Genomic DNA, 72089 nt, shown 5'->3' on the forward strand with positions numbered 1-72089 from the left:
GTTGTAGATATTCATATTTGAGTGTCTCGGAAGGGAACCACGTCGACTTGAGCATCAGTAGCGATTTTATGCTAAAGCGTCTTCTATGAGCGAATGAAAGCATGTCACGATCTCCCCCGTTTCCATCTCATCAACTATTTCCCCGTTATGTTCATTTTGCTACAACATTTTTTTGCCCCAGCATCTGTTAATACCGTATTTCTCTCTTGGAATTTCTTTTTGTGGTTTATAGTATTTCACTTAGTTATAGTTATACAACCATTGATTATATTTTATCTGCATTCTTTTTGGTATTGTTCAGTGCACGCTTATGGTAATATCCTTAGTCCCTATGGATTTCGACCTTGTTTGTACTACAAACGGTAAGAATATAGTGTACACTTGCACATGCATTCACCTAGGTTGTGGGATTTTGACCTGTCAGGCTACGATTCACGCATACCTTAAAGAGTCGTTGATGCCCTGTCAGGGATATTGTCGGAGAACTCGCTTATAAATAAAAATCATTTGCCTCTATCCTAGGTACGCAAACACTGTATTTTCTCTCAATACAACTTTGATTCTTCCTGACTTAGGAGTCAGAGTATTGTCTGCCTTGCAGGTCTCCTATCGAGCAAGTTCCAGCTCGTCCGCCGAGTCAGCCTTCAATCCGAGCCGAGGTTCGCAGCTTGATCATTTTTGTGATCAAACAATGTATTTATGAAAAAAAAATCCTAAATTTGTAGGTAGTAATAAATGATTTTTTTCCATAAAATTTTGAAACTGCTTTTTTTTAAGGAGTATTGATATGAACCAAAGTGTCTTAGCCTTCAAAGTGTTAAAGGAAGTTGTTGGAGAATCCTATGTCCAAGTTGACAACAAATTGGAGTTGCATTAAATGCACTCTAGTGTCATTTATGGCAACCTCAAGTGGCATTGAATGAAGTCAAGAACAAGTCCAACTTCATTTACTACAAACTCAAGTTGCATTAATAGAAGTCTAAGTTGAACTCAAGATGCATTAAATGAACAAGACTTCAAAGTATTTGAAAGTAGTTCAAACTCCAGTTCATTCACTCTTGAAGGGTTACAAACTCTTGGTTTTATGGTGGAGGAGTTTCATTCTCGGATTTAAAGCATGTTTAATTGTATTTTCAGTTTTAAACATTTCATTTATGTGTTTTAAGTTTTATTTGTGTTAGTGGTGGTTATGGTATTGATGTAGTATGGAGTTACAACCTTTACAATTCTTTTAGGTTACTTGAAGGGTTATTTTGGAGGCTATAAATAGCCTAGCTTGTTCCCTTGGAAAAACAGATTTGGGATTTGAGATTTAGATTTTGATGATTGAATGAAGTTGCTATTTTGCTTCAAAAAGCCTAGAGCTTGTTTTTCTTTGCAATTCTTGAGTGTTAGATTTGCATGCTAGAATCATTCAAGTAGTCTTGATCAAGCTATTTGTGGAGTGGTTCGAATCTTGAGTTTAGAAACAAGTTTTCTCTACTCTTGATATTGATCATCAAGGTAAATCCGCTCTAACTTCTTCCTTGGGTTGACATCATCTCGATTTGGGGGTTTTAGCATTTGTGATCTAGGGGTTTGCATAACCATAAGGGTTCTTAGATCCAATTGGCTATTGTTTTCTTATCATTGATGATATGAACCAAAGTGTCTTAGTCTTCAAAGAGTTAAAGGAAGTTGTTGGAGAATCCTATGTCGAAGTTGACAACAAATTGGAGTTGCATTAAATGCACTCTAGTGTCATTTATGGCAACCTCAAGTGGCATTGAATGAAGTTGGACTTGTTCTTGACTTCATTCAATGCCACTTGAGGTTGCCATAAATGACACTAGAGTGCATTTAATGCAACTCCAATTTGTTGTCAACTTCGACATAGGATTCTCCAACAACTTCCTTTAACTCTTTGAAGACTAAGACACTTTGGTTCATATCATCAATGCAACTCCAATTTGTTGTCAACTTGGACATAGGATTCTCCAACAACTTCCTTTAACTCTTTGAAGACTAAGACACTTTGGTTCATATCAAGTATCACGTGACATATTGGATGGGTGAGGTGGTATCTAATGGTAGAAACCATGTACATTGTACGCGATTTATGGGCGAAATCACATACAATGTACGCGATTTGCACTATTTTGCAGCCACAATTTGAATCCTGGGCCATTTAATATTTTCTTTTTTTCTTTATATTTTTCATACTATAAAATAAGTTGTTCTCTTATTTATTATCTAATTAAAAAAATTGTTCTTTCATATTTAATTGTCGAGGTCGGTAGATATTTTTGGAAAAATTATAAAAAATAAATGAATTAAAAGAATATTAAATTAATAAATTAGCATTATTCCATTTTTAAATAATGGAAAAATTAGTAAATATTAAAATTATGTTCTTTTTTGTTGATCTTTTTGCGGTACTTAGAAATGTCAATTCATCTCTTGATGTCCAACCAAAGTGTCTTAGTTTTCAAAGAGTTAAGGGAAGTTGTTGGAGAATCCTATGTCCAAGTTGACAACAAATTGGAGTTGCATTAAATGCACTCTAGTGTCATTTATGACAACCTCAAGTTGCATTGAATGAAGTCAAGAACAAGTCCAACTTCATTTACTACAAACTCAAGTTGCATTAATGGAAGTCTAAGTTGAACTCAAGATGCATTAAATGAACAAGACTTCAAAGTACTTGAAAGTACTTGAAAGTAGTTCAAACTCCAGTTCATTCACTCTTGAAGGGTTACAAACTCTTGGTTTTATGGTGGAGGAGTTTCATTCTCGGATTTAAAGCATGTTTAATTGTATTTTCAGTTTTAAACATTTCATTTATGTGTTTTAAGTTTTATTTGTGTTAGTGGTGGTTATAGTATTGATGTAGTAGGGAGTTACAACCTTTACAATTCTTTTAGGTTACTTGAAGGGTTATTTTGGAGGCTATAAATAGCCTAACTTGTTCCCTTGGAAAAACAGATTTGAGATTTGAGTTTTAAGATAATGAAATTTAAGTTTATTGAGTCATGAGCAACCTTTGCATTTCTTGTGTTTTAGAATTGCATGTTAGAATCATTCAAGTAGCCTTGATCAAGCTATCTTGTGGAGTGGTTCGAATCTTGAGTTTAGAAACAAGTTTTCTCAACTCTTGATCTTGATCATCAAGGTAAATTCGTTCTAACTTCTTCCTTGGGTTGAAATCATCTTGATTTGGGGGTTTTAGCATTTGTGATCTAGGGGTTTGCATAACCATAAGGGTTCTTAGATCCAATTGACTATTGTTTTCTTATCATATGGACATGTGAAAATATAGATGTGAGCATTTAATACCATGCTTTACTAGATTTTTTTTTCCTTTTTATATATTTTAACCAAAAAAAATGTTTAAAATTATAAAGAAAGGAAGTTGAAGATTAATTTTTTATATATTATGAAATTTAAATAACTTTTTTGTTTACATAATATTAAAAAAAATTGTTAAGAAGTATAAAGAGTAAATAAAGAAGAAAGAACATTTGTTTTATAGTAAAGAAATAATATAAAAATAACGATTTTCTTTGGTTAAAAAATATAAATAGTAAATAGAAATTATTAATTTAAAGTGAGAAATAAAAATGACTTTTTTTTACGGTTTAATATAAAAAGAACAGTTTTTTTTGGTTAATTGATCTTACCATTTGTATGTTTTGTTATATTATTGATTGTATGTGAATTATATTATAAGTTACCTTGTTTGTTATTGAGTTGCTTTATTTTAGGATGTTCAATAGCAAGTTAGTTTATTTTAGTAGTCTAATGTGATGTGATTTTAGGAAAGAATAATGTAGTAGTCTTATGTGATGTGGATTTAGGTAAGAATAATGTAGTAGTCTGGTTTGATGTGGTTTTATGTAACAATAATGTTATGCATGAAATACCCAAATTAAGTAGTTATATTATGCAATTAGATGTACGATATGACATGTATGGTTTTTGCTAAGGGCTGGACCATAGGAAACAAACTAGTTCATGTTAATACTATTATGGGGTAATTAGCCTATAAATATTATATGTGGAATTTAGGATTATGGTATGGGGTATTTCTACTTTGCATGACTTCAAATTAAGGATTTAGGTATGTAAGTTTATGTAAGCAAGCATAGGTATGTTATGTTAGGTAGTTCCATGCATGTAAACATGACGTGTGTGGTTGAGCATCAAGTTTCCTTATGATGGGAACTACTTAAGTATTTTTATACTTACCCTATGTGATTTTAATTTTATTTTTTACAAATTTATGTAGATGATAACAACAACGTCGAGGATGACATTGGCATTGATGAGGAGGCATGAGACATGCTTGGATTTTTTTTTAATTTATACTTTTATTTATGAGTAGACGACTTTTTTACTTTGTTTTATTTAAGGATAATATTTTACGATTTCCACTACTAGAGCTTTATATTTTAAGTGTGATTAAATTATCGTTCCCATTTTAAATGAAAGAACAAAATTTATCTTATTTTATTCTAAAGAAATTATATTTTATGAGTAATTATCTCAATTTAAGACTAGTAAATAATATAAAAAATTGAGGTCATAACAAAAAACCAAATGTAATATAAGTGAAACACACTCTTCAATAGACTCAAGCCTCAAATTCTCAAGAAAACCCTACTCCACTCGCTCGTATGCCTTACCGATATTGAGTTTTAATGTTGTTATCCCCGTTTACCTGTCTTCTTATTTTTTTATAATATGAAGACATGTCTAATAATGATATTATTAATGTTTGCATTTGGTAATTAAAATTCAACTCAAATAGAAATTAACATACATGTGTAACAACCTTAACGGTTGAACTTGCTATTTTCCCCTGTCCGCTTGCAATCTGTAATCATTTGAAAGACCCCTAAATTTTATTCATGCAGAGAGAGAATTGTGGTGAGAAAAAGCAAAGAGAAAGGTGTTCATAAATTCTGTTTGTGTTTGTAAAAAGAAGCAAGTGTTGTTTACGTTACTCGTGAATAAGATTGGGCATGTAAGTATTTTCCCTCCATGGATGTAGACCTATAGGTCGAAACCACGTAAAATCGCATGAGTAATAGTAATTTTTCTCTTCCCTTTGTTTTGTGTTGGTTAGACATTGTGAGAGAGAGAGATAGAGTGTTGGGTAAGAAAGAAAAAATTAACAAGTGGTATAAGAACCACTTTCTATCAAGAACAACAGGTTAGTGAAGCCGACTCAAGAAGATACCCCACGTTCTTCATAATCTAAGATTTTCTTTCTTGGAAGATGTCAGCTAGATTCCGAGTTGAATGTTTCAATAGGAAAGTCAGTTTTGCCTTGTTGAGAGAAAATATCAACGCTTTGTTAATCCAACAGAAAGTTGCAAAGACTCTTGATCCATAATCAAAGAAAGAGAGATGAATGAGATGAATGATATAACATACAGCACCACTATACTATATCTTGCAGACAACGTATTGAGGCAAGTAATTATCGAAAGAACGACAATCAAAATATGGAAGAAACTTGAGAAAATGGTTACGGGGAAGTCGTTACCTAACAAAATTATGATCAAAGAGAATTTCTTTGGGTTTCGAATGAATTTTAGAAAAAAGTTTGGAAGAGAACCTTGATGACTTCTCAAATATCTCAATAGATCTTGAAAATCTGAGGGAAATGATTGACTTAGACAATCATGCAGCGATACTCCTCAACTCACCTCCTACAACGTTTAAAGATGTAAAGTCAGTCATTAAATATGATAGAGATAGTCTAAAATTTGATATTATGTTTGATGCACTACGATTAGAGGATATTTAATTAAGGAAATAACAGAAAGAAAGTGAAGCTCTATTCTCACGAGTAAGGTTTGATGATAGAAAATATGACAAAAATTTTCGAAGCTTCATTGGTTGACACTTTTACATTCATTTCTTCAATGTAGTTGAAGAAGCTTGTAAGTGGAAATCAGTGCGCTTCAAAATATGGTTCACAAAATCTCATTTCTGTTGGAAACAAAGTTTCTCTTACTCAAACAAAATTGGAGAAAGAAGAACCTTTATTTTGGTAAATGACTTTGCTTTCGTTCACTTAGTTACAAATGACAAATTCTATACGTATTTATACTATTAGGAAAATAAATCAAAAGATACCAACAGTAAATACCAATACATATAATATTTTACTAATACATGAATATTCATCGATGTATTTTTGATTTATGTATCCAAGTATTCATGTACGTAATAATTTGCAATTCATGTATTTGCAATATGTGTAGATTAACATCAACATCCTACCTTAGTCTAGACTTGAGTAACTCCAAGCTTTCCTCTGAAATTAACAAATAAGTCCAACTTTAGTGTCTTCATAAAAATATCCACCACTTGATCCTGTATCTTGCAATGCTCACCATCACTTCTCTATATTTAACCAAGTATCTTATGAAATGATACTTGATTTGTTTTTTGTTAATGCAATGGCAGAACCATTATCACAAAATAAAATAGTCACACTTCTAGGAGTACACTTCAATTCTTTCAACATCCAGATAAGGCATAAAGCTTCACATCCAACTATAGATAAATAGATGTATTATGCTTCAGTGGTAGAAAGAGCAATAACGAGCTGTTTCATCGCAGTCAATGAAAAAACACTCGAGCCAATAATAGAAATATAACTGGATGTATTTTTATGATCATCAACATTACCATTATAGTCACTATCACAAAAACCAATACACGGTGATTTCAGAACTTTCTTGTAATGAATTCAAACACTTATCTTGTAAAGAATGTAACGAAGAAGTCTCGTACCTACTTTTTGATTACTTGTGTTCGAGCTTGTCATGAATCTGATTATTATACTTACAACAAATAAAATATCAAGTCTCACTGCAGTCAAGTACATCAAGCTTCCAACTAAGATTCCATAACTTCTTCTCCAATATTATGATCTTTACTTATTCAAATTTATGTCCATGGACATGTTACAAGGAAAACATTTTGCATCCTGAACCTTTTCAACAAATCACCAATATATTTTTTTATTACAATCTCTCAATCTTTTTTTTTTATTGACTTCAATCCCAATAAAGTAATGAACAAGGCACAAATCATTCATTTCAAATGGAATTCTTAAAGTTATCACACATCTATTTATTATTTCGAATAAAAAGCAAAAATCATCGACATATAATGAAACAATAAGGGATTTGCGAAACTTACTTGCCTTGACATAGAGTGCATGCTCATATGGACACCTTAAAAAACACGTCCTAGAAAAGAAACAGTTAATGTGACTCAACTTGATTCAATCCATATAATGTTTTTTTTAAGCTTATAGACCTTTCTCTTCTTCTCTTCTTTTCCCATAACCCAAACCAGAGGTTGTTTAACAAATATCTCTTTCTTCATGTATCCATTCAAAAAAAAAGACGACTTTATATCCAGTTGATCACCTTTGCAGCCATTTTGAGTAGCCAAAGACAAAATCAATCGAACCACCTCAATTCTACTCATAGGTGAAAATATCTACATAATCCATTTCATACTCTGGTTGTAGCTTTCTACAACAAGCCTTGTATTTTTCAATGTCGCCATTTGACTTCAATGTTGTTCTATACACTCATTTCACTCCAAGGGATTGTCTATTTACATGAAGCTCCAAAAAGTCCGCTAGTTCATTTATTTTTATGGCATTAATTTCTTGATCCATTGCAATCTTCCATTTTTTTATCTTTTATTGGCTCATCAAAATTTTTAGAATTAACACCAGCAAATATTAGTTAAATCATCAATTTTGATTGTAGCATTCTAATTTTATTGAATAGATCTCCTTCTCCTTGGTAAGATTTCTTCATGTTGTTCGAATTTGCAAGTGTACGAATCGTCACAAGTAATAAAGTGGTAAGTAGAGTATCGTCTCCACCAGGAATGAATCATTAATAATTATCAAATTCTCCACTTCAGTTTTATCTAAATGTTAATAGTTTAATGGTAGTGAAACGAAGAAATTATAAAATGAGTTTAATAAAAGAATAAAATAACATAACTATGAAAAAACGGGAGTAAATTCAATGGAATTAAACTCTAAAGTATGATTTCACCAATATCGCCCTTTAACTCTTCATACAACTTTATTCGAAACTTTTCGAAACCAAGGTTGTTGGTGGATTCTACCCTATTGACTCGATAATCTTTCTCATGCAATAACGAATTTGTTTGAAAAGTAAAGTATCTATATCTCTATGACTACTCCAACACTTCAAATAATTAAGTATGTAGAACCCACAAAACACGCCCCAAAATTTACAATAATATCTCTATATCTTGATTTTATTAGGAAGAACTATTTAGATCTAGTCACTAATCTTTTTTCTGAACCTTGATTTATGACAAATAATCAATGTAAGGAATGGTCAAATCTAAACACTGCGTTAAGAATAGAAAAGGTTCTCACAACCAACAAGTTTATAAGAGATATCAAATAAAGAATATGGAAGAGTAAAGTTTGATAAAGACTACATCAATGCTCTAGAAAAAATGTATTTAGCTCATGCCTGAATCCAAAAAGAAAATATCAATCAACAACGTTGGGGACCAAAACCTATCATCATAAATTAATTCATGATTCTTTCTAAAAACAACATGCGAGACTTAGATAAATTCAAAGACTACCATTTTTGGGATTTCTCCAGCAACCTCACATTTCCAAACAACCAATACTAATCCAAAACTCCAACTGTTTCAAAATACCTAACAAAATATAAACAAACAAACCTACTGTTTAGGGGTAAAAATACCTTGGACACGTGGAGGACGCTTACTGGTGTTCAAGGATTAAAATATTCCAGGTCCACCTTGAACATACCGAAGAGGTCGGGTTCACCCGTTGGAAAAAGGCCAAGTATACATGCCGAAATCCGATGTGATTGGGGTTCAATCTACTCGGATCCCGACAGGTCCGACATGAGAAAAAACATATAACCGTCGGTCGTGAATACTGTCGGATCCCCCACCTATAAATAGAGACCTCATTCCACGCTCAGGTATGGAATCTCACCTCGAACTAAATATGGAATCCGACCTATACTGACTTGAGCGTCGGAGTGTTTACCCTCTTATGCAGGTCCACTCTTGTGTTCAGGTCGAGGCGGGGACCGAGTTCGAGCTAGGTTCGTAAAGTGTCGTTGTGCAGACCTTTGCATAAACACCTACGATATAAATAATCAAACACAAATCGCTTTGTATGCATAAGATCGGCTTGTTCTTACATAAATACTTCCATATTACATTGGGTGATATATTATAACAATCGCGATGAATCGTCGTATATTATTGCCAGCGCTCTTACTCGTTGCCTTCTCCGACATATCAATGGTCGAAAGCAAGCGAAGGAAGAAATCAGCAAAGACTCATATACCAGCACTAAGCGAACCCCTTTTCACCTTTAGAAAGTTTCGCGTGGAGATTCACAATGAGTTGCATATGTACTTGTTGGATAGCAAATGCTACTCGAAAGATGACGATTTAGGGTTACACGTGCTATTTCCAGACGAGCAACTAAATTGGTCGCTCAAAGGAAATTGGGATGGGACAACAGATTTCCATTGTATATTGGAGTGGTAAAGAGGGTTTATAGAGTTTGCTGCATTTTATGATAATGCTAACTTCGTTCTCAACCTTTTTCTTTTTCTTGAAATTAATTAGGATGCTTGAAATTAATTGATCAAATTAATTAGGATGCTTGAAATGTATATCTAATGTATTGATTAATTTTGTGTTAAAATTATTTTACTAAGAAAAATAAATAGTAACAGAAAGGTAATTTAAGGTTTTACTTGGTTAATTACTGTAACGCCCCGCGCTCCCTTACTCGTTTATTTTAAGACTCAATTTGTGCCTTTGGATTTTTACCTAATCTAATATGTAATTTCTTGGATTTTTCTAATCTCAGAGTCCTAATTTTCGGAAAAAATTAGAATTAAGTTTAATTTCGTTGGAATAAGATAAATTAAGTTTTTGAACTTTTGGAAGAGATTTTAATTAAATCATAAATCCACGGTTTTTGGAAGCTTAATTTTTACGTTTTGGATTTAACTCTTGGATTTTAGAGATTAAGTTAATTATTTTGTTATGGGTTGTTGTGAGTTTTAGTTTGGTACTAATGTTTACTTTTTTGGCTTTGTTTTAGTGGGTTATTGGGCTTTATAATCTTTAAAACAAAACAAGTGAAAAATGTTTGATAAAACAAAAAGGAATGTAAAATAAAACAAAAATAAAAGAAAAGAAAAGAATCAAACAGCATCTCCAATGCAGCCAGAGGCGATGACCCTTAAGGAGATGTTTAAAGCATATATGACTAAAAATGATTCAAACCTTCAGAGCCAAGCCGAATTGCTGTAGAGTCTGGCGACATCATTGAGGAACATGGAGGTACAAATCGGCCAACTAGTGACATAATTAAAGAATAGGCCAAGAAGAGTGCTCCCTAGTTACACAAAGCAGCCTAAAAAGGATGCAAACGAGCAATGTAAACAAGAGGGAATAAGCAAAACTAGAGAGATTTTTTTTCTACTTTGTTTTTTTTTTCAAGTAAAAAAGAGAAAAAATGGAGAGGGGATTGGTGAACATTTTTTTTCTTCTTCGTTGTTTTTCAAAAAAAAAAAAGATAAAATGGAGAAGAGATAAGAGAGGGGAGAGTGAATGGAGAGAGAAGAGAGAGGTGACAAAGAGAGGAGAAAACATAAAAATTCAAGAAAAAATTAGGGCAAATAAGTAATTTCACACAAAATTGATGTTAACAAATGATTAGAAAACATAAAATTTGAGAGTGGGACATATTTCATAGTTTGCCTTTGAAAAAGGCTATTCAGACCAATTTCTCGAGTTTGTTGGGTTTTATGCCCTAAACTCATGGTTTGTAAACATAAAACAAATATTCATTCAATAAAGTTGTTATTGATGTTTCTCTTAGAGTTGCATTAACCCGAATTAAATAAACTAACATCCAAGGTTATGTCGTGTAACTGGAACAGTATATAACTGATGTACAATATATATTTAATATACAGCGTATATATTTGATATACAGTGTATATATATAGTATATATTCGATATAGAGGTGGATACTGTTCCAGTTGTAACCTAAAAGGTTTATAGTATATGGATAAGGTTGGGTACCTTATTCTGGTAACACTATGGATACGGTTCACTTTGTTAAGTTACAAATTACTTCATTCAGGTCGTTTATGTGGAGACATGCGAGTGGACGTATCCTATATAATGAATTTGTATAAGATCGGACTACAAAATAATTAATCTTTAGCTGTAACACTGTTAGCTAATAGATTAATATTTCTATCGGATGACCAGGTAACTCGATCTCAATCCTGAGTGAGTTATGGACTCCTGCCTATTAAGGCTTGTCATTTGATTTTTATGGGTGAGAGTGGCCCGAGTCGTGGACGACTCAATATTCCTACCATTTTGGGGACCAAACCCAGTGGGGAGCTAGGAACATAACTACAGAAGATGAAATTCGCTCATTCCCAGCTTTAGGCTAAGTAAATGAGTGTTCTCTTATGTGCGGACTCTGTGACTTGGACAAAGAACCCCACCCACTCAATGGCTTTAGAGGGACTTCCGCTTATTTGTTGAACCATAACCGGGTTGTTCATTAGTGGATCAACGGTACTTAAAGTCCAAGATGTAACATAGGGGTAAAATGGTAATTTGACCCATCCATGGTTACGAACACTCATGAAAGATTGATGCAAAATATTCTACAGTGAGAAGAGTGCAACTGTATGTTGATACGTTATAATATAAAGTTAATTTTGAGTGCAACTGTATGTTGATACGTTATAATATAAAGTTAATTTTGAATTGGATTCAAAATTATAACAGAGATAGATATTAGAATTTGATTCTAGCATAGTTGATTAATTTAATTAAATATGATTTAATTAAATTAAATTATATTTAATTTAATTAAATTAATAATTCTTTGTTCATAATTAATTAAATTAGATTTAATTAATTATTATTTTAATAAAAATAGTTTCAATTAAAATAAATGAAAAAAAGAGAAAAAAAAAGAAAAGGAAAACGGGAGGAAAAACCTCCCACTTTCCACCATTAATCGTGGAAAGATGGTGGGAAGTGGGGAAGTGAGTGGGAAGTGGTGTAACGTCCCGCGTTACTCAGTTCAGGTTACCCTCGAGTCTCGGGGGTTCTTTCTTCGAAATTATCTTAAATTAATTTAATTGCTCTATGTCAGTTATTTTGAACTATTGCGGTAATTGTTGTGAGTTATTGGTTTTTACGTATGTATTTAATTGTTGTTGACAAAGAGTTTGTTTTCTGTGGCACTTATCCTGAGTCGTTGGGCTGATTGCTTATTTCTATTAGTGGAACTAATTAAGTATAGGGAGGTGAGAACTAGCATTTTAATCATTTAGGTCTATGGGTTTTGTTTTCTTTCAACAAAATTATTGGTTAAGTGGACCTTCATAAAAGCCCAAATTTTATCCGAGGATAGGGTCATGTGTGCATTAAACAAATCCTTAAATCCCCTAACTCTTTGGAAACTAAAACAAAAAGAGAAAAAGGGAAAAGAAACCCTAGCCTCCCCACCTTCACATGTGCCATTCAAGGAAAACAAGGCTCCATCATCCTTGTGCTGTTTCACGACCACCGTCGGCGGCCCTCCGGCGAACCCATTCTCCGACGGTCTCACCCAGCGACGGCACATCGACCCAATCCACTGCAGTAGGTGCGGCGGATTGTTCGGGACAGCAGCGTGCAGCGGGAGGCGATTCCGTTCGTGACAGCAGTGTGCGGCGGCAGCCCCAACCCACGGCAGAAGGCGCGGCGTTCTGTTCGGGAAAGTAGCGTGCAGTGGGCAGCAATTCCGTTCGTCACAGCAGCATGCGGCGGCTCCGTTTGTGACAGCGACGTGCGGTAGTGACAACAGTTTTTCTGTGTTTGGCGACTACTACCCACGTCGGTTAACAGCCTGATCTACGTAACCCACGCCCGACCGAGTTAGATTTAAGCTACCCGCACCTGAACAGAATCGTTTTTGGCGGTAATGAAACATTCAAAACACCATAGATTTAGTTTCGATAGCTGGAAATTTATGTTTTAATTGCTGTTTTTGTCTCTTGGTGCTTAGATGTTGAATCGACACGTGTTTTGGAAGCCCAACAGTGTGTAAGTAGTACCAGGGGTGTGTGTGTGAATGATTGTGTGCTTATTACATTGAACGAGTCCTTGCGTTGTTGTCTGCATTAATCTAGATTCGAATGTCTGTTTTCCTTAGTTCTGGCCGACTTTATGTTGTTGAGTTAACTCTAGAAAAATGGATAATATTATGTTTGACAACGTTAGACTTGTTATGCTTAAATGTTGTCTGTCGTTGCTGAGTTTTATTAGTTGGGATTGGTTAGAATGTTGTGAAGCATCTGTTGGATTTTTTTGTTTCTAAGTGTGATTGCTGTGTCAATGTTTCTGAATATGTTGAACGGTTCTTAAGTTCATCCCTAGTTGAGTAATATTTACAGGTTTCTAAGGATTCGTTTGAAATGAACTATGTACATAAGGCATACATTATACTTGTTTATTGTAATACGATGGTGTTGTTGCATCTGTTGTTGGTAGAAAGTAGCGTGTCGTGCTAATCGTGTGAGTAGAATCTCTTACATGATGGGAAGACTGATTGTGGTTAATATTATCTAGTTATAAGCATGTTGGATTTTCCTTGTTGTGGAGGTTGTTGTGACTAGCAGGATGTGATATCGTGAGCTGTAACCCCTGTTGAAAACTAGGAGTGGGAACGTCAGTGTTGGTTTGTTACAGATAGGATGTTGGATGAGTGTTAGGGCCCTGTGAGTAGAAGGTCGGGGTCTGATACATCTCTGTGGGGTCTCAATGCTCTGGGTACAAAAGGTCGGGGGTCGATACACCAGTTTGGTAGAGAGAAGTGTCAAGGCTCCGTGTACAAAGGGTCGCGGTTCGGCCTGATGAGTCTAATTGATACCAAGTATTGGGTCTTTACGTGGTTGTGGCCAAGGACCAATACGTTAAGTAGTCGTCGGGGACCTTGAGGATAAATGTCAAGGACCGACACGCCTTGAAGAACTAGACTTGGAGCACTAACTCAGGGTTTAGTACGACTGGTTTATTGACGGGGGGTTAAACACTAGTGGGTCGTGCAAATCAAAGTCACGAGAGTCCTAAAGTTTGGTTGACGTGTTCAAATGTCAACTTACTGTTAATAGATATTTGATATTTGTTTCTTTAATTATTGAGTATAATGTCGCCGTGATTGTGAGCATGCTGTTTGGTCAGGGCTACTTACGGAGTATTTTATATACTCGCCGCCCTCTACGTTGATTATTTCAGGTGTAAACAGGATCCTCAGTCGTGGTGATGACGTGGAGGAGGTTTGACTGAGGAGAGACCACTAGCTGCGTTTTTGTCTAGAATAGCTGGGTTGTGGTTTCATTGCTAGTAGCGTTAGAGACTTATTGCTAGTGGTATACTAGGTTTCGGTTGATTCATGAGACGTTCTCCCATATTTCATACTTTTTGGATGAGTTGTTCTTTGTGCTGATTATTTTTAGTATTTGGACCTATGGTGTATTTTGGATTGTAGAAACGAAAAACTGTGCTTTTCTTATTTGGATTACCAGCCACTGAGGCAAATATACATTTCTAGGATTCGTTGCTTTCTTTATTAGGGTTATTAGCCACTGAGACAAATATGCGTTTCCAGGATTCGGTTGTGATAGACATACCACGGGCCTTTCGTTTATGTTTCTTTAATGGAAAAAAAGGGGTGAATAGTTATTATGGCAACGGTACCCCATTCTTCGTAGTGAAATTGAGGGGCGTTACAAGTGGTGAATTCCCATTACTTCTCCTTCCTTATAAAAGGGAGGTTCTACCAATTTCTTTTCGGTGGCTTGAACGTCGATGGAATGGGTTTTTGAAACTCCAACGAGAAAATCTCTCTCCCGATTTCTCAATTTCCCTTTCAATTATAAGACAATTACCACAAACCGAGTTCTTAACATCTATAGGATATTGTTGGGACTTTCTCTACCTTCAAAAAGATTAGAGACTTGTGCAACTGCACACGGTCACAAGTCATACTCGGAAGTAATCCAAGGTCGAATCCTCACGGACTTGTTGCTTTCAAACAGTTTTTGAGAAGTGAATTGTTGAAATATGCAATTGTGGTTTATTAAATAAAATAATGATGAAATGTTATTGTTTCGGATTTTAACGATCAAGGAATTTAATAAAACCCAACCTCTTTGTTTCTTACCTTAGTTTTGATGTAAAACATAGAAAACACACTCTGTTTGGAAAATGCACTAGTGGCAATTCTAGCTTTTCTTGTGAAACTGAGTCCTACTCTTTCACCACCGCTTTTGGTTGTTGCAGAGGCTAGGGTAACCTACAGTCATATGTCTATGTGTGATTACAATCCTAGAGAATAATTATCAACTCACATGCATTATGGGTCAAAGGACCTATGTCTAGAACCATATTTTATGCGCTTATATCTAAGTCACATCCCATATTGGTTTCCTAATATTTTACCCAACTCACCCTTCTCAAGGTTGGGCTTTGGTGTACAAATCAAGTTCCCACTGGCCAAATGGAAAAAAGACGTAAAGAGAAGTTTTTAGAAACAAACCAAAAAAAGTGCAAAGCACAATTCTAGGCAAATCCCGAACGTGATGAAAATCAAATAATTTTGACTAATGCAATCCACAAAAAGGTTGATAACTAATTTAGAACATTTTTAAACGAAAGAAAATGCACGAAAACATAAAGGAAGTATTTTTCAATGGATTAAAATGAATAAATGAGCCATACAATGAGTTCTAGCTTGACCCTTTTTTCTCTCGAGCTTGAGGCAAGTGTAAACTCGCTAAATAATGTAAGAAGAACAAAACAAATGCATAACAAAAGGTAGAACTTGAATTAAAAGCAATACGGTAAGCAAAAGTATGAAAATACAAGAAAATAAGAACTAAAACTTGAATCTAAAGCTTAAGAACGAGTTCTACAACATTGGAGAGAGTAAATGAAGCTGAAAATGAGCTTGGAAGGGATGATTTCCTGCTAGAGGGATGACTCTCTTATATAGGCCCTTGGATTTGTTGAATTTCCCACCTTTTTAGGTGGAAATGAGTTGAGATACACCTAATCACTTCAATTTGACTTAGACTCACGGTTATACTTTGATTCAAACACATGGGAAATGTCCTCCTTGCCCCTCATTAATCAAAACGCACGTTTTGGCAAAATTGTGACGCAATTCCTACAAAACAGAAAAATATTATTTTCTTCCAACTTTGATCGCGTTTTTCTCATAATTTTCCTAAAGTACCATACTTTGACTTTTATGCAAAAAATTTCTATGCATGTTCTACTTTAAGAATATGCAATACTTTTTGGTAAATAATGATGGCAAAGGGGTAAAAATCGTGGCCAAACAAGGCTACCGACACATGTCTATGTAGTAAAAAGTCAACCTTAACAGATAGTGAGGAAGACCTTTTGGTGGCGTTGTGTATACATTAAACAGTCATCTTCAAAGGTATGTATCACTAACTTTCTTTTACTCATGCTTATGTCTTTTCTTGTAATTCTAAAACCAGATTGAAGCACATGCATTCGTGAGCTTCCGCTGCGAGATTCAATCCCTTCAGATAAAACATGGAATCACGTTCCAACTCTCAACTATTGGTACACCTCAATTCAACGGTGTATCAAAAATGAGACACGGAACTCTGTTAGACATGGTTTGGTCAATGATGAGCTATGCTTAGTTGCTTAACTCAATTTGGGGTTATGTAGTAGAGACTGTTGTATACATTTTGAACGTAGTTACATTGAAAACTGTTTCTAAAACACCTTTTGAACTATGAAAGAGTCATAAAGCTAGTCTATGTCACGTATGCATTTGGGGATGTCCGACACATGTGCTCATTACCAGTTTAAAGAAATTGGAGTCTCGTTCAACAGTATGCCTATTCATAGGATACCCTAAAGAGATGAGGGGTGGACTCTTCTTCGACCCTCAGAAAAACAAAGTGTTTGTATCGACAAACGCCGCTTTCTTAGAGGAAGATCACGTTTGAGATCATAAACCACGAAGCAAAGTAGTGATAAATGAGATTTCCGAAGAGGCTACAAACTCATCAACAAAAGTCGTTGATCAAGTTAGCCCTTCAACAAAAGTTGTTGATGAGCCAGTACATCACGCCAATCACATCCACCACGAGAATTGAGGGTGTCTCGACGTAGTGGGAGGATTGTGTCACAACATGAATGTTACGTGGGTTTAACCGAAACCCAAGTTGTCATACCGGATGCGGCGTTGAGGATCCATTGACCTACAAACAGGTAATGGAGATGTGAACAAGAACAAATGGGTCAAAGTCGTGGACCTGTAAATTGAGTCTATGTACTGCAATTCCATTTTATAACGTGTAGAACAACCCAACGAGGTAAAACCCATAGGGTGCAAATGGATCTATAAGAGAAAACAAGAGGCCGAAGAAAAAATACAAACCTACAAGGCGAGACTTGTGGCAAAAGGCTACACACAAATGGAAGAGGTGGACTATGAAGAAACCTTCGACCCTTTAGCTATGCTCAAGTCCATTAGAATACTCTTGTCGTTGCCACATATTATAACTATGAAATTTGACAAATGGACGTCAAAACTTCCATTCTAAATGGCAATCTTAAAGAAAATATTTATATGTCTCAACCCGAAGGGTTCATAGCACAAGGTCAAGAGCAAAAGGTTTGCAAGCTGAAACGGTCCATATGTGGATTGAAACAAGCATCTAGATCTTGTAACATAAGGTTTGATATTGCGATCAAATCTTATGGTTTTGACCAAAACGATGATGGCCTTGTGGATATAAGAAGATCGTCAATAACAGTGTAGCCTTTTTAGTGTTGTATGTGGATGATATCGTACTCATTTGGGAATGTTGTATGATTCCTCAGTGACATAAAAAAGTGGCTAGCTATTGAGTTCCAAATGAAGGATTTGGAAGAAGCTCAACATGTTATTGGCATCCAAATTCTAAGGAATCGCAAGAATAAAATGATAGCCCTGTCTTAAGCAACTTATATCAACAAGATGCTTGTTCGATATTCGATGTATAATTCCAAGAAGGACTTATTGCCTTTCAGACATGCAATTCATCTGTATAAGGAACAATGTCGTAAGACACCTTAAGAAGTTGAGGATATGAGACGCATACCCTATACTTCAGTAGTGGGCAGCCTCATGTACGTTATATTGTGTACTGGACCTGTCATTTGCTATGGAGTAGGAATGGTTAGTAGGTATGAATCCAACCAAGGATATGATCGCTAGACTGCTGTTAAGGGAATACTCAAGTATCTTAGGAGAACAAGGGATTACAGGATCGTGTATGGCTCTAAGGATTTGATCCTTACAAGATACACTAACTCTGACATTCAAATAGACAAGAATTCAAGGAAATCCACATGGGGGTTAGTATTCACTCTTAACAGAGGAGAAGTAGTTTGGCGAAGCATTAAACAAGGATACATTGCAAACTCCATCATGAGACTGAGTACGTTGCAACTTGTGAAGCAGCAAAATAAACGGTCTGGCTTAGGAAGTTCTTAACCGCTTTGGAAGTCAAACATAAACTTGCCCATCACACTTTATTGTGTTAATAGTGATGCTGTGGCAAATTCTAAAGAACCTCGAAACCACAAGAGGGGCAAGCATATCGAAAGGAAGTACCACCTTATATGGGCGATAGTGCAACGAGGAGATATGATCGTCACAAAGATTGTTTCAGAGAACAACATTGTTGATCCTTTACGAAAGCACTCATGACTAAAGTATTTGGGTGCCATCTATAAAGTCTAGGTCTACGAGTGTTGTACGATTAGTCTAGGGCAAGTGGGAGAAATGTTAGTGGTATAGTGTATGCCTAGTTTATTGTATTTGTCCCTTTGCTTTATGATTTTGTACACCCAACTATAGTTTAGTTCAAGTGGGAGATTATTGGGAATGTTGCCCTAAACTCGTAGCTTGTAATTATGTAAAATACATATTTATATTCAATAAAGTTTTGTTTTCATATCCAGTTAAATTGTTGTTGAATTTATTGTCCAAATCCAATAAACTAAACATCCAAGGTTATTTTCATGTAACCGTGAAAGTATATATACTGGGTATATATTTGATATACTCACGATTTACGAGTGGATAATGTCCTAAGAATAACCTAAAGGGTTTATAATATATGGATAAGGTTGGGTACCTTATCTTGGGAACATTGTGGATACGGCCACTTTGTAAATGTTACAAACAACCTGATCAAGTCGTTCGTGTGGAGATATGCGAGTTGGAATATCCTATATAATGAGTTTGTATAAGACTAGATCGTCAAATAACCAATCTTTAGATGTAGCACCATTGAGTAATAGATTGCTATTTCATAGGATGATCAGGCAACTCATTCTCAATCCTGAATGAGTTATGAACTCCTATCCGTGAGGTCTCGTTCTTTGATCTGTATAGGTGAGAGTGACCCGAGTCGCCGACTCAACGTTCCTACCATTTTGTGGACGAGACCGAGTGGAGAGCTGAGAACATAACTTCACAAGATGGAATTCACTCATCTCCGACTTTAGAGGAGTAGGTGAATGTTCCCTTTAGTGTTGACTTTGAACAACGGCCACACCCTCTCACCAACCAGAGAGAGACTTCTGGTTATTGGTCGGACCATAACTGGGTTCTTCATTAAAGGATCAGCGGTACTTAATGTAATGCCCCAACGTTTAGAGTAGTGCGACCCTCGAACTTTAGAGGATGAAAGTTTTTTTTAGGTGGGTAGTCTGTAAGGCCCCCCATTGTTGGGTTAGTTTTATTATAAGATTAAATTTGTGCCATTGGATTTTCCCCTAAGCTGATAATTTAAATTGTTGGATTTTATCATTTTGGACTTCTAATTTTTCACGTGATGCTCAAGTAGAGAGGAGGGGTACATGAATGAAAGATACTACATCCGAATGGGAGGGATCTTGAGATCATGATAGAATAGTCAAGAAAGGCTTAAAAGAATTGATAGTTACTACCTATACTAACAAGGTGTACCTTCTTTTTCGGTAACTTAATCGTAAAAACTCCAAAGTTAAGCATGTTTGACTTGGAGCAAACTTCGGCTGGGTGACCTCCTTGTTGCTTTACTAGCAAGCATGTGAGTGAGGACAAAGCATGCTGGAAGGGCTCGTGTGGGTCTGTACGGATCTACGCCCTTCTAAGTAGCTCAAAACTAGACGGTGGCATGCCCAAGTCGTAAGGGATGCAGGGGAATGTCGAGACATTACACTTAAGGTACAAGATGTAACATAGGGGTAAAACGATAATTTGACCCATATGTGGTTACAACAGTTGTGAAGGATTGACTTGCCGTCAATTGCTAGCTCGTAAAAGATAGTTAAGAAATTTTTTTTTTAAATAATTTGAATTGTTCAAATTCATTAAAGGGAATTTGAATTAAATGTGTATGACACAATTAATATAATGCATGATGATGCATTATAAAAACTATATATTATGAGAAAATTATGTGAATTGGATTCATATTGAAACTATATGTTAAAATTTAATGTGAATTAGATTCATATTAAATACTATAGGTTATGAGGTAAATGTATATTTTAATAAGATTCAAATATTAATTGATTTAATTAAATGCAATTTGAATTAAATTATGCGTATTTATTTAATTAATTAAGAATTAATTAAATTAAATTAGTTTTAATTAGATTAATTATTTAATTTATTTATTTATTAAATTAAATACAATTAAATTAATTAATTAACCACTTCCCCGCAGTTTTTCTGGGAAGTGGTGAGGTTGAGAGTGAGAGGTTACTCTCACTTCTCTCTCTTCCCTCTGTAGTTAAAAAACACAAAAGTGTTTTGGGTTCGGTTGGTGATCATCAAGGGAGTTATCTCTCTCATAAGTCTCTACAAAAGGTCTTGGTTTTTAAACACGGTTCCCACAAACCAAGTTCCTAACGGCTAGAGGATAGCCTGGATGATCTATTGGTTGTGTGATTGAGTTAACAGAAGAAAGGTTCTTTAAGCGTAAGAGTTTTTCTTCACTGTATTTTTGGTATGTGTAATCTCTAATTCAAAAGAAAAATTGAACACAAGCGATACATCGCTTCCGTTTGGGATTCGATCCTATCAGGGAGCTGGCGTTTGTTTTGGATGCTTTGAAGTAAGGATGGCTTCGCTTTCTTTTTGGTAGAGGGCACTCGATGCTTCAGTAGGGCGCTTTGCATTTCGGGTGCGGGATGCAGGACCAGATGATGATATGGGTTTTGGAGGATTGGGTTTGAATTTTGATATTGATAGGAGAAGTGGGTCTTGAACAGTAAGAGGGTTTATGGGAAGGATGACATGGCATGAAGGGGGAGTGAGGATTCGGTCGATGAAGGTTGAGGAATTGGCAGTGGAGGGGTGGTAATGGTGGTGTCTGGGATGTTGTCTATGGGGTCTCCGATAAAGTGGTGGTGCACTGCTCAACTTCTAGTTCAACGGCAGGAGCAGACGAAGCGATGGGCTTAACAGGGGAGGCTTGCGGGGTATTGAAAACCTTCGCAGCCACCGATTGATCGGCGGCATCTATAAACTCCTCATAAGAGCGCTCATTATCGGAAAGGGGTATGTTGATATCCATTTTTTTGTTAGCTTTTTCCTTGTATCGAGACATAATTGGGCTAGGGAAAGGTGAGGAAAGAAAGGGGATGAAGATGATGTATGGAAAGGGAGGGTTCTAAGATTTTAAGGAGGTAAGGAGGAAGTTGAAACGAGGGAAAACCGTGGGGAGTCGGGTTATGCGATGGTGGGGATTAAATAGGAAAAATTAAGGGGCAACTTGAGATATGGCAAAAAAAATTTAGGAAAATACGCAAACTAGCAAGCATGTTTTGGTTTTTCAAATATAGCAAAATATTTTAAAAAAATGGAGGCCCAAGTGAGTCAATCTCAAAATTACCCTTAATTTATCCAAAAAACACGGAGGTCCAGTAGCCTAGACGTGTGGGATGTTGGGTTCAATTTCCCTCAGTTTTTCATAGATTTACATGTCTGATACATACTTGATATACCAATAACTTACCATTGATATACCACTAATGTACCACTGATATAAGTATGATATCTACTAATATAATTTCTTATATGTCTATATGATTTACTATTTATTGATTTACCATTGATATATATGTCTGATACATACTTGATAAACCTCATATACACAACTGATATACAACTGATATACCAGTGACATACCACTAATATAACTACATATCTACTGATATAACTTTTTATATGATTATATGATTTACCGTTTATTGATTTACCACTGATACATATTTGATAAACCTTTTATATACTACTGATGTACTACTGATATACAATTGATTTACTTCTTATATGATTATATGTTTTACCATTGATATATCGCTAATATATGTCAGATATATACTTGATATACCTTTGATTTACCACTGATATAACTTTTTATATGATCATATGATTTCTCATTTAATTGATTTACTACTGATATACCACTAATACATAACTCATGTATACTTGATATATGTTTGATGTACTATTGATATACAATTGATACAATTCTGATATAATTAGAATATCTACTGGTATAACTTGTGATATGATTTTATGATATGCCATTGATTTAACTATTGATATACGTATGATATATCCTCGGTATACCTCTGTTTTACTGTTGATATTTCTCTGATATAACTATGATATCTATAGATAAAGCATTAATGCCCAGAAAATTTCTCTTTCGATAAACTTAGAGCACAAATCTGATAAGTTCTAAATTTGATATCAGTTATAGTAACTAATCAATATCAATATAACATAAATAGTAGTGATAATCAATCAACCTAGATGATATTGGTATATCGATGCCAATTGGAGGCTGTGTGTGCATTTTGTTGGATGTTGGTCTAATGGGGACATAATTTCTTGTTTGAGTATGGTGATGATTAAGGACAAATCCTCAATTGGTTCTTCATCCTGATATTGGTCCAAGAGGGACAAAATTTGGTCGTATGATCTTTAGCGTTTCAATTCCTCGCCTTCTTCACTTATCATGTGTTCATGAATTTGAGTATCATTGTTTTGCTTTGAGACCTTTTCAAATAGATCGATTTAGATAGGCACAGGATGTATGTGCAAAGGTGAATAGAATAAAAAATGAAGAGAGAGTGTGGAGGATGAAAAGCCTAAAACAGAGGGAGCCAACAAAAAACATAGAGTTGTGGTCAAAATTTAATGGAAAATTGAAGCCCGTGGATATTTTATTGCATTTGAATGTGGTCAACACAATAAAAAATGCCCAACGACTTATATAAAGTTTATATTGAAATCAAGAAATAGAAGTGATAAACTACAATTTAAAACTCTGAAATTTTGAAAAATTGAACCATATATTGTGAATCAGAATTCCAGCCAAAAAGAAGAATCTCAACTTTCACAAATCTGCTGAAGATGGCGAACTAGAAAGAAATAAAACCCAAATGCGAATGACAAAGAAGAAGATTTGTTGAAGAAGAATCAATTAAACGAAGGAGAATTGTGCGAGATCTACTGAAGACCCGAAAGAAGATGAAATTAAATGAAGAAGAATCGATTGTGAGTAAAGAAGAACCTGAAAGCTGATGTTGCGAAAGAAAATAAAAAAGCGCGTGAAGAAGAGACTGCAAAGAATGGCCTAAATGCGAATAAAGAGATTGCAATGAGATCTGGAACAAAGGGTAAAATTGGAATTAAAATATAATAATTATGATATTTTGCTATATTGGCAAATTCAAAAAGAGGGTGACATTTGTTTAAATATGACAGAATTTTGCCACCGAATACAATTTCCCAAAATTTAAATCCAGTTCCACGATTTACCGACTTACCATTTAACCCGATTAAATTTCAGTTAACAAGTTTTTAATTTGAAATTCAAAATTAAAAAAGTTACCTCCTTTACGAATTATTTACCACCCCTTTCTCTTATCTTACCGACATGCCTTAACGAGCAATGTGTTGCTAAGCATGCCTTCTTCCAACCATTTTTGTCCAATTCGCTGCCTGGCGACGTTCTCTATTTGTACTTGGCCGTGTCGGAAAATTCGGTGAGCTCAGTACTTATCAGAGAGGCAGAGGGACGGCAGAGTCCTGTTTACTACACAAGCAAATCGTTAACCGAGGCAGAGGCCCGTTACCCCTGTGTTGAGAAGCTGGCTCTAGCCTTGATAACCTCGGCGGGTCGACTACGACCATATTTCCAGGCACACAAGATAATCGTTCCGACAAACTTCCCCTTGAGGCAGATTTTCTACAAGCCCGAAACGTCGGGTCGACTGATGAAGTGGGCCCTTGAGCTCAGTGAGCATGACATCGCCTTCAAGCCCAGAACAGCGTTGAAAGGTCAGCCCGCCGTAGACTTTGTCGCCAAGCTGCCCCACCCAGGCAAGGGAGCGATGTCCATGACCAGTACACATTCTACGTGGATGGATCGTCCAATGAGAAGGGTTGTGGGGCGGGCGTGCTGCTCCTCGGCCCCTCAGCGATTCCCAGATGATCGTCAATCAAGTTACCGAGGAGTACCAAGTGAATGATGCACGTATGGAGAGGTATCTTGCCAAAGCCCGAGGGCTCCTCACCCAGTTTGAGGACTATATGATTCGACAGGTGCCGAGGTCCGAGAACTCCAACGCCGACGCACTAGCTCGCCTAGCCTCGGCTTACGAGACCGACCTGCCGAGAACAGTTCCTGTTGAAATACTTGCCCAGTCATCCATCGACCAACCTGAAGTAATGGAGGTCCAGTCAGCTCAGTGATATGAACCAAGGAGCTACCGTTGTTATGCTTCATGGACCGATTACAAGATCGAGAGCTAGGAAACTTCAACAAGCTTTGCTACTTCATGTCCAAGCGTTCTTGAACTCGACAAGAGAAATAAAGGAAGATGTGCAAGAAGTTAGAACTATGCACTTCAATTTGGTGCAAGTTATGCATTTTTAAGTGTTTTTATGGCAAGTTAAAGTCCACTTGGTCAAGGTCAAAGTCAACTCCATCAAGACAAGTCAAAGTCAACTCATTCAATTCAAAAACAAAGTCAAACACTCACATCCCTCATTATGGACGGGATTGCAATTATTTTGGTTCGCTTTCCATGTTCTTAACTTTTTCATTTGCTTGTCTTTTCATTTCTCGTAAGTTATGTCTTTTCATTTACAAGTCTTTTCATTTCTTGTAAGTTACAAGTCTTTTCATTTGCTTAAGACTTTTCATATGGCTTGCTAGGATGGCTATATATAGCCTTGAGATGTCTTGTTGTAACACAATTTGAAGTTGAATGAAAAGTGAGTTTTCTCATTAGCTTGGTTGAGAGATTTATCTCCCATTTCTTGTGCAATTTCTTGTGTCTCTAGAATTTGCATGTTAGGATCATTCAAGCGGTGTTGATCATACCTCTTGTGGAGTGATTCGAATCACGAGTTTAGAAACAAGTTTTCTCTACTCTTGATATTGATCATCAAGGTAATCCGTTCTAAAACTTTTCCTTGGGTTGATTCCATACTTGTTTTCGGGGTTTTTGGGATTGAGTTCTATGGGTCTTGTTCGTTAGCAAGGTTCTTAGATCCAACTCTCAAGGGTTTCTTAACATTTTGGTATCAGAGCCTTAGGCTCTTTGATCGGATATATGTTTCCTTGCATTTATCTTTTTGAATTCTGTGTTCCTTGCTTATGTTTTATTATATCTAAGCATATGCATTCTGTCAAAAAATTACAAAAAAAAAGTATCAATTCCATTCATCTTTTCCAATTTTCGTCTGCTGCATTATTATAGATCTAGATCTTATCAACAAATCTGTCTTCTTTGAAGTCTTCTGATTCGACTTTCTTAGTGGTGAAATTCGTGCACTTTGCTGATTGATTTATAAAAAAAAAAAAAAAAACTGAACGTGAAAGCATTTATTGTTAGCATTATTGTGCTTTTGCTGATCCATAACTGAAAAAAAAAGAAAGAAAGAAAGAAGAAAAAAGCATAGAAGACCCCATTTGTAATTACTTCTTTGTGTAGCCTTACATTGAAATCTCATGCTACTTCCTTGTTGCTTATTTCCCAACCATCTTTATCTTTAACTCTACTTTCGTTTCTTTCTAGCTTCCATTATAATTCTGTTCATTATTTTTTTTTCTTAACTTGTTTCTTTGTTGTTATTCGGGTTACTCCCAAAATCACACTCTTGTTTGAGTTCTTATGTGCTGTCTAAACCACTTGAAATGCACATAGCTTTTAACTTTGCTAGACTCACTTACCGATTTGTTTGAAGTGCATAAGAGTGTACTAAGTTGTGAGGGAGAGATTGTAAGGGAGCGATACATTATTTTGAGTGTTGAGGGTTAAACACGAGTGAACTTCACTAACGAGTGAATTAGTGAGGGAGTGCTTGTGAGGTCCATTTCTTGTCACTTTATTTTGTTTTTACAGCATGGCTAATCTTGGAGGTGAAGGCAATATTTCTGATGCCCGGAGGAGAGAGGCGCTAGAAGGAACTGTTGAACGAATGATTCGTAGCATGGAGGCATTGACAGAACGGATAGGAAGGTTGGAGACTCAAAACCAAGCTGAAGGGAGAGTTCCACCACCTCCAGCACCACGTGTTATGGATGAGGATGAGTATGAAGGTGATGGATCCGATCATTGGGAGGACGATCAGGCTACAGTTTTAGCAACTCCAAGAGGGGGTGATAGTCACGTTGGTCGTGGCTTAGATCGAGGGAGAGGCCGGGGAAGAGGCTATCATAATTTCCAAAGAGCCCCACGAGCGAATGCTCAAGTTGATCGAAACTTGGGAAACATCAAATTAAAACTTTCGAAGTTCTATGGTAAGACTGATCCAGAAGCGTACATTCAATGGGGGAAAGAAGTGGAGTTCGTGTTTGATTGCCATAATTTCAGTGAAGAAAAGAAGGTACGACTATGTCTTGCTCAATTCAAAGATTATGCAGTAACATGGTGGGACAAATTAATGTCAATTAGGAGACGAAATCTTGAGGCGCCAATCGATTCATGGTATGAGTTCAAGGAGTTGTTGAGGAGGCGATTTGTTCCTAGACATTTCCACAGGGACACAGCGCAAAAGCTCCAAGTGTTGAGACAAGGTAGTAAGTCTGTGGAGGACTATTACAAGGAGATGGATACGTTGATGAATCGGCTGGATCTTGAAGAGGACATGGAGAATCTCATGGCACGGTTTCTTAATGGCTTAAACAAGGAGATTGCGGATAAGGTTGATCTACAACCTTACTTTAACATCGAAGAGATGTTGCACCTTGCCATCAAAATTGAGAAGCAGCTCCAAAGGCGATCTCAAGGGTATTCTACTAAGCCCTTTTCCCATTCATCTTCTACATGGAAAACGGATAGTAAGAGTGCTGATTCTAAACTTAGAAATCGAGAGGCATATGAGAAACCAAAAGAAAAGTTTGAGAAAGGAGAGAGTTCCAAGAAGAGGAAAGAGAAAGTTGTTGAATCTAATGTGAGAAATTGGAATATTAAATGCTGGAAATGTCAAGGAGTAGGACATTACAGTCGAGACTGCCCCAATAGAAGAACTATGATAATTAGAGAAGGAGAGTTTGTAACAGAAGATGAGAAGGAAGATGAGGTAGAAGAGGACGACAATGGTAAATGTGAGAGTGAGGAGTATAGTGAAGAGGACCCTACACATATGTCCTTAGTCACTAGGAGAGCTCTCAGTACTCAAATTAAGGAGGATGGCCTAGACCAACGAGAGAACTTATTTCACACTAGGTGTCTTGTCCAAAATGTGCCTTGTAGTGTGATTATTGATAGTGGTAGTTGTACCAACGTTGTAAGTTTTATTCTGGTCAAGAAGCTTAACTTAGAGACAAAACCACATCCTAGACCATCTAAACTTCAATGGTTGAGTGATTGTGGGGAGGTAAAGGTGAGTAGACAAGCTCTTGTTTCTTTTGCTATTGGAAAATATGTTGATGATGTTTTGTGTGATGTTGTACCTATGCATGCCGGAGATATATTGTTGGGTAGACCTCGGCAATTTGACCGTCGGGTAATGTATGATGGGTATGCCAATCGCTATTCTTTTACTCATCATGGAAGAAAAACTACTCTTGTACCTTTGTCACCAAAAGATGTGCATGTTGATCAATGCAAACTTGAAAAGAAGAGGCAAGAGGCTGATGCAAAAGCAAAAAGTGAAAAAGAAACAAAAGAAAATGAGTTGAGAGAAAAAAAGAGTTTGAGTGAAAAGCAAGGGAGTAGCAATCAGCCTAGTGGGAAAAATGAGAGAAAAGCCAAAACGGTGAGCTTGTATGCTAGTTCAAGTGAGGTTAGGAATGTTTTAATGGCGAAACGGACTGTTCTTGTACTTTTGTACAAAGGGTCTTGTTTTCTTACTAACGAGCTTAACACCTCCTTGCCTAGTATTTTTGTTTCTCTTTTACAGGAATTTGAGGACTTGTTTCCCGAGGAGATGCCCAAGGAATTGCCACCACTTCGTGGCATCGAGTATAAGATTGACTTCATTCCCGGTGCTACCATACCTAACCGACCAGCTTATAGGACTAATCCTACTGAAGCCAAAGAAATTCAAAGGCAAGTGGATGAATTGTTAGCTCATGGGTATGTACGCGAAAGCCTTAGTCCTTGAAGTGTGCCTGTTATTTTAGTGCCTAAAAAAGATGGAACTTGGAGAATGTGTGTAGACTGTAGGGCCATTAATAAGATCACTGTTAAATATCGTCATCCTAATCCTAGGTTAGATTATATGTTAGATGAATTGCATGACTGTAGTCTCTTTACTAAGATTGATTTGGAATCTGGGTATCATCAAATTCGTATGAATGTTGGAGATGAATGGAAAACTGCATTTAAGACCAAATATGGATTGTATGAGTGGCTTGTTATGCCTTTTGGTTTAACTAATGCTCCTAGTACTTTCATGAGGTTGATGAACCATGTATTGCGTGAATATTTGGGAAAATTTGTGGTTGTTTATTTTGATGATATACTTGTGTATTCGAAGTCTTTGGAAGATCATGTAATGCATGTGCGTGCTGTTTTGACTACACTTAGAAACGAGAAATTGTATGCTAACCTAAAGAAATGTAATTTTTGCATGGAAATGGTTAATTTTCTTGGTTTCATTGTGTCTAGTCGAGGAGTTGAGGTGGATAGTGAGAAAGTTAAGGCTATTAGCGAATGGCCAACTCCCACGAATGTTGGGGAGGTTCGAAGTTTTCATGGGCTAGCTAGCTTTTATCGGCGTTTTATTAAAGACTTTAGCACCCTAGCTTCACCTCTAAATGAATTGGTATAGAAAAATGTTCCTTTTGTTTGGGGTACATCCCAAGAGCATGCTTTTAATGTTTTAAAGGATAAGTTGTGCAATGCTCCTCTACTTGCTTTACCGAACTTTGATTTGACTTTTGAAATTGAATGTGATGCAAGTGGGATTGGAATTGGGGCTGTACTAATGCAAAACCATAAGCCACTAATGTTCTTTAGTGAAAAGTTGAGTGGTGCTTCTTTGCGGTACCCAACTTATGACAAAGAACTTTATGCTTTGGTACGAGCTCTGCAAACTTGGCAGCATTATCTTTGGCCAAAGGAGTTCGTCATTCATACGGATCATGAGAGCCTAAAGCACTTGAGAGGGCAAAGCAAACTGAATCGCAGACATGCCAAGTGGTTGGAGTTTATAGAGACATTTCCATATGTGATTAAGTATAAACAAGGTAAGGAGAACATTGTTGCAGATGCTTTATCACGAAGGTATGCTCTCTTTAATACTTTGAATGCTAAGATTTTAGGATTTGAACATCTCAAGTCCTTGTATCTAGATGATGTGTTCTTTGCTTCTTTTGTTGAATCGTGTGAAAAAGGACTTGTTGTTGATGATTACATGTTGTTTGAAGGATTTTTGTTTCGAAAAGGAAAACTTTGCATTCCATCTTGTTCAATTCGTGAATTGCTTGTAAAGGAAGCTCATGGGGGTGGTTTAATGGCTCATTTTGGTGTTTCTAAAACTTATGATATGCTTGCTGAACATTTTTATTGGCCTAAGATGAAGCATGATGTGCATAAAGTGTGTAAGCATTGTATTGCATGCAAACAAGCTAAGTCTAGGTTACAACCACATGGTTTATATTCACCTTTGCCTGTTCCTACTACTCCTTGGGTTGATATTTCTATGGATTTTGTCCTTGGTTTACCAAGAACTCGGAAGGGTAGGGATAGTATATTTGTAGTGGTTGATAGGTTTAGCAAGATGGCGCATTTCATACCATGCCATAAAACTGATGATGCTAAATTGATTGCTGATTTGTTTTTTAGGGAAGTTGTTCGTTTGCATGGCATTCCTAGAACTATTGTTAGTGATCGCGATGTAAAATTTTTAAGTCATTTTTGGCGTGTGTTATGGGGAAAGTTGGGAACCAAACTTGTTTATTCTACTACTTGTCATCCTCAAACTGATGGACAAACTGAGGTAGTAAATAGGACAATGGTTACCATGCTTCGAGCAATCATAGATAAAAATCTTAAAACTTGGGAGGATTGTTTGCCATTAATTGAATTTGCATATAATAGGGCTGTCCATAGTACTACTAAATGCACACCGTTTGAAATTGTATATGGTTTCAATCCTATCTCCCCACTTGATTTGTTGCCTATGCCTCCTAATGAATTTGTGAGTTATGATGCTAGCACAAAGGTTGATCTTGTCCATAGGCTACATAAAGAAGTTAAGGAAAGGATTGAGAAGCAAAACACTAAGGTTGCTTCCCGCATCAATAAAGGACGCAAGCTCCTTGTTTTCTAGCCAGGGGATTGGGTTTGGGTACATTTTCGAAAGGAACGGTTTCCAACTCAACGAAGGTCTAAGTTGCTACCACGAGGCGATGGTCCTTTTCAAGTCCTTGAACGGATCAATGATAATGCTTATAAGATTGATTTGCCAGGTAAGTATGGAGTGAGTGCTACCTTTAATGTTTCTGATTTGTCTCCTTTTGATGTAGTTGATGACTTCGATTCGAGGACGAATCCTTCTGAAGATAGGGAGGATAATATGAACCAAGGAGCTACCGTTGTTATGCCTCATGGACCGATTACAAGATCGAGAGCTAGGAAACTTCAACAAGATTTGCTACTTCATGTCCAAGCGTTCTTGAACTCGACAAGAGAAATAAATGAAGATGTGCAAGAAGTTAGAACTATGCACTTCAATTTGGTGCAAGTTATGCATTTTTAAGTGTTTTTATGGCAAGTTAAAGTCCACTTGGTCAAGGTCAAAGTCAACTCCATCAAGACAAGTCAAAGTCAACTCATTCAATTCAAAAACAAAGTCAAACACTCACATCCCTCATTATGGACGGGATTGCAATTATTTTGGTTTGCTTTCCATGTTCTTAACCTTTTCATTTGCTTGTCTTTTCATTTCTCGTAAGTTATGTCTTTTCATTTACAAGTCTTTTCATTTCTTGTAAGTTACAAGTCTTTTCATTTGCTTAAGACTTTTCATATGGCTTGCTAGGATGGCTATACATAGCCTTGAGATGTCTTGTTGTAACACAATTTGAAGTTGAATGAAAAGTGAGTTTTCTCATTAGCTTGGTTGAGAGATTTATCTCCCATTTCTTGTGCAATTTCTTGTGTCTTTAGAATTTGCATGTTAGGATCATTCAAGCGGTGTTGATCATACCTCTTGTGGAGTGATTCGAATCACGAGTTTAGAAACAAGTTTTCTCTACTCTTGATATTGATCATCAAGGTAATCCGTTCTAAAACTTTTCCTTGGGTTGATTCCATACTTGTTTTCGGGGTTTTTGGGATTGAGTTCTATGGGTCTTGTTCGTTAGCAAGGTTCTTAGATCCAACTCTCAAGGGTTTCTTAACACTCAGCCTACATAGATGGACCCGATTACGAACTTCCTGGTGAGTGGCTCAGTCCCTGCTGATCCGAGCCAGGCCAGAAAGCTCTGACGCCAAGCTGCTCACTACTTGGTGCAAGAAGGCAAGCTTTTCAAGAGGGGATATTCCCTACCATTACTATGGTGCCTCGACCCAGAGGAGGCGAGGTATGTTATGCACGAGATTCATGAAGGAGTATGCGGAACCATGGAGGAGCTCAGTCCATGGCTGCGAAGGTCGTCCGCCAAGACTACTATTGGCCGACGATTGAACGTGACACCAAGGAATTCGCCAAAACATGCGACAAGTGCCAACGCATCGCGAGCATTTTGAGACGACCCCTGGAGATGCTGACACCGATCTCAAGCCCTTGGCCTTTCGCTCAGTGGGGGATAGATCTGATCGGCCCAGTACCGACGGGGAAGGGGCAGTTGAAGTTTTCCATTGCTGTAGATTACTTCACCAAGTGGGTTGAAGCGGAACCTCTAGCGTCTATTACCGAAGGGAAGGTCGTCAGTTTGTGTGGAAGAGCATAATATGTCGGTTCGGTATACCGAACGCCATCATCACCAACAATGGAAAGCAGTTCGACAATGCCCGGTTTAATAAGTTCTGTCAACAGCTCGGCATACGCCACTTCAGCTCATCTCCGGCCCATCCGTAGTCCAACGAGTAGGTCGAAGCTGTCAACAAGATCATCAAGTGTGGTCTGAAGACGAGGTTGGAATCTCTGAAAGGTCGGTGGGCAGAAGAGCTACTGGAGGTGTTGTGGTCCTACCGAACTACACCCCGCCGATCTACTGGCGAGACACCGAATGGCTTAGCTTTCGGGTCGGAGGCTGTCATTCCTGTGGAGATTGGCATGTCGACGCCCCAAGTTGAAAATTTAGACGAACCAACCAATAACGAAGCTCTCCTCGTGAATCTTGACCTACTCGAGGAGAAACGATCTCACTCCCAGCTCAGACTAGCAGAATATCAGAGAGTAAAAGTCAAAACGTTCAGGCCTGGCGACCTCGTCCTCAAGAAGGTAATGCAGCATGTCGGAGCACTCCAACCAAACTGGGAAGGTCCCTACAGGGTCTTGAAGATACCCCGACCTGGAGTCTGCTGCCGTCCGACCTCAACGAGAGAGAACTCCCTCACCCATCGAACGCCGAACATCTACGAGTTTACTATCAATGAAACACATGTAGTCCGACGTGTAAAATTTATTCCATTAATCAAAGCCGATCTCCAATGACTTGTGCAAAATTTGACTTTATTCGTTAGCGTTGACTGTGGTATGACCTATGCTAAAAGACCTACACTAAGTGGTGTTTTTACAAACATGCGAAATAATGGTCGGCTCGTAGGAACCTGGCTATAAAAAAAAAATCTGTTGAACACACCGCCGAGCTAAATTGTTCGGCTCGTAAGTCATTATGTAGGAAAGCAATCATTAATTACTCCAAGTATGGGGACTTCGGAAAGAGTAACTCAGGTCTGGATAAAACTGGGTTTCATTAAAAAACTTGATGGAGAGCCGAGGTATATATGCCTCGGCTCAGTACAGAGAGTTGATTAAAAATAATAAAGCAGAAGAAGCAACAGAAGAAGGGGACAAGCTATTCTTGCGGAAGGTTGGTAGGAGTGCTGGTTCCAACGTCAGCATCAGCGACCGCAGCGACCTTAGTAGCCTCAGCTTCCTTATCGACGCCAGTGGGGCGGTCGGCCCAGATAGACTCATACTCCAGCTCTACGGCGGCAACGGTCTCCTTCGGGCAAGCGGTGTCGAGCTTGTTGAGGGCATAGTAGTAGCCCCTGTCCGCTAGGTCGCGAGTCAAGCCTTCGAATTCGAGGAATTCTTTTAATTTCTTCTCTAAGTAGGCCCAGCTCGCCAGATTTTGCTGAGCCTCATTCCACCCCTTCTCCGCAGTCTCAGCTCGTCCCCGGGCATTCTTGAGATCATTGCGAGCTTGAGCTATTAGGGCCTTCGACCAGTCAGCCTCGGCCTCCTTTTCAGCTCGAGCCTGGTCAACTGCGGCCTCTAGCTCAGCGATTCGCTGCTCGTAGGAGGCGTTCGTCTCATACTCCTTCAAGTCCCACCCTCCAAGCTCCAAGCTCCAAGCTCATCATCGACATCAAGAGGCAAGCGTGGTAGTGCAGCTGTAAAAGTTCGAGGTTAGATCAAAAGAAATAAAGGAAAAGGAGAAAGGAAGAGTAGATGCAAGCTCACCTCTACATCAAGAGCTATGGTCTTCCTCACCGCCTCCACTGGGTCCTCGGGCGCCCGGACAGCTCGTTCCACTCGACGAGAGCTGGAGGACCTCACCTTCGTCGCGGCTTCGTGGATGCTGAGGCGGGAAAAGGCGAGCTTGAAGGGGATTGGGAGTTCGTCGCAATGCTGCCTCCCCTGTTGAGACCCTTCCTCCGAGTCGACCACAATAGGGGGAGGTGGAGATCTGGAGTTGACCTCCTCGGAGGGAAGCATTTCCCTCGTTCGCTTCTTCCGCACTAAAGGGGTAATCGACCCCTCACCCCCAGCGACAGTCTGCAGGGGCTGAGCTTGGAAGGCTTGAAGCTTGGCCAGATTCTTCAGCCCGGGAACCGGAACGTCGGCACTACTCGTGCGGCGACGAACCTGAGGAGGCACCGGTGGAGCGGTAGAGGCCGAGGCCCGCTGCTGCTATGTACTGCTAAGCGCGAGGAATTTGGAGGCCATTTCCGCAAAAGAGACGAGGTTAGTCAAGAGATTGCAGTTGAACGAGCTGAGGGGTCAGGGAGTAGTTACCTTCCGGGGCTTTACGCTTTTGCGAGCTGCGTTGTCGAGGTTTGGGTAGCCTCTTAAACTCGTCTGCTTGGTCGTGAGGACTGAGACCACTGGAGAAGAGGTGGGAGTTTGAGACGAGTGCCTCACCCCACAGCGCGTACTTTATGCTCCGACCTTGGGCTCGCTTGATGATCTCCCAAGACTTGTTGTTGATCCTCGAAACGAGGGATGGCAGAGCTGCATCATGAAACCTCGTCAAAAACAAGAGCAGGAAGGTAAGAACAACCTATATCGTACCTAAGACACTCACCTACGTCACCAAACTCTATTGGGACTTGGCAGGTCGGCTCACCCCCTCCGTCCCTCCGAAGCCACTCGCCAGAGATGAGGAACCAACACTCCTTCCAATTTTTGTTAGAGGAGGGATTCCTAATCAGCTGACCTACGTTCCACCAAGCTGAGAGGTAGTACCGACCCTCTCCCTCGTTGGAGGCTTTGACGGTGTGGGTCGCTAAGAGCTGATCTACCGTGAGCCTGTCATCATCCTCATCTCGAAGGACCCACCACAAAATGTAGGCTCCGAGCATGGAAGACCAACCGTTAGGGGATAGCTGAGCGGGGGTGAGGTTGACTGCGCTAAGGAACCTCTGTATGAAAGGGTGAAGTAGAAGCCTAACCCCCCTACTAAACATCTGGGGGTAGAAGCTGACGAAGCCCGGAGGAAGGTCGTCAAGAGACTCACCGACGTTGGGCACCCTAAGCTCTATGGAGTTGGGAATCGAGTAGGTTTTGTGGAGCTCGGCTAATCTACCTACCTAGCAAGTCAAGGGAGGGAGCTCGACTATCGGATCAGGATTTAGGTTTCCCGAGGTAGAAACTAGATTGGGGTCCTCTATGGTATTATTTGTGCTAGACGAACTAGACAACCCGGATGGCGACTTACTGGACGAGCTATTCATCGTCAGACCTAAAGAAGGAATCTAGAGAGCCACCTAAAGAAAGAAGGAATTTAGAGAGCTACCTAAAGAAAGAATGAGAGAGTACCTGACTTGGAAACGGCCGAGGTACACGAAAACTTGAAAGTGAAAAGTGAAAAGTGAAAAATGAAAAACTTTCGCCTTTTATAGGACAGCTTGGAAGCACAAGGGCCGTCCGATCGAGGAAGAATCAACGGGCAAGATTTGTCCACGCCAGACGGTCTCCATGGCGACGTTTGAGTTCTCGAGGCAGGAACTAAGACTGACAACATCAGTGACGTCACCCACAGACACGTGGATTCGGCCACCTTCGCTTAGCTCGAACTACTTCGCCGAGCAGACCTACGCCACGCAAAAGTGGGGGCTAGTGTTAGAGGCAAATTTAGACCTACCACGTGTCATGATCAGAGAGGTAAGCCAAATTGACATGTGGATGAAATTAGAATTTTTCCTAAGGTTGTTTAGGTCGGCAGTCATGGACTGAGCTAAAAGGACGAGCCGACCTTAAACAGAGTCCGTAAACATGTTTCTTCCGAACCCGACAACATGCCGTATTTTTAGGGTGTGTCAGAGTTCCTGTCGAGCCCAGTTTCTATAAATAGAAACCTTCGCCTTAAATGCAAGGTACGCAATCCTAGATAGACTCGACAAGTTAGCTCGGACCAGAACTGACTTGCTCGTCGGAGTACTAACTTTGTTTTGCAGGTCTCAGGAGTGATCTGGGAGGGTGTTGGACCGTCGGCCATAGTTCACCTTGAACAGTCCGATCTAAGGCTTATCCGAGCTCAGCAATTTCGAGCTCCAACAAATGTTTTGTTTCTAAAAAAAAAAAGAAGTAAAAAGCAAACAGTTTAGCTGACCTCGAAAGGTCCTAGACTCGAACTTTCGTTAACGTCACCAACGAAATGTTGATAGGGACGTTTGAGTATTATGAGTCATTTTTTTGTGGCATTTATTTTAATTGACATGTCATTTATTTATTAAAAAAAAATCTAAAGACTTCCTCCTCCCTGAGCGGAACCGAACCTCCTGTCTCGTCTATTTCCTGATCTCCGCCGCTAATTTCCCTCACGGCTGCTGGCGAACGCCCCCGCCTGATACGAATCCATTTGTGACCAATTACATATATCAAAGGAGCAATTATTACAAGAAAGGCAAGGAAGATTCAAGAGGCTTTCACACTGCACCTTCAAAAGCTTGTTAATGCACAAGAACCAACAAAGAGTTTTGAGCCCGAATTTATTCATAATGTTACTTCAACGAGTCAAGAAGAGAATGGAGCAAAGATGGCACGGGAAAAGTTGTCTATTTTGAGAGATGGCACGGAGGACAAAAAAAGTGTGCAGATTCGTGAACAGGTGCCTTTGCAGATTGCACCTCTTTGGAGTTTGTGAAGTCAAAAGTTGTCAAACCATATCCAAATGTGAAGCGCCTCCTACAGCACATAGATAAGACCATTTGAAGCATGACTACGTTTTCTGATCCGCATTTAAATGTCTAGAATGATGTGCAATCAAGTTTTAATTTGCATGTCTTATTTTCTACAATTTGCATTAAGTAGTATTTTGAAAAACTTTTGGTGTTCTTATGTTGAACGACCATTTGGCCTATTTAAAGGCTTGTAATGCTCTTGTTATGGAGAACTTAAGATTAAAACATATTGAAATTCAAGAACTTTTGTTCCTTAACACTTTTGGTGTTGCTTCTTTCAAATCTTGCTTTAGGTTTGATGTTAAACCGATTCATTGGATTAGTCTCGATCAAGCTAATTCTGGAGTGAGTCGTCTTAGGATCTAGGAGTGACCATCGTAGATTCTAAGTCTGATCTAAGAGTGATTCATCTTCTAACCTTACTCTTGGTTGGAATCATTCGGTAAGTTAGTCGTTTTTGTGAATGTTTGCAAGGATCCTAGAAGGACCTCTAGCTTTGTAAACACGAGCAACCTTCGCGCTTATCATTTGGTATCAGAGCATTGGTCGACATCCTTTGGCCGGCTCTAGAGGTGAAATATCTTTACTTTATGTAATTTTATTTTTCTGTTATTTTCCTTTTTCGAAAGTAGTTTCTTACAAAGTGTAACAAGACATAACTTATCTTGAAATTCTTGTATTTTGCTCTCGGATCATTAGCAAACAAAAAATTAGAAGCAAAAGAAAAAAAAAACAGAAGCAAAAGAAAGAAAAAACAGTAGCAAAAAGAAACAAAAACAGTAGCAAAAAGAAAGAAAACCGTAGAAAAAAAAAGCATTCCAAGATCCGAGGCACACGAAAAGTTCTTTTCATTATGTTGTGTTTTGTTTAAATTATCAAGTTTTTTATCCTAAGATTGAGTTGCTGTAGTCTTAGTTTGTGAGAGTTGATCATTGAATTAGTTATATCAAGCTTTAAGCAAGATTGCACCAAAATTTAAGCCAACCCTTACATCTTTGACCTAGTACCAAAAGCCTACCCTCGAGTGATAAACACGAGTGTCCTTGAGTGAAATCCTAGTGAGAGGAGTGGAAAGGTCCTTATTTTGTTATTTTATTTTTCTAACAAAATGTCACAGGGAGTACCGCAAGATCCTACTATGGCCATTCTTCAATCAATTCAAGGTATGGTGGAAATGATGAGGGAAGATAGGCAGGAAAGAAGGGTGCAACAACGAAGAGAAGAACGAGTCTTACAGGAAGATGAAGGTATGTTTGACTTCGATGTATAAAAAGAACAAGTTGGGAGTAGAGGAAGGAATAACTTTGCCAACATTATGCAACCGAGGAGATGGGAAAGAGTAAATGAAAAGAGAGATGGTGGAGCTAAACTCAAAATTCCACCATTTAGTGGAACGGCGGACCCCGATGCTTACTTGCGATGGGAAAGGAAGATAGAACGTGTATTTCATTGCTCTACATATAGTGAAAATAAGAAGATGAGACTTGTCATTGCCGAATTCATTAATCATGCTAATGAATGGTATCAACATCTCAAATCCGAGAAAAGAAGGAAAGATGAGGATCAAATAGAAACTTGGGAAAAACTCAAAGAAGCCATGAGAATGAGGTATGCTCCCAAACATTATAAAAATGATTTGAAAACTAAACTGCAAGCTTTGAGGCAGGGAACAAAAAGTGTTGATGAGTATTATCAAGAGATGGTGATTTTAATGGAAAAAGCACACATTCGAGAAGAAGAGGAAGAAACCATGTCTAGATTCCTTGGAGGTTTGAATCTGGAAATTGTTCATCATATTGATAGAAATCAACCACCTTACTTGGAAGATATGTATCACCATGCTATCAAAATTGAAGATCAATTGAGGAAAGAAGAGGAGCATTCCAAATGGAATGAATTCATGCAACCAAAAAGGAAGTTTGGTGCTGTCAAAAGAGTGAAGGCCGAGAGCTCCAATGCCAAAAACAATGAAGTTCCAAAGGAGGTAAGGGAGAAGACTAATTCTCTTACATGTTGGAAGTGCAAAGGGTTTGGACACATGAGCAAAGAATGTGTCAATAAAGAAGTCATGGTGATAAGAAATGGTGTTGTTGATTCAAATGATGCTTGTGAGAAATATGATGCAAAATTTGAGGAAGATTCTAAAGCACATGTTGATGAATTTATTGAACAAGATCGCAAAGATTCTGATTTTGATAAAAGTGAGTTCAAAGAAAAGAGAGAAAGAGAAGAGTTAAGAGAAAGGAATTCAAAGGAGAAAGAAGAGGAAAATAGCAAGATCCAATCCATTTGTCAATATAAGTCAAATCTTATAGCATTGTTGCATAAGGACCCTTACTATCAAGCTCACATATTTTATCCTAGTCTTTCTACTTTTCTAAGATTTTTGCAGGAAGTTCCAACTTTTCAATTCAAGCATGATCGAGTACAAGAAACAAAGAAAGCTATAAAGGAGCCAAGAAGAGTTATCCTATCATCTTCTCATGATCTTGAGATTGTCTTACAAGGTAAGTATAAAATATATCTTGATTTTAAAGATACTAACTTGCTTCCTTATTGTATAGGTAACCATGGACATAAGAAACCTAAGGTGAAAGGCATTGTGGAAAACTACTTATCCAAAAATTTGTATAAAGAATTCCATGGTCGAGAAAGCAGAATGTTATGTTGGAGAATGCAAATGCAAAGTACCAAGTGGAGGAAAAATAAATTCGAGCACAATTTCAACAAACCAAGTGATTGGGTTTGGAAGCACTTTTGGAAGGAACGAAGAATTTGTCCAAGTCCAAACATAAGAAGACTAAGAAGGATGATATTACATGAAGACTTCAAGATTGCACTTCAAGGAAGTCAAAAAGTGGTGTTAACTCAAAGAAGGCAAACAAGAAAGGACCATAGAAATTTTCAAGAAGAAAGAAGTGACATGTCCAACGAAGAAAATCATAAATCTTCAAGCTCCAATATACAACTCACAAGGTAAGGAACAAGTTGTTAAGGCTTATCATTGGACTAACTTGATTCGTTTTGATGAAGGAAATGAAAACCTTGATTTGAGGACAAATCCTTTTAAAGAAAGGGGGGATGATACGAATCCATTTGTGACCAATTACATATATCAAAGGAGCAATTATTACAAGAAAGGCAAGGAAGATTCAAGAGGCTTTCACACTGCACCTTCAAAAGCTTGTTAATGCACAAGAACCAACAAAGAGTTTTGAGCCCGAATTTATTCATAATGTTACTTCAACGAGTCAAGAAGAGAATGGAGCAAAGATGGCACGGGAAAAGTTGTCTATTTTGAGAGATGGCACGGAGGACAAAAAAAGTGTGCAGATTCGTGAACAGGTGCCTTTGCAGATTGCACCTCTTTGGAGTTTGTGAAGTCAAAAGTTGTCAAACCATATCCAAATGTGAAGCGCCTCATACAGCACATAGATAAGACCATTTGAAGCATGACTACGTTTTCTGATCCGCATTTAAGTGTCTAGAATGATGTGCAATCAAGTTTTAATTTGCATGTCTTATTTTCTACAATTTGCATTAAGTAGTATTTTGAAAAACTTTTGGTGTTCTTATGTTGAACGACCATTTGGCCTATTTAAAGGCTTGTAATGCTCTTGTTATGGAGAACTTAAGATTAAAACATATTGAAATTCAAGAACTTTTGTTCCTTAATACTTTTGGTGTTGCTTCTTTCAAATCTTGCTTTAGGTTTGATGTTAAACCGATTCATTGGATTAGTCTCGATCAAGCTAATTCTGGAGTGAGTCGTCTTAGGATCTAGGAGTGACCATCGTAGATTCTAAGTCCGATCTAAGAGTGATTCATCTTCTAACCTTACTCTTGGTTGGAATCATTCGGTAAGTTAGTCGTTTTTGTGAATGTTTGCAAGGATCCTAGAAGGACCTCTAGCTTTGTAAACACGAGCAACCTTCGCGCTTATCACCGCCTATGGGGTTCATCTTCTCTGAACGAATCGAGTCCGATGGGGGGCTTTCTCCAACTGGTACTTGGTGGTGGCATAGAAGATTAAGCCGTGGGAGGAGCATTTCGCTGGAATACATCACTCTCGTTGAAGGATAAAGAGTTGTCGTTGAATCCGAATTTGTCCCATCCGAATGAATTAAAGGAGCAAAGGAAGATTCTGGAAAGAAATCAAAATTTGGAGTGAAAGGATGCAAAATCCATACAAAATTATAAAAAGAATTAAAGAAGGTGAATACAGAACTTGGGGCGTGTTCATGAAAGGGAGATTTGGAATGAGGGGGAGAAGAAGGTGCTGTGGACGGCGAAGGACGCCGAAGGTTGGTGGCAGCGGCGATGATAGTCGACGAAGGACGAACACTGCGGTCAGCGTCGAGCTTCATTAAAGAAAAAGGGGAAGAAGAAGGTGTTGCGGACTGTGGAGTAAAATCCATTACGCCCCATAATTTTTTTTTTCATTTTTTAAAATAAGCATAAGTGTCTTCTCATTTTAAATAATATAACCAAACACCACCTAATACCTCAAATGTCCATGTCAATATTCAGATAGTGATACTAAAATCTGACTTTAATGATTTTTTAGAATTATTGTTGATTTTTGAAACTGAAAAAATAGAAACCTCACTTCAAATTTGAGGACAAAAATGTATTTTACAAAATAAAAAAAAGTCCATTCAAATTAGGTAAGTTAAATTTGGTTTCAAGATCAATTTTATGGGAGCACATTTATTTTTACGTTATTCATGAGTTTAATGAGTTGTCGTCCAATCTCTGTCGAATGGTTTCTTCATGTTCAAAAAAAAAATTTCATCAATGCCAGTTTCATATTGTTTCACAAGAAGCAGCTAATCTGGTTCAAAGAGACTATTGGAGATTTGAGACAACGTCTATTGAATTTTAATTTTTTCAAACAAGCAAAGAGAGATTTTGGTATTTGTAGACTTATTAAATGTTACCATAAACAAGCTTGAATGTATTTTGATCTCTAAATAGAAAATGAGCGAAAGAATCAATCGTGGTCTCTGTTGAAAAAAAAAAAGAAAAAAAAAGGTTGGTTAGTGTTTGAACTCGAAATTGCTGAGCTCAGATGGAATGTAGATCGGAACGAGGACGAACTACGGCCAACTGCCCAACACCTCCTCAGGACCCTCTTCAGACCTACAAAACAAAGTTAGCACTCCGACGAACAAGTCAGTTCTAGTCCGAGCTAACTTGTTGAGTCTATCTTGTATTGCGTACCTTACATTTAAGGTTAAGGTTTCTATTTATAGAAACTGGGCCCGACAGGAGTTCTGACACACCCTAAAATCGCGGTGCGTTGTCGGGTACGGAAGGGACATTGTTACGGACTTTGTCTCAGGTCGGCTCGGCACTTTAGGTCCTACCCTATCTGCCGACCTGAGTAGATTGGAGCCAATTTCTATATTTCGTCCGCGTGTTCATCCAAGTCACCTTTTCGATCACGACACGTGACAGGCCAGGATTCGCATCCAACAGTTAGTTTTTTTAAACAAGTTTGATCTTCGTACTACTATCATTAATTCTGATGTTTTTGATACTATGGCCATGAAAAGTTGTTGGAAACCTTTTGAGTTGGAAGAAGAAGATACGTTTGAATATTGGATTAAAAAAGAAAGAGATGTGGTTGAAGTCGATTGGAACTCTTTATTTGCATGATAATTAGGACATTGCCATCGCTTTTTGAAGAAACATTTTGAGGTAGATAAGGCTCTTTTAAAGATGGAGGATGAGAGGATTCTTAAAGGGCGAGGTGTAAATCGAAGATGGAAGAAAATTGGTCTCTTTCATGTTAAATTTAAGAAATGGTTAGTTTGGAAGCATAGTAGACCAGATTTTATTGAGGTGGTTAATACAATACAGCTTGTTGGTTCGAATGTTCAAGTGCAAATCGATTCATGAGATTGGGAGTTCCCAATGGGTTTCAAAGAATCCAAAAAGTTGCAGAAGTTAAAAGGCCCTTTCCTTTAGGATCAAGGGTTGGCACTCTTAATGAAGTGGAGCAAGGATTGATGTTGGGAACTGTGAAGAAGTTGAAGGAGGTCTCTCTGATAAGATAGTAGAAGCTTGCTCTTTTAAGCGAATTCCCATTGAAGGAAGTGAAAAGAGTCACTTGCTGCTCATGGGGATCGGCATCCAAATAAAGATTCTCCTCTCCCAAAAAGTATTAAAGAGATTAAAAACTCTTTTAGTGAAGCATATCTTCTTTTCTATCCAAAGATAAAAGGACTTTTCTTTAGATGGTGATACATCTCAAAAAGATGATGATGGAACTTTAAATGTTATTGTTAGTATCCAATCTGAACATAGCTTAACTAGTTAAGGCATTTATTTGTTCCACATATTGTACTAGAAAGAATGTTAGTGTTAGTAGCTTGGATTCCTTTAACGACTTGGACCCTTCAAACATCATTAATGAGAACTTTTCAGAATATACTTTTAATGAAGAATTGCACAATATTTTCTAAAGCAGCTATCCCTTCACTTTTTGAAGAAGTCAGACATCACTCTAGATTGTGTTTTGAAGTTGAAAGATCTGGGCGGCTTAGTCATCAATGGTGTTTAAGAAACCTTTGAGAGTTGGATCTAAGGACCCTACTAACAAACAAGATCCATAGAACTCAATTCCAAAAACCCCGGAAACGATTATGGAATCAACACAAGGAAAGTAAAAACTAGATTACCTTGTTGATCAAATATCTCAAGGCAAAGAAAACTCGTTTCTTGTTTGAGATTCGAATCACTCCATAAACAAGATAGATCAAGTCTCACTTGAATGATCCTAAAAATGCAAGCTATCATTAGATTGCAAAATACATTAGCTCTTGGCTAACAGAAAAACTAAAAAACTCATTTCATTACATCTTCAAATCTATATTCTATGTTTACAAAGGCCACAAACATGACTTTTCATAATCATTTAACCGACCATATGAAGAGTCTCAAGCAAATGGAAAGACTCATAACTTACAATAATTTAATAGACAAGTAAATAAATAGCCTAGAATATGAAAAACTTGAGGAAATGAAAAGATTAGAAATAAAAGCAACCAAATTATTAAATCCCGTCCATAATAAATGATGGATTAATTTTGACCCAATTTTGACCGATTTTGACTTGATCGTGTAATAGTAAACTCTTACTAGCTCGTATTGGTTTTATTCATTTGGATTATGTTGTAGATTCATATCAAATGGGTTTTCCTATTTTTAAGGATTGATTGGTCTTGGTTTGAAGGAGTTTTCATTGGAAGTGGCTCGGCTTTTCACTCCTTTTGTGGCTGATCTCGGTTTCTGTACAGTTCCTTTTATGTTTTTCTGAATTTACTCAACTATATTAGTTTTCCGTGATTACTAACTCATGTATTTATATGAAGAGTACTGGACGTAGATTAATATTGGTTACAAATGCATTAACAGGTGAGAATTAAAGGTAATGTTGGTGGTGTATTCTTAAAAATAAAATTGGCACAATCAAGAGACCAAAAGGTGGTTTGATTTGTAAGTGGAACAACAATATGGTCATCTGATGTATTTTCTAATTTATGTTCTGAAGGAGATCTATGACAGTACAATTTATTCTTGACGTTCAGGGAGTGGTTTCAGTAGAGAAATAGAGCGATAATATTTCTTTCTTCAGAAAGAATTAATGAATTTGATGCAAGGAAATTTGTCAATTACTAGCTTTTACACAAAACTGAAACAATGAAGCAAGAATTGATTTAACATCGACAAAGTTGTAGTAGTAGTAAAGTAAAAGGTCCTTCCATATACAAGTAAATCTCTAATTAAATAGTGAGTGCTTGCCAGTCATCTATCTTCTTATAAATTTACACCAAAAAGTTTACATCTCTCTATATTTTTAAAAAATTGAAAAAATATTTCATTTTCTATATTTCTTTCATTTATTTATAAAAAAATCTAACGGTCGTCCGTCAGAAAAATAGGTGCCAAACACGTAAATATTATTCTTCAACCATTTTGAACGTATTCATCTTAAAAGTGATTGTATAAACATATTATTCGATATAAATTGTTTCTTTTAAGAGTAAAATGCTTTCTTAGTACAAGAGTAAAATATTGTTACTGTTATGGGTGAGAAAATCTCTATTTTCTACTATTCAAATTCCCTTAAGCAATTCAATCTTAATGGTATTAGATTTTCTCTAAATTCAGGAGAATATATTCTATATTTGAAAGGAGATGATATTCTGGCCTTAGGAATTTCCCATACATTCAGCAGAATATATCCTATAAGTATCCTGATGGTTTTAAGATTTTCCCTCTATAAATTAATAAAGGTACGCTATAAGTACTTACTATTTGCTACGCTGAAATACCCTACTCTCTATACTCGACTACTCCGATTCTGACTTCAGCATCGGAGCCTGTGTGGCAAGAGCCACACCGGCCTTTAGTGCTCTTCTGTTTTGCAGGTCTTGTCAATCTCTTTTAATCTAGAATGTTGGTGCGAATTTGGCGGAATCCAAGAGGCCAAATTTTTGCATCAACAATTACATTCGCTATGATTTTAAACAAAATTTATAACCTACGCACTAATGATGAAGTTTCATTAGTGATCATAAATGACTCCAAGCTCCATGACTCAACCTACATCAACAAAGAGGAGGAGCTAGAAGAAAGACCTTCAAAACGAAGAATACTTCATTTTACATACCAACAAATTTTGTCAATCTTAAAGGCCAATGAACAACCAACGAAGGCCAAGAGGAAGAGAGGAGTTGAGGAAAGGCCAAGCGAGTGGCCACATCTCAAAGACATGCCAAGGACATGCCTAATGCACAAGGACATACCAAGCGCACCGCGAGTAGCATCGCACTCCCACGCACAACAGTGCCTGCGCGCACACACAAGGCACACGCCTTTACCGCACACCTTCCAACGCAAGGCGCTAACCTCACAGCATCCCTAGCGCGCCCCCTGCTTTGTCGCGTTTGCGCGCCCCCTGCCTCGCTAACCTCGCAACACCCCCCAACGCTCACGCCTGCCGCTAGTGGCCGCGCTCCCACCCATTCGAGGAAGATAAGACCCTTTGTTCAGATTTTGCGTATTTTAGGGGTATTTAAAAAGATATTTTTTGTTTTCCTATATTTTAGGTATTTAAAAAAATACAAGTGTGGGACCGACATGTGTCTTTTGTTTATAACTAGATCTGAAAAGTATATATCTACAACTACAACAAACTTACTATATTTATATAGCTTAAATTCTAAATAGAATCTATAGATATGGTAAAAGTTAGAGGGGGAACATCTCAACAATGATTAAAAGCTACTGGTATAACATGACGTTCAAAGTGCAAAATCAACTTAGAAAGTGAAAAAGATGTATAGATGCAGTAGTTTTTATATTTCTTGTTTGTTAATTTTTACAGTAATATTTACAAATTAGATTCACTGAGCTAACTGTACTCGTATAGTTTAGGAAAAGGAAAGAGTCTCAAGATAGTTGAGGAAGAACGTGTTAGTGAAATAATTATTGGTATTAGTTGGCACCCCTGGGTTTCTAACCTACTTGGCTTCTACCAGTATTTTTCCTTGAGTTTCATCAATACCCTTGGGTTTGTAACCTATTTTGGCTTTTGCCAAATGGGTCTATACCCTGGATTTTCTTGATTGGTTTGACTTGCCTGGTTTCTGTTTCAACCTTGCTGAGCCTGTACGCATGCCTTTTTCAGCACCTTTGGGATTCTCTTCCTCGATTTCACTGACTGGCTTCTTGCTTATCGGCTTGCTTCTAGGTAGCTTTGCTCCTCTTTACAATATGAAGAAAGAAATCCGGGTCGAAGTTTAGACCGCTCACAGTAGTTCGACCTATAGAAAAGATCACGAAAGAGGCGATCATAATGGTACTCGAATCCATTTACGATCCCGAGTTTCAAGACACATCGCACTTCCACTCGGGTCGAGGCCGCCACTCGGCCCTAAGATGGATCAAAGAAGAGTGGGGAACCTGATGTACTCAACCCTACCACAAGTGGCTTAGGCAACCCTTGTAAGAACAAGCACCTCCTAAACACACACTGCAACACCTAGTACACACACAAAGAATCACCCAAGGGGAAGAAGAAGGGACTTACCTTGACGGTCAAGGCTTTGGATGAAGAGAACTTGTTCTAGATCCAAAGTGAAACACTCCACAAGTTTGATGACCAACCTAAACTTGCATGTTTCAAGGGTTTTGTGCAACTAGATCAAGAAGCACCAATGCTCACGGTTTTGGGAGCAAAGAAAAAAGCTCAATGGCTATTTTCATTCATCAATAATCCACCCCTCAAATGTACAAGAAGAAGCCTATTTATAGGCATCTTGAATTTCCCTAAAATAAAAGGAAAAAGACTTTAACTAAACGTAGACTAAAATAGCTACCAATGGATTTAACTAAATTACATAATCCTAAAGTTGGATCTAAGAGCTATTACATAAATTTTACATTAAATCCAAAAGAAGGTTACAATTTTAATTACACGAAAACACTAATTTAATGATGAAACCCCAAAAAATCCCTAAAAGTTAGAGATCTCATGTTTTGTGTTTTTATGTTCCCTTGAAGTTTCTTTCTCCACTTGTTCTCCTTCCTCATGAAGCTTGATAATCCACATGTTGAAGTGGAGATCCCCTTCTTCATCGGTTGAGCCTCATGGCGTGATGTTCGTTGCTTGAAGCATATCATCCCCTCCTTGTTGAAAAGGATTCGTCCTCGAATCCTACTTGTCACCTACAATGAAAAGAATTAAATTAATAGCTTCATAGAAAAGATCATGACATTCTCACCTTGTAAAGCAACTTTGAAGTCTTGTGAGGATATTAGTGTAGCTTTCAACATTCCTTTGAAATCTCTTTTGAAAATCTTTTCTCTCCAAAAGTATTTCCATATCCACCCTCGTGTCATGTTCACTTTACATTTTGATTTCCTTGGTCTCCTCGTGGAATTTGGCTTTCGAATCCTCCACAACACATTAGATTGGTGGTCTTTTTCTTGACTATCCATGCACATGTAGCGTTGGACAGATCTTGAAGTGATTTTTAAGTCATGTCTCATAATTAGATCTTTAATTGTCTGCAAAAACTCAAAGGAAAATCTAGGCAAACAAGGTTTAAGTTTGCCCATTAGATAACATTCCTTAATGTGAAAAAGTTCATGTATATTACGCTTTGTAAGTACAAGGGAATTAAGTTCACAAACCTTTTCACATGAGCTCAAAATTTGATCACTAGGACTAATGATCATATGCAAGTCAAGTTCATTGTTATTATCATTCTCATTCACTTCTAACTCACAAACACCAACAAAAGATTTTTTTATGCATTTTGAGTTCAACAAGACATGCATCTCCAAGTTTATCAATTTCCTTCGTTAAGCAGTAAGCACGTTCTTTCAAATCACAAACATCAAAACATGGTTCTTTATGCATGAGTGGTGCAAGAGTAGTGATCTCACATGGATGCAATGCCTTTCTAGCTAAAGAATTAGGAATTGCATACTTTGCATCACAAACTAACTTGTTTTCATTCTCACTAATATCTATTTCTACATTATGAATACAACCAACTGAAGAGATTTGACATGCTTATCATCACAAATAATTTCTTTTTCATTCTCAACAACAAGTGAAGGCAAACTAACCTTTTCTAAATGTGTATTATCTTTAGTGAATGGTTTAGGATTAGCATACCGTGTAGACATCCTTTGGATTTTTCTTTCAATCTTTTTGGCAATGTATGCCATATCCTCCAAATTATCACATGGTTGAAGATCAAATTGTTGAGAAATTTCTTCATTAAGTCCATTAAAGAACCGATTCATATTGGCCTCCTCATCTTCCCAAAGGTCAAGATCATCAAGAATTAAGCACATCTCTTGGTAGTATGCTTTCACACTCTTGCCTCCTTGCTTCAAGGATTTCAATTTGAGAAATTTGTTAGGAACAAAGTGCTTCCTCATTATGTGCTTGAGCTCATTCCATGAAGCAATTTTTGGCAATTGATTCCTTGACCTATGCAACATCAAAGAATCCCACCATTCAAGAGCAAAATCTTCAAAACAAGAGATAGCGAGTTGTACCTTTCTTTCTTCACTACGATGGTAGCTTTCCAGGATTCTTTTAAAGTCTCTCTCCCATTGGAGTTATTCCTTTGGATTGGTGCCTCCATAGAACTTAGAATGTGTAGGCTTGAAACTCCCAAAGTTGTGAATGGCATGTTGATCTTCATTCGATGTTCTCCTATGATTGCTTTGTCCATAATATCTTTGAGTATTCATTGCTGCAAAATAACGTTAGAAACAAAGATGGACCTCACCATTCAATTCCTTCCTCGCCCATTCACTCAAAGAATGAAGGGTTCACTCGTGTTTAGCACTCAAAGGTTGGAGGTCTCTCACTCACATACACACAACAATTTGTAGATGATAAGGTAACCGTGAGTGTGCAAACCTGTCTTTAAGCAAGCAATTCCCTCGAAGCACCGAGCTAGATTGCTTGTGGTGAATCACAATGAACCAAGGACAAGTTAGAGTACAAAGAAGGCAAGATACACATTGGATAACATAGACAAACAACAAGGACAAGTCTAATACCGAATACTACAAATAACAGTCAACATAAAATTTTCCAGAATTGAGGAAAATTTCAAAGCATCAGTGTGAACAATGCACTCGTGCAAATTTAAATTTAAAAACAGATTCAAAAAGCTTATGAAGTGTAGTTCAAGCATGTAAAATTTCGAAAAGAGATCAATTCTGATTTATGACGAATTCAATAAAGAAGACAGACTACTCAGAGATTCAAAGTAACAGTGAAATTCAGCATATGATCTGACTTGTAACTATTGGCGTGAGCAAATGGCTCGTGCCATTTCAAAACTAAAACCACATTCATACAAGTACTTGATCTAAGAACACTTACTAGTGCTGCACCTCAGTTTGGATCAATAGATTTGGACGAATTTCCCTTGCAATGTCAGAAGGTCAAAACCGAAGAAACACTGTTTTCCAAAACAGTGACTGAACAGTGTTAACTTTTCTTGATGGCGTGGGCTGGTCTTTAATGGGATTGGTTTCAAACCAGTTGGAAATGAAACTAGACTCACAATGGAAGGTTATGATAGGCTGAAACTAAATTTTATTGAGTGAGGACGGCTGGGCAACGTTTTAAAGTCAGACAACAGTGTTTTGGGTTGGTAGCAGTACACTGTTTTGGAGCAGTTGGACTATTCCGTGAATTTGGGGTACTTCCACTTCGAGTTTTTATCTGCCATTTTGTGTAGAAGTCAATAAGGTACCAGGGATTAAGGAAAAGTCAGCCTCACTCAAGGAAAAATTCAAAATAGGGTCGTTGGAGTGGCTGAAAATGGGGGAAAAGGTGCTGTAGCTACTGTTCTTGTTCTCTGCAGACCTCTTTGTCTTCCTTTTTGTTTTTACCCGACCAAATGAACTCCAAATTATCTGAAACGTTCCAGATCAAAACCAGACACAAAAAGCTTCACAATGGTCACAAATTTCAGGTCATTTGAGTCACGGAGCATAAAGTTACAAGCAATACAAGTTGTAGCAGAAAAACCACAATTTTGCAGAAAAATCACAGCAGCACACTTCTTTTTTTCTTTTTTTTCTTTTTTCTGTTTTCTTCTTTTTGTTATTTTTTTTAGCAAGCAATGGTTGGAGCTTGAAAGAAAAGTTGGAAAGCAAGTAAAGATAGATGGATATATGGGGATATGTCCGATCTTGAGCCAAAGCTCTGATACCAAATGATGTACTCAACCCTACCACAAGTGGCTTAGGCAACCCTTGTAAGAACAAGCACCTCCTAAACACACACGGCAACACCTAGTACACACACAAAGAATCACCCGAGGGGAAGAAGAAGGGACTTACCTTGAAGGTCAAGGCTTTGGATGAAGAGAACTTGTTCTAGATCCAAAGTGAAACATTCCACAAGTTTGATGACCAACCTAAACTTGCATGTTTCAAGGGTTTTGTGCAACTAGATCAAGAAGCACCAATGCTCACGGTTTTGGGAGCAAAGAAGAAAGCTCAATGGCTATTTTCATTCATCAATAATCCACCCCTCAAATGTACAAGAAGAAGCCTATTTATAGGCATCTTGAATTTCCCTAAAATAAAAGGAAAAAGACTTTAACTAAACCTAGACTAAAATAGTTACCATGGATTTAACTAAATTACATAATCCTAAAGTTGGATCTAAGAGCTATTACATAAATTTTACATTAAATCCAAAAGAAGGTTACAATTTTAATTACACAAAAACATTAATTTAATGATGAAACCCCAAAAAATCCCTAAAAGTTAGAGATCTCATGTTTTGTGTTTTTATGTTCCCTTGAAGTTTCTTTCTCCACTTGTTCTTCTTCCTCATGAAGCTTGATAATCCACATGTTGAAGTGGAGATCCCCTTCTTCATTGGTTGAGCCTCATGGCGTGATGTTCGTTGCTTGAAGCATATCAGAACCTCTCGCAGGTTTTTGGAATTCGACATCAGGAAGTGTTTTCACACGATCGACATAATCAATCCTATTTGTTTTTGTTTATTATTTAAATGAATCAAATCCTATCAAATCTTTATATATATCCTTTGAATTACTCAACTATATCCTATGAATTTCATTTCGCACCGGAAACTATTCTAGGAGAAGTTCGAATCCGTTTCGTTCGGATATTGATCGGTCTTGGTTTGACATGGTTTACGCATTACTGGTTCCCGAAGAGTTAATATCTCCATTAGCTAAACCCTTTCTTACCCTGCCTTTGGACTCGTAATTTGTTTGTACACAATCAACGGAGGCCTTCCCGACATATGTTTGATTCAAGAACTTAGTCTACTTACTCACCTAGCCCCCACTTAAGGAGGTCTTTGTTTGATTCAAGAACTTAGTCTACTTACTCGGAACAGCCATGATAACATCCTGATGTCGAATTCCAAAAACAAGAACTTATCATGGTTCCCGACATATGTTTGATTCAAGAACTTAGTCTATTGCCTTGACCATTGTTACTCACCTAGCCCCCACTTGAGGAGGTCTTATTTAAGGTATCAAACGAACATTTTCTCAAGTACTTAAAGCCTTGTCGTTATCTTGTATGTCGCTTTTTTCTATCTGCTAGTGTAAACTAAGCGATTTCTTCTTGCCGAGCATAATTTCTGGAGACCGGATCGGCCTTCCAGGTAGCTTCTACTGCTACGTGCTGCTGACTTTTGTTGTCGTGCAATTATCGGATCTGGTCGATGGAAGAGACCTAGTCAACAGAAGATGCCAAGTCAACAGAATAGGCCTGGTTGACAAAATAAACCTGGTTGGCGAAAGACACCAGATCGATAGTAGAAACCTGGTCGGCAGATACTTGCTCGACTGAGACCTGGTCATGCTTTGGATCCAGTCATGCCCTAGAGTACGGTCATACCCTTGATCAGGTCATGACCAATTATGTGGTTCGCTTGTTAGGTCTTTATAGTAGCTTTGTCCTTCCGTGGACCTCGGACGGGGGTAGGTTGTCTTTTCTTTTTGTCGTTCGAGTGTTTAAAAAACGGGGGTTGTGTTCTGTTGATACATTCCCTTAATTTTTCACAACAGCCAGTTTGTCTTTTGGATGCCTTAGAACTTCATCAAGTTGCTTTCTCCATTCTGGGATTTATTGATTGTTTCTCCCAAAACCTATTTTAAAATCTGTCGATTTGCCTCATCCAAGATCTGTCCTAGAACTTGTCGATTTGCTTGCTATGGGTCCTGCCCTAGAACTTGTACACTTGCTTTGCCCTAAACCTCATAGGGTCTGAGCAGTCATTCTCTTCTTCTTCTGATGGGTTCACTTATCTTATCCAGGATCTGTCCAGGAATTTGTTGATTTATTTGTTCTAGGTCTTGGCCCAAAACTTGTTGATTTGCTTTTCCCTCGACTATCTCATAAAAGGGCAGCCCCTAGAATCCATATCGATTTGTTTATCCCAAGATCTCCTCGGATCCGAGGAGTTCTTGGTTAATTCGTTGCTCTTCGGATGTTAGAGGGATCGATTCTAAATCTTCAGCTAGTTTTTCTCTATCTGGGACGACTGATTCCATGTGACCAGGGCTCGGGTCGACCTTTTCATCGCGGTTGATTGTGTCGTTATCTGTTGAGGGTATCAAACTGGTTGCGTGATCTAATCTCATGGCGTGACATGTTCCCATCCTTTTGGTGGTTAAGTGGTCATGGTAAGGGTTGTCGAGGCCCTCTTAAATAATTACTGATTTTACTAAATCTAACTTGTAAAAGTAGTAGACTAGGTCGAATCTCAAGGGAACCAATGAAATTAATTTCTCAAAGTTAAAAATGAGGGGTTTTGAATTTAAATTTTGAAATTTAAATAGATAAATTATAAGGAAAACGAAAGTCAATCTTACAAAACTTTCAATCCAAATGTGTGACTTTCATCCAATTGCAGTATTGATCATAGGCTTTACACAAAATTGGTTTCTTGATTCAAAAACTTAGTCTACTTACTCGGAACAGCCATTGTAAGTTTTAATTCTCCTAATTTAATTAATTTAGACCAAGCATTAAAATTAAATCTTATTAATTAATCAACTAGGCACGATAGCATTCCATATTAATCAAAGAATAGCATTAAGGATAATGAGAATGACTAAACCAAAATTAATTAATATGAGATAGCTGCAATTTAATTAATTTTGTCCCTTTGTTTTCCTAGAGTTTATTATGCTGGCTATGTAAACCTGGAAAAGCCATAAATACAGACACATAAGCCAACCCCTTGATACTTATTTCCATCATTCATGCAATTACGGATCACAAACTCATGGATAGCTGTAGAACAATTAATATGAGTTAAGACATCAATTTAATTAATATAAACTATTCATAAATAATAAGAACAAGAAACAAAGAATACTTAAAAAATTAATAAAATGTAAAATAAATATATAAAATATGGATATCTTTTTCATCTTATCAAATTCTCCCACACCTAATTCATGCTCGTCCTCGAGCATATCTTAATTCGACATACCGACTCCCCTCTCTACTCCTTTTTATGTTTCTCAATATCCAATATACTGGTCAAGTTAATCACACATCAATGAGATGAATCATAATGACAATCAAGTGAATAAGCATTGATAAGTTATAATTTATAAAAACTCAAGTATCTCATTAACTCATTAAAATTAAAATGTAAAAGAATTGACACCCTCAGGGAGTTTCACTCAATTCTCTCAAAGTATTTTTATGGTGCTTTACTCTTAAAGACAAAACTTAGCCTGTTATTACCATAGGCTTGCAAATGAATCAAATCTCCTCACTTAAAGATAAACTAAATACAGAAATCAAAGAGACTTTAATATTGGTTGTAACGGGGCTTAGGTAAGGGAGTGGTAAAGGGAATTTTAGGAGTTTACAATCAAGACAACATAGTTATTTACTTGCATGATATTGAGACAGATGTATTATTTGTAGCTTGTATTATCTTCTCACATCTTCTTTGGGCACCAAGAACCTTGGAGAAATTTATTGCTTCTTGGAAAATATTTTTCCAAATATCCTCTCTTTCATTAAGGGAACGAGGTCACTTTTTTTTCATGATGTGACTTTTTTTCTTTTTTTTTTTTTTGCAGTACATAGTTTGGATAATGGCTTGAACAGTAAGAATGTAATATCATACAATGTATTTTTTAATTGTTGTCTTCACAAAGGTAGAAATATTGAATATAATAAATGAAAAAGGCCCAAGGTTTAAGTATTGTGTGCAGAGGAAAAAAAAAAAAGGAAAATTAAGCTAAAGGGAAATGTAAAAAGGTTGACGTTTTAGAAGTCTGAACTTTGGGTAAGCCTAAATTGCCCTTGTCATATTAAAGCATCACTTCAAACATGTGGTCACAAAATGTATTCAGAAGCAAGTTCTAGAATAATCATGCTAAGTTTGATCATACTCATTAAGAAAAATAAATAGAGCAAAATGTAATGTGTTGCTCAAAGGCTCAAAAAGCTCACTTGGGTGTGTAAATTGCATCAAGTCCAGTGCATTTTTCAATCAAAAAAATCAATGAGATACAATCATATAATTTTTAAAGGAAAACACTAATCATGCTCATCAACTTTCATGCATAAAAAATTCAAACCAAAATGCATTCTTAATATTCAAAGCATTCAAGAGTATTGATCAAAATATCAAGGTTCAAAAGGAGAAAAAACAGTGTAAACGAATCAAGACATACTAAGTCTAAAGCATGAAAAAGATGCAAAAGTTTTTGAAAGATGACAAACATCTCCCCCACGCCTAAACTATACGATGTCCTCAACGTATAACTATACAAATTGCTTATAAAAGGGAAATGAAATTTCCCTAATTTGCAACTACTTGGACTGAATAGTTTAAGATGTTGGCGGTGGAAAAAAAATTTAAGCATGCTCTAAAGTTGGACTTCTTCTTTTAATACATAAACAAAAACGAAATAAACCAAGTGAAATAAAACAAAAAAACGAAACTATAAATAAATAAAAAACTGAAGAAAATAAAATAAAGAAAACATTTGAGTTGTCTCCAAATAGCGCAATTATTTAACGTCAGTTTGCTTGACGATGTGCAGAAATATTTAAATCATCCAAAGTTAAATTGCTCAATTGAAGGTGACATGTTTTTAATTGGGCAGAAATTTCAACATTTAATGGTTCTGGCATCCCTTCCAGTCCAATGTCATCATCAATTTTGTTTAGACTAGACTTTTCATCTAGCTCATGCTCGTAATCATTGTTTTCATTTGTATTTATATCTTGCACGACTAGATCAATCATGTTATTTTGAAATAGAGAATTTTTATCATAATATCAAAAATATTAAGTTTTACAGTCTCTCCATTAGAATATATGAGGAGAACGTTTTCATCTTCATTGATCTTCGTATTGGTTGTTTCTATGGATGGCTGTTTTGGACCTTCGTATTTCTCTGGTAGCTTCATTTGCAAGATAGTTGATAAATTATCACTTACCTCTATTTTCTCTTTTTCCTCGTTTTCTTATTTTGAATTAGTCAACCTACTGGGAAAGGGTGATAATGGAGTATAAAGATGAAAAACATATAGGAGAATTGAATTTTATCCCACATTCTTTAGGAGAATTTTCCTCATTCTCTTCATTAAGCTCATTCTCCTTAGTAATTGTTAACAGAGAAATATCCTCTTCATTTCTCAGCGTAAGCATGCTAACGTTCTCCACTTGATTCTCCCTTCCAGAATCTTCCAATTTACTAATTGGTGTAGCGAATTGAGTATTTAGTTCTCCAAACTATGTCATTCTAGTTCTGTTTCTTTTTGAAATAGAAGAGTATTTTTTTCCATGATTTGCATGAAGGCCCTTCTTTCCTGTTGAATTTGGAGATTATTGTTAGCAATACTATTAACAAGATCTTCTAAGGACGTACCTCAGTGAGTATATACCATGCATGCCCTGTGTCTGTTTCAAAAAGTGAGTATATACCATGCATGCCCCATGTCTGTTTGAGATTGCCCTACAGCCAATTGACGAACCAAAATTGTTAAATCAGAAATTTGACTTTTAAGTTCACTTACCTCATTCACCTGCCTAATTGCTGCACTTGCTCTTGTCCAGAATTGTCCATAATTCGCCATCGTGTTAAAAAAATAAAAATAGAAGAAAAAAATAAAAATAAACAGTTAAAAAAAACAATAAGAAACTAATAATTGATTCCCCGACAATGGCACAAATTTTGGAAAGGGTTGTTGAGGCACTCCAAAATAATTACTCATTTTACTAAATCTTACTTGTAGAAGTAGTGCGACCAGGTTGAATCCCTAGGGAACCAATGAAATTAATTTCTCAAAGTTAAAAAATGGGAGGTTTTGAATTTAAATTTTGAAATGTAAATAGATAAACTAAAAGGAAAACGAAAAGTCAATCTTACCAAACTTCCAATCTAAATGTGTTATTTTCATCCAATTATAGTCTTGATCATATGCTTCACTGAAAATTGGTTTCTTGATTCAAGAACTTAGTCTACTTACTCGGAACAGCCATGATAAGTTTTAATTCTCCTAATTTAAATAATTTAGACCAAGTATCAAAATTAAATCTTATTAATTAATCATCTAGGCACGATAGTGTTCCATATTAATCAAAGAATAACATTAAGGATAATAAGAATGACTAAACCAAAATTAATTAATTTTAGATAGCTACAATTTAATTGATTTTGTCCATTTCTTTCCCTAGAGTTTACTATACCAGCTATGTAAGCATGGAAAAGCCATAAATACACACACATAAGCCAAGCCCTTACTATTTATTTCAATCATTCATGACAATTACGGATCACAAACTCATGAATAGCAGTAGAACAATTAATACGAGTTAAGGCGTCAATTTAATTAATATAAACTGTTCATAAATAATTAGAACAAGAAATAAAGAATACTTGAAAAAGAAGAAATCTCTATCTATCTTGAGCCTCCCAAGCTTACAATCGGACTTGAATCACCTTTAAGTTGGAAGAATTAAAGGCTAGTCACTCATGGTAAAGGGAGAGAACTTGAATTTTGGAGAAGAGAGTCTTTCGTTGGAACTTGGATGATGGATCTCCCAATAGGGCTTCTCTATTTATAGAGATTAATTTTATCTTCTTTTAGAGACGAATATTATCTAATAAAGAATTCTTAACTAATTGGGAAGATTATTTTTTTAAAAGAAAACAAATTAATAAAAGAGTTCCTAATCAATTTTGGATTATGTTTCCTACTTTGATTATATCTCTTTATTTACAAGATATCCTAAAAATTCATAATTCTCAAATGGAAGCGTCCCGCCATAATAATTGTGTTTGTATTTATCCACTGAGCTCTCCCCAATTCGGTGAAGTTCGCATTATCCTCTAAAATTGCGTTTTAAAATTATTATTCTTGAATATCTTCAATCTGCCACAAAATGATAAATTATAATTAAATTCAAACATTTAAACATAATAAATTAATAAAATGTAAAATAAATATATAAAATATGGGTATCTTTTTCATCTTATCAGGTCACCTACTGGGGATGTTGAACTACTGGTATGACATGTTCTCACTTCACCATCAAGACCTTGTCGTTCATCCTCATTGATCTTATTAGGGTTCTGGGCATGTTGCTCTCCCTGTTTTGAAACTCGTGGGTAACTCTTTCGAAATTTCATCGCGTGAGACCCGTGCTCGGTTCATCCCTCTACTCGGATGACAATCGTATTCGGAATGTCGTTGATTTCTCCAAAGTTCAAATTGTTGGCTTTTAGATCTTAATCATCCCCATAGGCTGTGCCAATTGTTGATGCAGAAATTTGGCCTCCTAGGATATCATCAAATTCGCACTAATCTTCTAGGATAAAAGGGATCGATGAGACATGGAAAACATAATAGCACTAAGATCGGTGTGGCTCTAGCCACATGGGCTCCGATGCTTAAGTTAGAATCGGAGTAGTTGAGAATAAAGTGTAGGGTATTGTGAGCATACCTATAAGGTTTGGCTTACTTCCCTATTTATAGAAGTTGAATCCTAATCTCCCAAGGGTTTACAGAAGTTGAACCCTTGTATTTTTAGGAGGTCTGGACTAGGCCCATGTGTTTTGTAGTGGAACTAATGTCGGATCAAGGGTCGAGATCAGACATAAGGATCGAGAGGCATCGAATTTGGGTTCTCGACCTTTTGGCGAAGAACACCACGACGTCGAGCACTGCTCAGCCGGCCACGTGTCAGTTCGGATTGGCTCGGGCTAACGGTCTTCAGCGATTTCCCTTTTGTCACTTCGTCCGTGCTGTATTTTTCTTCCCATAACAAATTGCATGGATGTAAAGTGTTCACTAAAATTGATTTAAAATTCGAATATCATTAAATTAGGATGCAAATAGATGATTAATGGAAGACCACATTCAAAACTAAATTTGGTTTGTATGAATGGTTAGTAATACCTTTTGGATTAGCTAACGCACCTAGCACTTTTATGAGGCTTATGAACCAGGTTGTAAGACAGTAATTAGGAAAATTTGTTGTAGTATACTTTGATAACATCCTAATATATTCTAAGTATATAAACAAGCACGTGGAGCACGTGAAGTGTGTACTAGCTACTCTTAGGGTCGAGAAGCTCCATACGAACCTCAATAAATGTAGCTTTTGTATAGTCAGCTTCTTAGGTTACATCGTACAAATTCAAGGATTACAAGTTGATCAAGAAAAGATCGAAACCATCAAAGATTGCCAACACCCCAAAGTGTAAGTCATATAAGCGGCTTCCATGGCCTTGTTGATTTCCATATGAGGTTTATCAAGGACTTTAGCTTAATTGCTTCACCATTTAATGAGCTAGTCAGGAAGAATGTGAAGTTCCAATGGGGTCCCGAACAAGGTAAGTCATTCAACACTCTTAAATCACTATTATGCAATATCCTTTTACTTTCTTTGCTAAATTAGAACTAACCTTTGAGATTGAATGTGGTGCTAGTAACGTTGGAATCGTAGCCATGTTGATGTAAAGTCAAAGATCTATCATGTACTTTAGTGATAAGCTTAGTAGATGAACGATGAACTATCCAACATATGACAAAGAGCCATATGCATGGGTGAGAGCTTTGCAAACTTGGCAGCACTACCTATGACTGAAGGAGTTCGTTATTCACACGGATCATGAAAGCTTGAAGCATTTGAAGAGCCAAGACAAACTCAATCGAAGACATGCCAAATGGTTTGAGTTTATAGAGACACTTCCGTACGTGATCAAGTACAAGACAGGTATGGAGAACATAGTAGGCGATGCACTATCAAGAAGGTACTCTCTATTATCTAAATTAGGTACAAAAATTCTAGGGTTTAAACCTCTTAAGGTCTATATATGCGCACTATCGAGAAGGTACTCTCTATTTTCTACATCAAGTACACAACTTATAGGGTTTCAACCTCTTAAGGCTATATATGCCCTAGATCCCTATTTTGCTAATCATTTTGAGATTTGTACTAATGGAGGAAGTTGTGAGAGTTATAGAATGTTTGAAAGATTTTTGTTCAAGAAAGTAAAATTGTGCATTCTCTAAGGATCAACCCGATAACTAGGACTCATGGGCCACTTTGGTGTTGCCAAGACATAGGACACGCTTGCCGAACACTTCTTTTGGCCAAGAATGCGACATGATGTTCAGAAGGTATGTGAAAATTTCATAACATGTAAGCAAGCTAAGTCCAAGACGATGCCGCATAATCTGTATACTCCCTTACCCACTCGTAGCACAATGGCTATATATATCTATGGATTTTGTGCTAGGGTTGTCTAGGTCAGAGAGATGAAAGGATAGCATTTTCTTTGTAGTGGATAGATTTAGCAAGATGACACACTTAATTCCCTTCTCAAAGTCATATGATGCCAATCAACTTGCGGATCAAATCTTTAAAGAAGTGGTGAAATTATATCGCATTCCTCAAACTATTGTTAGTGATAGGGATGTTAAGTTCTTGATAAGCGCCAAGGTTGCTCGTGTTTACAAAGCTAGAGGTCCTTCTAGGATCCTTGCAAACATTCACAAAAACGACTAACTTACCGAATGATTCCAACCAAGAGTAAGGTTAGAAGATGAATCACTCTTAGATCGGACTTAGAATCTACGATAGACACTCCTAGATCCTAAGACGACTCACTCCAGAATTAGCTTGATCGAGACTAATCCAATGAATCGGTTTAACATCAAACCTAAAGCAAGATTTGAAAGAAGCAACACCAAAAGTGTTAAGGAACAAAAGTTCTTGAATTTCAATATGTTTTAATCTTTAGTTATCCATAACAAGAGCATTACAAGCCTTTAAATAGGCAAAATGGTCGTTCAACATAAGAACACCAAATGTTTTTCAAAATACTACTTAATGCAAATTGTAGAAAATAAGACATGCAAATTAAAACTTGATTGCACATCATTCTAGACACTTAAATGCGGATCAGAAAACGTAGTCATGCTTCAAATGGTCTTATCTATGTGCTGTAGGAGGCGCTTCACATTTGGATATGGTTTGACAACTTTTGACTTCACAAACTCCAAAGAGGTGCAATCTGCAAAGGCACCTGTTCACGAATCTGCACACTTTTTTTGTCCTCCGTGCCATCTCTCAAAATAGACAACGTTTCCCGTGCCATCTTTGCTCCATTCTCTTCTTGACTCATTGAAGTAACATTATGAATAAATTCGGGCTCAAAACTCTTTGTTGGTTCTTGTGCATTAACAAGCTTTTGAAGGTGCAGTGTGAAAGCCTCTTGAATCTTCCTTGCCTTTTTTGTAATAATTGCTCCTTTGATATATGTAACTGGTCACAAATGGATTCGTATCAGTTCTTTAATCACTTTTATGGAAAGTCTAGTGGGGCAAGTTGGGTACCAAACTACTATTTCCCACAACTTGCCACCAACAAATGGATGGATAAACAAAAGATGTTAATATAATCATGGTCACTTTACTTTTGTCTGTGATAGACAAGCATTTGAAGAATTGGAAGGAGTGCTTACCATTTGTAGAGTTTGCATACAATCGAGCAATACATAGCACTATTCATTATTTGAGGTAGTATATTAGTTTAGTCCTTTAACACAATTTAATTTATTACCTATGCCTTATAACAAGTTTGATAGTCTTGAAGTCAAAAGCAAGGTAGATCTCATGTGCTCATAACACGAAGAAGTGATGAAAAGGATCGAGAACAACAAACACAAAGTTGCCTCAAGGGTCAATCAACACCGCAAGCAAATAGTGTTTCAAAAAGGAGATTGGGATTGGGTGTACCTAAGAAAGGAGCGGTTTCCTAATGAGCGAAGTTCCAAACTGAATCCAAGAGGGGGTGGACCTTGTCAAGTGATAGAATAGATCAGTTGCAATGCATACAAGATTGATCTTCAAGGTAAGTATGGCATTAGTGCTACTTTCAATGTTTCTGGCTTAACTCCTTTTAATGTATGTGAAAATCTTGATTCGAAGATGAATCCTTTTAAAGAAGGAGGAGATGATGCGATCATAATACCACCTAGCAGACCTTAGGGACCAATTACGAGAGCTCATGCCAAAAAGCTTCAAGGAGTCATGGATAAATACGTGGAACACAAAATTAGCTTCATACATAAAAGAGCAAAAAGAAGTAACTAAGATCCAATATAAGTGCCAAATAGAAATTCCAGAACTTGAGGAACCCATTGCAAGGATGACACGCCTTACCATGCGCACGCGCACACATGCCGACACACTCGCACCCGTCTAGCAGCCAGGCACATGCTCTACTGTGCACCTCACCCAACCAAGCGTTAACCTCACAATGCGCCCCATCACCCCTGCTGCCAGCGCCAATGCGCGTCCCCTTGCCTTGCAGGCGCCAAAGCCCCTAACGACGTGTGCGCCCACCAGCCTCTACGAGTGCCCTTACGCACACACCGCCTCGCTCGCACGTTGCCTGCCCTCGCCTAGCAAACACTACGAGCGCGAGACCCATGCTTGTGCCAACCATACCACCAGCACCCCTCTCGGCGCACGTGACTTTGAAACCACCAGCCACCGCCATGGGCGCCACCCCATTTGGTGCCAGTTTGAGTGACATGTCGTCCACTCGTTAACATTTGTGGGAATTGTTTTATTTGCGTTTCAATTTTAGGAAAGGATTTGTTTAATTTTTTTTCTTGGAATTTTTAGGTTTATTTTTATTATACAAATCCCTTTTAAACGTCATGAGCCTTAGCCTATAAATAGGCATGTTCCACTCTTTGTTAAAAACAACTTTTAACTTGACAATATAGAATTTAGAGAGTTTTCTCCCTTTGCATAATGTGAAACCCTCCAAATAGTGTATTCATTCGTGTAGTTAAACTTGGGAATCCATTGTTTACCCCTCAAAGCATGCAGATTGGTCATCAAGCTCGTGGAGTGTTTCTGGCCTCAAGCATAGTGGGTATTATTTATGCTCAAGGTAATGACTGCAAAGGTAATCCATCTAACATTTTCCTTTCGTGTTGAAACCAACTATACGATTGGATTCAAGTGGATATAGGTTAGAGTAGTCCATACGCTTGAGTTGTAGTGTATCACCTTATGTTGAACAAATAATAGCTTTAAGTTTTTTTCTCCAAACGTTAAAATCCCGCTTTTCATTAATCTCTTCTAGTTTGAAGTTTGATGATAAAATTTTAGCATTTACAACAAGTACTGAAAAATTTTAGGCCAACAAAACAAAAATTCAAGAATAGAACAACCAAAGATAATTATTATTAAGCTAAACAGAAATTTCAGAATAGTCAAACTCAAAAGGAAAGTCGAGAATAGACCAAAATAATTACTAAACAGCCAAACATGAATTTTAGAATAGTTAAACGAAACAAAAAAATCGCAATATAACCCCTAAACAAAATTTCATACCAAACTGACTAATAAAAAAAATTTCAAATTAGCCTCGACGCTTGAACAAAATCTCACAAAATAAAATATATAGACTAGACTACAACTAATACCATTTAGTTTCAGCTCTAATAGCATTTGTTGTGCAAAAACACTAGTAACCCCTCCTTCTTTGTCCAAACAATATTAATCAAACATCCAAATAAATTTATATGAAAGATTAAATCAAATAAACAGGAGTATAGAGACAAAACTGAATCTAATAGTGGTTCGACGAATGAGGTCTAAATCCACTGTACAAGGTGAGAACAAACTTCTAGTAACTTCAACATTCAATAGGAAGAACGACCCATTGAAGAAGGAGAAAACAATGGACAAAAATAAAGAAATAAACTAACTCTTCTATATTTTTCACCTGCGACTGTTGTGCAGCAACCAATAAGAAGCTGCTCAAATATTTTTTCTTCAAACCCTCCAAGTTCACCATAGACTTGAATGTGAAGCCAAAAAACCTACATGGGACCCACACCAAGTTAATTAAAATATATTTGCGACCATTTAAATAGTAGCATCCTTTTGTATAGGGTTGTGTCTCTCAACATATCGTTTCATTTAAACTTATGTCAATTGCAAAAGGCACACCTCTCATAAAAAATTGTGGTCCTTCAAAAAATTTGTATTCAATAAATTTTAACAAAGATTGTGCCATCGTCGTTGATTTTATATATATTATAGATATATAAGATAGATTATACATTATACATTATACATTTAATCATTAAAAAAATAGTGTACATTTTGATATCTATATTGCAAACGACGTAATAATTATAGAATATAAAAATATATATTTTTTTGTATATATAATATTGATTTATTTTGTTATTGTTATTGTTACAAAAAATAAGTGAAAACCAATAAAAAAATATCTTTGAATTAAATTCAAAGAAAAATCAAATTAATGCTAGTTCTTGAACTATTTGAAAATTTAAAAAATGTCTAACAAGTCTCTAAATTTTGAATAATTTTGAATGTTTTTAGTCACTCAACTTTAAATTTTATATTTGATAGATTTCTCATATGTTTGTGATTTCTTACCTTAATAAATCTATAATGGCGTAAAATTAAATGTGTCTAATTGATGTATGGATCTTTGAAATGTAAAGTGGAGTAGGTAAGAGGTTATTAGATATAATATATCTTAAAAAAATGCAATTCGAAAATATAATGCTAACTAATTTGATTATATTTTAATTTGTTTCATTGTCAACCACAAATCTGTAGTAGCACATCGGCAATTTCACTCTCTTGAAATCCAGGTTCAAATCCTGGCTGTGGAATAGTGTTTCGCCTTTTTCTTTCGTCTTTTAAGATTTATGTGTTGAGCTCAAAGAAATGGCAAGAAAGCCCAAGTTTGTGAAAATTTCTAAAAGATATATGTCATATATTGGCAGAAGGAGGTACAGCATGACCTGTGATCGATGAGTCCCATCGTAGATAGCATCAAAATATACTATGTTATAGATACTATAACCTTAATATCATCCTCATCTAGGTACTTTATTTTTTTAATTTTTTTAAGTAAATCACCTAAATGTATTGTGAAAAAGGCCACAAAAACCACAATATACTTGAAAACAATTTAATTTAGAAATTCAATCTCTTATTCCCCTATTTTGTGATCCGAGTCGTTCCCGTAGTGATTTTATTTTTTTGTTTTTTTAGATGGTGTTATAGGGAGAAATAGGAAACCCAACGAAGTGAGAGAAGATCGGGGAAGAGCCAAAAGAAGACAGGAACCGGAGAGGGGGCCGGTGCTCGGCGACCCAAACCGGCCCCCCAGCCGACTAGTGGTCACCGTCAAGTAGTTCTCGGCCAGGGACCCGATTCGACACGATGCGTGCCGGCTCGAACCCATCGTGTCCCAACTCTTGATTCGACGACAACCCCATAACAAGATATGTTGGCCCATATAATTAGGTTTCCTATATGTATCAGGATTTCAATTCCACAATCACCAGAGGGATCAGGATTCAACATCTATAAATAGGAGAGTAAGCCAAACCATAAACGTATCCTCACAACACCCTACACTTTATATTCAACTACTCTTATTCTAACTTAAGCATCAGAGCCCGTGTGGCTAGAGCTACATCGGTCTTAGTGCTATTCTATTTTATAGGTCTTATTGATCCCTTTTATCATAAAAGATTGGTGCAAATTTAGCGAGATCCTAGGAGGCCAAAGTTCTACATAAACAATTGGCACCGTTTGTGGGGACGATTAACATCTAAAAGTCAAGGTGATCAATAAAAAGTTGATCGAGAACTGCTTGGATTCGACGAGATCTAAGGTGAAATAAAACAACAGAATCCAGGACAGATCTTAAGAGAAACAAGTCGACATAAATTCGGGAGAAAGACCACAACATTCCGACGGCAGATGTCATACGACTTAGGGGCTGCCCTTACCCGAGACGACCGAGGATAAGTCAGGTCGAAAACTTCCCAAGCAAGCCCTGGGTGACACAAGGCGATAGATTCTAGGGCAGAAAGAGCAACAGACGGAAATTCCTGAATGGCTCGAGATGGCAGAGGGTGGTTCAGGTCAACAACTTTCTGAGCAGGCTCTGGGTGACACAAGGCGACAGATTCCAGAGTAGAAAGAGCAACAAACAAAAATTCCTTAACGGTAGGAGAGTGAATTAGCCGCTTTAGAAGAAAATATTGCAGGAATGAACCGGAGTATATCCCTCATTCTCGAGAGGCTTGAGCAACAAGGGAAGAGGCCACCAACACTTGCCCAGGATCCACGAAAAAGTGAAGCTCTCGCGGTCGGGGATGTAAAAGAACCAACGAACAGCCCATTGGCACGGAGTAAACTGATAATGAAAGGGAACAACAAACCACGAAACGATATTTTCCATCGATAGGATCCAGTAATCATGAAACCACAAAAGTTTGCAACACAAAGCAGTAGAGGTAGGCAGGAAACTCGACCAGGCTTCAGAAACACCACGCTCGATAAAGAAAAATCACTTAGCGGACATGAGCATACATAAAGATTGCAGAAATATATTAAAAAATGAAAAGACAGAGGATAGATATTGAGGAGATCATAGAGCAGGCAAATTCACCATTTGTGGAAGAAATAATGATAGAAAATATCCCTACAAAATTCAAACTCCCTACTATAAAGTAGTACGATTGCTCAACAGACCCTATTGACCATCTGGATGCGTATAGAGAATGCACAGACCTCTACGAGATGATAGAAGTAATCGGGTGCAGAGTATTCTCTTCCACATTAACTAGCACTCCACGTTTGGTTTCGATAATTAAGAAGAAAATCATTATTCTCCTTCAAAAAACTAGTAGGGATATTTGTCGCGCAATTCGTTGGATGGCAGAATAGGAGCCGACCTGTGACTTACCTCCTAACCATAAAACAAGAATCAACTGAGAGCCTCAAAGAATACGTGGCTCACTTAAACGAGGAAAGGTTACTAGTCAAAGACCCTACTAACGGAATCTCACTACTTGCTTTTGCATCTGGCTTAAGAGATAAAGAGCTATCATTCTCTTTTAGAATAAAAGCTCCAACAACCTTCCTAGAAGCATTGACTCGAGCTCAAAAGTATATGAGCGCAAACGAGCTACTCCATTCAAAGTGGGGTCTCAACCAAACTCAAGATCAATCCGATCAACGAGACCCTTGATAAAAATATACCCCAACGACAGTCCCACTAGAACAAGACTCGGAGGAGAGCAACGAATATTGCGATAATACTACCCCACTACTTTAAGAGGCCACGAAACAACTCAACAAACATATGTTACAAGATAGTATTTAGTTTCTCTCTCCCCATTTATGGTTAACGATTGAATAGGTCAGGTGTAATTCTTAATATCTGCTTATATGTTAACATAGGACAAGTTTTGTGATTATGGTTTGTCTTGTTTCAAATTATTTCTGATTCAATGTTTTAAAAAATATTCACTTATTTATGATTAATTGAAATTCAAGCATATACGATCTAATTAATTCTTTATTACTTGAAAATTTATCTTTTATTTTAAATGAAAACTCCTCAAGTGGGGGGCATGGATAAGTTAATTGATAACTCTCAGATAGAAAGTGTTTAACAGACTATTTAGGGCAATTAGGGTGTGAAAATGCAAGGATTTATAGAAATAAGCTCAAGAAAAAGGGAGAATACATCGAGCGAACCTTATACTCCTGCAATTTCTAAATTGATCTGGTTTTCATGATTAATTGCTGAATAGTTATTAGTTTGTGTAAGGGCAGTGATTTCAGATCTTAAAGAAGAGGCATGCTGTCAAGTTTACGAGGAATATGTTATGTACGGAAAAAAATAAGCTCTGGTCAGCAACCTGCAGTTCGTCCGGATGCTCTAGAGGGCATAGTAGCGTAGTAACTCTTTAAGCTAGAATTATTACTGCGTCCGTACAGCCTCCAGGAAATGCTCTAATTTTAAAAGGCGTTGGGAGAAGAGAAAGCAGAGAAATCTGTCTTCCATCATTGGAGGGAGAATTTCTCATCGAAGAGGGAGCTGAAAGATATGGGTTGTGCCTTTGGGTTACACTGCCACTTGAGGAAGCTTCTGTTTCTCTATTTTTTTTTTCTCCCTTGACAATGATTTTATCTTCACTCCTTGCTATTTCCTTTTGTCATTATAATATGAACTAACCTTCACCTTCGAGGAGGGGATAATCCCAGCACTTGCTTTTTATTCGTAGTCTATATCGTTCAACTTCAATGAATGTTTATTGGAAGTGTATTTCATTTTTATTATCTCACTGATCTTGTGTGGCCTACTTGTCTAGTGTGCTTTCTTGCTTGAGGTTCGAAAGAGCCCCTATTAAGTAGCTTAGCTTCCTTTAGCTGTATTAGTCCTAGGTTAGAAAGGAGGACGAATACCTAGGAATGGGGTTTGCCATGCATTGCCTATAGATCGTTTGTCAGAAGTATTTTAGTTACGGTGGGAATCAGACTAGAATACATCTAGGGTATCTTGGGAAAGAGCCGTGAAGGTTTGGGCAGTTTAGTTGAAATGTTGAGCAGTGTTAGTTCTTCGAACAAAGGAGTAGAGCTACGGAAATCCCCCTCCCTGATTTACTTGTCATTCAATTCTCTGCGTGTTTCTACTTTTCGTTGCTAACTGCTATTGGGTGTGTTGTGAGCCTGCAGCAGCTGGATTTCATTGCTTGTTTTAATTCCATAGTATTAGGAACCGAATTACTATACCATTTATGATTTTATCTTTTGTTTTTCTTTGGTAATTTGAAATTTCCCAAAAACCCGTTCTTAATTCTGTAAATCCCTGTGGAGACGACCTTGTTTTTATACTACAACGGACTGTTTTGGTGTATACTTGCACCCATTTTCTCTTAGTTGTGAGTAAGCGAACAATAATCAATATTTGTTCAAGGAACTCAAACTGTGACAGACCTAGAAGTAGGCCGATAAGCTATAGGCTAGTCAGTGAAACCGAGGAAGAGAATCCCAAAGGTGCTGAAATGCATGCGTACAGACACAGCAAGGTTGAAACAGAAAGCAGGCAAGTCAAACCAATCGAGGAAACCTAGGGTATAAAACAATTTGGCAAAAGCCAAAATAGGTTAGAAACGTAAGGGTGTTGATTAAACTCAGGGTAAAAAACTGGCAGAAGCCAAATAGGTTAGAAACCCAAGGGTCCCGACTAAACACAAGGTATAAAACCATTGACGAAAGCAAAATAGGTTAGAAACCCAAGAGTAAACCCTGGGGTATAAAACCATGGGCAAAAGCCAATCAGGTTAGAAACCCAAGAGTGGTACCGTTGGCCCAGCTAAAAGTTAGATCTCATGGCTAAAATCTAACGATTAAAACTAACCGTATAGCGGAGTCCAAGAGACTTGATTGCATCCAACTATGTCAAAATAGTATCAAGCTAGGAAGACCAACGCATGAAACGACAACCGACAAATACAAAAGGGTATCGACTGGACTAAGGGTATAAAACCATTGGCAAAAGCCAAATAGGTTGGAAACCCAATAGTAAACACTAGAGTATAAAATCATGGGCCAAATCCAAACAGGTTAGAAACCCAAGGGTGGTATAGCTAGTCCAACTAAAAGTTAGATCCCAAGGCAAAAATCTAAACAGTTAAAACTAACTGTACGGTAGAGTCCAATAGACTTGACTACAACCAACTACGACAACAGTATGAGGGCTAAGAAGGCCAGCCTGAGAAACAACAACTAACAGCGACAAAAGGGTATGAGGGTTATTCCACAAAAATAGTCATCCTTGAAATGACCAAGTGCCAAATACTCTCAATATAGAAGCCTTAACATTTTACTCATACTTATTGCCTTTTACATTGAGAGTGTGGGCTAATTATAAGGAGAAATAGAAGACCCAACGAAGCAGGAGAAGACTGGGGAAGAGCAAAGAGAAGACACAAACCATAAAAGGGGTCGGTGTTAGGTGACCCGAACCAGCCCCCCAGCCCCCAGTGGTCAGCGTCGAGCACTGTACTGCTCACTGCTCGGTGACCGAGAACTCCAGAAGACCCGACTCAACCCGATGCGTGCCAGCCCAAACCCTTCGTGTATCAACTCTTGATCCAACGACAAGCCCGTAATAAGATACGCTGGCCCAGATAACTAGGTTTCGTAGATGTATAAGGATTCAAATTCCACAATCCTTAAAGAGGTCAAGATTTAAATAGGGTAGCTAGCTAAACCCTAAAGGTATGATCGCAACACCCTAAACTTTATATTCAACTACTCCGATTCCAACTTAAGCATCGGAGCCAGTGTGGCTTGAGCCATGCCGGTTTTAGGGCTATTATGTTTTGCAGGTCTCATCGATCCCGTTTATCCTATAAGATTACTGCGAATTTGGTAAGATCTTAGGAGGCTAAATTTCTGCATCAACAGATTTTAATCTATTGTTAAAGTAGCCCAAGTGACTTTTGCTTCATAATGAATTTTTTGTTTTATCAAACAAAAAAAGAAGGGAAAAAAATACTTAAAATGGATTTTTCTTGGCTGCAAACAATGTTGCACCGATCCACATCTCACCAATCAATATTTTAAATATGTACATCTCCTTTGAATGACAGCCAACTATTTTTTCCCTCATCTTAACAAAGATATCAATTCCAACTCTCGTCAAAATCCAAATTATCACTATAAAATATAGATTTTTTTCCTTTTTATTTTCTTAAAAAATCGCGATAGTTATGGTAATTGAATATATCAATTAAATAAATATTTGTTGAATGAGACGTACATCAACTAAATCCTTGATATATTATTTCTGCACAATAAAATACGAGACCACACCACCTCATAAGGGAGTGTAAGGTCACAAAAGAAATTTGGACATATTATATTTCCAGTAGAGCAAATTTTATCTTCTTTGACAACACAAATTGGACTAGTAACGATTACTGGAGTTGGCTTAATCTATCTCAAATTCTCTATACCTCAGATAGATCAACTTGTAGATGCCACTCGAGAATGAGCTACTTACGTTTATGAAGGAATACTCAGGCTATAACTAGATTAAAATGCACGTCCATGATTAAAAACACACATTGTTCATGGTTGACCAAAGGACGTGCAGACCATCATGCCATCATGCTCAATTCGATGAACCCTATAAAAGAATTCCTTAGAGGAACAGTCCCACGAGACCATCATGACCATCATGCCTAATTGAAATCTTGGCTGATGAAGAACTCACTACATAATGTACAAGCTTGACTTCTCACTTTCGCTCCTCAAATGCGTAAACCCCAACGAGGTAAATTACGTCATAAGGGAAATCAATGGAAACTATTGAGGAGCTCAATCCATGGTCACAAAGATAGTTCAACGAGGGTATTATTGGATGACCATGGATCACGACATCAAAGAGTTCACCAAGAAATACAACCAATGTCAGCGATTCGCCAATGCTCTACACCAACCACCCGAGAAACTCACCTCGATTTCTTGTCCCTTGCCTATTGCTTAGTGGGGCGTAGATATGATCGACGCATTATAAAGGGCATGGGACTAACGAAGTATGTCATTGTCACTGTGAATTACTTAACTAAATGGGTTGAAGCCAAACAATTGCAACGATTGTCAAGGTCAAGATCACAAACTTCGTATGGAGGAATATCATGTGTTAGTTCTGCACACTATAGGCCCTCATTACTGACAACGGGTAGCAGTTCAACAACGTACACTAAAAATAACTTTGTAGTGGCCTTAGTATAATGTACTTCAGCTCGCCTCCAACTTATCCATAAGCAAACAGAAAGTTGAAGCGATAAATAAAATGATCAAGTGTGGGTTGAAGTCGAAGTTGGAATCATTAAAAAGTCTGTGCGCCAAGCATCTCCTCAAGATCCTATGGTCATATCGCACCACAA

General features: G+C 37.4%; 1 protein-coding gene and 1 pseudogene across 1 annotated transcript; both read left to right on the top strand.

The window, feature by feature from the left end:
* The first annotated feature begins 26606 nt into the window (after nt 1-26606).
* LOC148212925 (uncharacterized) lies at nt 26607-31209 on the top strand (annotated as a pseudogene).
* Nucleotides 31210-32268: 1059 nt separating this feature from the next.
* On the top strand, nt 32269-33314 carry LOC148212926 (uncharacterized). Its single transcript, XM_088120435.1, has 2 exons — nt 32269-32587; nt 32809-33314. Exons 1-2 carry the CDS (start codon nt 32269-32271, stop codon nt 33312-33314), a joined length of 825 nt encoding a protein of 274 aa, XP_087976561.1.
* Nucleotides 33315-72089: the final 38775 nt, after the last annotated feature.

Source organism: Momordica charantia, assembly GCF_013281855.1.
Source record: "Momordica charantia cultivar OHB3-1 chromosome 2 unlocalized genomic scaffold, Mcharantia_2.0 BLBB01000002.1, whole genome shotgun sequence".
Lineage (NCBI taxonomy): Eukaryota > Viridiplantae > Streptophyta > Magnoliopsida > Cucurbitales > Cucurbitaceae > Momordica > Momordica charantia.

What these genes read in the sequence shown, in the direction of transcription:
- LOC148212926 (XM_088120435.1), top strand. Translation starts at nt 32,269, where the DNA reads ATGCGGAACCATGGAGGAGCTCAGTCCATGGCTGCGAAGGTCGTCCGC. An exon ending in TACCGAAGGGAAGGTCGTCA is followed by an intron (nt 32,588 to 32,808) that starts GTTTGTGTGGAA and finishes AATCTCTGAAAG; the next exon opens with GTCGGTGGGCAGAAGAGCTA.